Raw genomic sequence first — 72,089 nt, forward strand, 5'->3', positions numbered from 1 at the left:
TTGAAGAGTTTCAGTCAGGTTTCAGAGCTCATCACAGCACAGAAACAGCTTTAGTGAAGGTTACAAATGATCTTCTTATGGCCTCTGACAGTGGACTCATCTCTGTGCTTGTCCTTCTTGACCTTAGTGCAGCGTTCGATACTGTTGACCATAATATCCTGTTAGAGCGATTAGAACATGCTGTAGGTATTACAGGTATTGCACTGCAGTGGTTTGTATCATATCTATCTAATAGACTCCAATTTGTGCATGTAAATGGAGAGTCCTCTTCACACACTGAGGTTAATTATGGAGTTCCACAGGGTTCAGTGCTAGGACCAATTCTGTTTACATTATACATGCTTCCCCTAGGCAGCATCATTAGAAGACATAGCATACATTTACACTGCTATGCAGATGACACCCAGCTCTATCTGTCCATGAAGCCAGATAACACACACCAATTAGTTAAACTGCAGGAATGTCTTAAAGACATAAAGACTTGGATGGCCGCTAACTTTCTGCTTCTTAATTCAGATCAAACTGAGGTTATTGTCTTATCCCCATCTTATCTTAATGACCTTGTAGTACCATATCACCCTATTAGAGCACTTCGCTCCCGCTCTGCAGGCCTACTTGTTGTTCCTAGAGTATTTAAAAGTAGAAAGGGAGGCAGAGCCTTCAGTTTTCAGGCCCCTCTTCTGTGGAACCAGCTTCCAGTTTGGATTCAGGAGACAGACACTATCTGTACTTTTAAGATCAGGCCTCAAACTTTCCTTTTTGCTAAAGCATATAGTTAGGGCTGGACCAGGTGACCCTGAATCCTCCCTTAGTTATGCTGCAATAGACGTAGGCTGCCGGGGATTCCCATGATGCATTGAGTTTTTCCTTTCCAGTCACCTTTCTCACTCACTATGTGTTAACAGACCTCTCTGTATTGAATCATATCTGTTATTAACCTCTGTCTCTCTTCCACAGCATGTCTTTATCCTGTCTTCCTTCTCTCACCCCAACCAATCACAGCAGATGGCCCCGCCCCTCCCTGAGCCTGGTTCTGCTGGAGGTTTCTTCCTGTTAAAAGGGAGTTTTTCCTTCCCACTGTCGCCAAAGTGCTGCTCATAGGGGGTCATATGATTGTTGGGTTTTTCTCTGTATGTATTATTGTAGAGTCTACTGTACAATATAAAGCTCCTTGAGGTGACTGTTGTTGTGATTTGGCGCTGTGTAAATAAAATTGAATTGAATTAAATTCATGAATGAGGCTGTGTGGGGGAGAGCCTGTCTGAGTCAGCTGATGCCATCAGGGCTATTTTGTGCAAGAAAATAATCGTTCTTTTCCCGAACACATCCAAACAGATTACTACATGCACATCATAACACAACATGTTAGGATGTGCATGGTGTGGTATATTTTCATAGGCCAATGTGTGCAATGGAAAAGAAGAAAAACCTGGAGACTCAGAGGAAGTGATGTCAAGGACACGTAAGCTTAACAACAGAACAGGGGACAAACATGGAAGCACACGGCAGAGTGGGGAGACGAAACACAAGGACAGGACTACAAGACCCAGAGAACGAGGCATCGAGACATACACACAGAGACTGATCGAGGGACACGTAGACGAAGACAAACGCACAAAAGGACCTGATAGACAGGAGACCACGAAGCAGAAATAATCAACTCAGAGACATAAGAAGACTAACTCAATACTAACTGTAAAAAACATAAACATCTGCAACAAATTATAAATGTAAAATAACATTAACAGAAGTAAACTGTGTAAGTTAGTGAACCAAAGTGTTTTACACACATAACTAATTATCAGACATTGCAGGTTCTGTAAGTGTCAGGTTACTAATACACATCATCTGAAACATCTTTTCTACTATTTCAGCTGCTATCCACACAGCATGTTGTATCATTGCATCGTTAGCCGCACCTCTTTAAAGGTCTCAGTAATTGTTCTGAGAGGGAGAGGAAGATTGACGGCTTCCTTCAGCCAGGCGGTGGTTCAGAGGCCCCAGGATGGTGGAAGGATGACTCAGCAGCTCCTGGTCACTCATGTCCTGAGCTTGCCTGTGGAAATGATTCTGTTTTACTTATGATACCTGACAGTGTATTTCACAGAATAGGTGCACAACTGAAGTCCATTCTGAGAAGCATTAAACAATGAATATAAAGTTGTATTAAATTAATTGTTAATTTGTGATTTGTTTGGGTGTATCTCATTCAACTGGAAAGATACGTTTATTTTATAATCCTTTTGAACAGTTTTATAATTTAACTGAATAAAGAAAGAAACATGAAAAACAAAACACAAAAAATCCTACATTTGCTGCAAAACTTTCTAAAGCTTGACAGCTGTGTTAGGAGGTTTTTCTTATGCACACACAAACACACATATAATTACACTTAAACTCAGCTCCTGGTTTCTTTACCTTCTTGGTCCATAAAGTCACTTATAGTTACAGACACTTGGGACCTTTGGAGGATACGTGTTCCAACACTGATGTGTGGCGTCTATATGGACAGAGTGGCCTTCATGTAGGCCAGCCGCTTGAATGCAAACATATGTTGGCATCTACACACTTTGTATGTTGGTGTTAGAAGAGTCTTTGTTGTTTTCCACGTCTGTGTAATAACATCTCAAACAGGGCTGGAGTTCATCTCTTCATTGTCTCGATGCATCGCTGCACTTTATTAACTATTTCTCAGTCAAATGTGTTGAAAGGAGTACCATATGCCACATTTTTCCTTATTTAATGGCATAATTATCTGTGCTGCATGTTTATATATTGCACATAAGCTACAAGTCAAAAGTATTCACTTACCATTCCAAACCACTGAATTCATGTCCACAGGTGTCTAAAATCAGGCACCTGTGCATGCAGCCTGCTTCTACCTCTGTGAAAGAATGGCTCACAGAACTCCAGCGCTGTGCCACGACACAATACCACCTATGGAAAAAACCCATTCATGAAGTATCCTACTAAATATTCCCGAGTCAACTGCTAGTGAAACTATAAGAAAGTGTTTGGGAATGACAGCAACTCAGCCACAAAGTGGTGGGAAATGTAAAATCATAGAGCAGGATCAGAAGTCACCGACTTTCTGCAAAGTCAATTTCTACAGACCTGTGAACTTGACGTGGCCTTCAGATGAGCTCAAGAACAGCACATGGAGTCAGTTTCAGTGCATCAATGCTTTACATCACCAAGGGCAGCGCAAAGTCTCTTATGCAGCACTTCAACCACAGTGATGGGTTTGGTTGACCTGTTAATAATTATTCCTAGAGTAGGGCACATATATATATATGCGTTCACACTGATGTCTTTAATCATAAAGTAGTAGAAATGACAGAGATGACCACTGTACATGGTTAGCATGCATATATTTTGGGCTGCAGGTCAATTTAACTCTGATGTTTGTGCTGCTACTGCTGTTGGTGCTTGCAGCACTCTACCTAACACTTTACCTTCCCCTACTTCTCATTTTGAACTTTATGATGCTCTACCTCCCTCTAGCATAGGCGGAGCGGGGGGGTGGCTTACTGGGCTTAAGCCTGGGTCATTTTTTCAGTGACCCGGGCTTAAGACCAGTAATTTGTGTAAGCTCAGTAATACTTCATGAATGGGATTTTCCATGGGTTTTACTGAGCTTAAGCTCAGTAATTGTGTAAATTTCTTCATAGTTAGATGCCTGGTTGACTACTGTATAAAACAAAAACTACACACAATATTCGAAGAACATAGCGCACAGTCGTAAATTCCCCCTAATTTTGGTATGATCCCAGCTCAGGCACCAGGCTGAGCAGAGTTGAGGCACACTCAAAGGATGTACTGCATCTGAAAGACAGAATGAAAGGAGGTACGCCCTTCCCACGAGATCCAGAGGTAGACAGGGAAAGACCCAGGAGACCACAGCCATCCCCCAGGAGTGCTGAATCCCCGAGGTCAAGAGCGAGGCCCCGGATGGAGCTCTCACAGCCAAAGGGCAGGGGTGCCATGGTACCAGAGGCCTGGCAAGCAGCTGATCCAGGCACAAGCCGAGGATGGGACCCCCCGGACCCCAGGTCCAAAGATACCGAGATGCCCAAATACACTCTTATGTCTTCATTTAAAACATTTATTTTTCTTGAGCATAACTTTAGGGAGACATGTACAATGAAACATATTTTCAGGAGTTTAAAAAAAAAATCTAGTATGGACATCGTATTAACGCCATGGGAAGATGAAGGGCAAAGGAAGGCTGTCAATGCAGCGGAGCCTGAAGGTCTCACCAGACACAATCACAAGCAACTTAAAAACAACTGTCTTTTTCCAGTAATTGCTTGTTGCTTTGTGGGATCAGAAAACTGTAAAACTGTCTTGGCTGTTATCTAAATAATGCAACACAAGGAGAAAGAACTATTCGGAAAATAGTTTAAAACTAGTTTCAGCTGTGTTATTTTATATTTAATTGAACTGTTCAGTGATAAAAACAATGCAGCCTGAGTTCTTTCATTGCAACACTAAAGATTCCAAGAGCTGCAGCATCGCATGGTATGCAGTGTTTAACAACACTTCCCCGTCTTCTTTTCTTTCCATAAACGTTACTTTCATTTGGCTGAAAATGAAGAAATGGGCTCCATGCCTACTCTAATGACATGTTTCTGTTGTGAATATGAATTCCCAGCATAAAGCTATTCAAATATTTTAATAACTGTCCTGCTGGCACTCTGTCCTTCTGCAGAGTCTCCTCTGACACTCTGATCCACCTCCACACCTTCAACACCACAGTCACTCAAACTCTATATCCTGGATTTACAGTCTTTCCTGGTTCCTCAGTGTCCCTGTGCTGAGTGGGGTGTAAAGAGTGTCTCCTGTTAGAGAAACACTCTGACTGTTGAACAGATAGTTCAGTCTGTACATGTCTGTCTCTTTCACTCACAAACACGTTTTCAGATTCATGGATCCAATCAGTTGATGTTTGAAACTCTTCTAAATGATTCCTTGTAAACTTCTTTCTCTTCAGTCCTTTAAAGATGGAAGCTCCCATTATTCCAGGATCCACATGTTGTTTTCTGTCTTTTTCCACTCAAAGCTTCACAGTGAATCTCAGTATGTTGTGTTTCTGTGTTTCTCTGAGGTCATTAAAATGAATCCAAATGTTTGATTTCTCTTTCTTAATGGGATGTTTCCATCATGGCTGAATAAGTGGACACCCAACAGCACTCAGTGTATCAAATATTAAAGACATTCAGCATCTCTCATGTTTCTGTCTTTTTATAAAAACAGCTGCTTTTAAAAACTGACCCAATTAAAGAAACATGAACTTCCATATTGATCAGATCAATACACACAGCTCTGATGTCACTAACATCTCCTTGGACTCTTCATTGATGGTGATTTGTGGCCCTCTGCTGGTGAGAAGATGAACAGCATGATGTCAGGTTCATGAACACAGATGACATGAAGTGTTTTTATTCTGCTTTTTCTAATTGTTCAGGGTCCTGCTCCAGGAAACAGCTTCAACAAACTCAGAGTTTCAAAATAAAACAGTTGATGTGAGTTGGAGAAAAGAGTCATTTGAATCAGTTTAACCACTCTGTCATCATCAGAATCAAGTTTGATATCATTTTGATCCTGAAGGAAACAGTGTCTTTGGTGCTCTATAGATTCTAATAATTAGGACGCTTGATTTCATTTGTAAATCAGCATCCATCCATCATTTTACACACAGGTTGGTTTCACTGAAGAAGTGCCTCCACCTTTCTGGTGGTGTCTCACAGCTTGGAAAGCACTGAGGTTTGGGGACAGGTTTCATTTCTAACTGCATTTTTTAAAATTATTTTCAATATATATGAGTGCCTGTGTATAAATACACAAACAATACACATATGCTTTCAATTGTGTAATTTAAGTGATCTAGGTAGCTCTGTTTTGGAAGTTCAGTTAAAGCTAGAAATGTGTTTTGGAGTTTGTACGTGCTTTGTCTCTAGGGGCCACCGTATCTATGAAGCGCCTTGAGGCGACTTTTGTTGTGATTTGGCGCTATATAAATAAAATTGAATTGAAATCGAATTGAATTGAATTGTATATATTTATATATAAACATATATAAATAAAACCCCAGTTGTTTTTTTTACATTAGTAATTCCTTTTGTGCATAATGTTATATTGTTGTTAATAATAAAGCAATTAAAGCAACAAAACAACCTGAAGAGCCAGTTGGGAGCCAAAAGAGCCGGAAATCCCATCACTAAAAGAGACTGTGTCAGCTCCCAAACAGACAAAAAACAGCTTAAACATAAAAAAAATCACAAAGAAAGAACAATACAGTATCCACATCTGAACAAAGAGTAAAAAAGTGAAATGTGGATTATTAAATATTAGGTCTCTCTCCTCCAAGTCTCTGTTAGTACATGACTTAATAATTGATCAACAAATCGATTTACTCTGCCTGACAGAAACCTGGTTGCAGCAGGATGATTATATTAGTTTAAATGAATCAACACCCCCGAGTCATTCTAACTACCAGAAACCTCGAAGCACAGGCCGAGGGGGAGGTGTGGCAGCAATTTTTCACACCAGCCTATTAATCAACCAAAGACCCAGAGAGACTTTTAATTCATTTGAAAGCCTGATGCTTAACATTGTCCACCCCAGCTGTGAAACTCAGAAACCAGTCTTACTTGTTATCATCTATCGTCCACCTGGGCCTTACACAGAGTTTCTGTCTGATTTCTCAGACTTTATATCTAATTTAGTTCTGAGCTCAGATAAAATAATTATTGTGGGTGATTTTAACATCCATGTTGATGCTAAAAATGACAGCCTCAACATGGCATTTAATCTGTTGTTAGACTCAATTGGTTTCTCTCAAAATGTAAAAGAACCCACCCACCACTTTAATCACACTCTAGATCTTGTTTTAACATATGGCATAGAAACTGAACATTTAACAGTGTTTCCTGAAAACCCTCTCCTGTCTGATCATTTCCTGATAACATTTACATTTACAATAATTGATTACGCAGCAGTGGAGAGTAGACTTTATCAAAGTAGATGTCTTTCTGAAAGCGCTGTAACTAAGTTTAAGAATATAATCCACCCACTGTTATCATCGTCAATGCCCTGTACCAACACAGAGCAGAGCAGCTATCTGAACACTACTCCAACAGAGGTCGATTATCTTGTTAATAATTTCACCTCCTCACTACGTACGACTCTGGATACTGTAGCTCCAGTGAAAACTAAGGTCTCTAATCAGAAGTACCTGACCCCGTGGTATAATTCTCAAACACGTAGCCTAAAGCAGATGACTCGTAAGCTGGAGAGGAAATGGCGTGTTACAAATTTAGAGGATCATCATTTAGCCTGGAGAAATAGTTTGCTGCTTTATAAGAAAGTCCTCCACAAAGCCAGAACAGCTTACTACTCATCACTGATTGAAGAAAATAAGAACAACCCCAGGTTTCTCTTCAGCTCTGTAGCCAGGCTGACAAACAGTCAGAGCTCTGTTGAGCCAACCATCCCTTTAACGTTAACTAGTAATGACTTCATGAACTTCTTCACAAATAACATTTTTATCATTAGAGAAAAAATTACCAATAATCATCCCACAGATGTAATATTATCTACAGCTACTCTTAGTACCATTGATGTTAAGTTAGACTCTTTTTCTCCAATTGATCTTTCTGAGTTAACTTCAATAATTACTTCCTCCAAACCATCAACGTGTCTTTTAGACCCCATTCCTACAAAACTGCTCAAAGAAGTCCTGCCATTAATTAATGCTTCAATCTTAAATATGATCAACCTATCTCTAATAATCTGCTATGTACCACAGGCCTTCAAGCTGGCTGTAGTTAAACCTTTACTCAAAAAGCCATCTTTAGACCCAGCAGTCTTAGCTAATTATAGGCCAATCTCCAACCTTCCTTTCATATCAAACATCCTTGAAAGAGTAGTTGTCAAACAGCTAACAGATCATCTGCAGAGGAATGGTTTATTTGAAGAGTTTCAGTCAGGTTTCAGAGTTCATCACAGCACAGAAACAGCTTTAGTGAAGGTTACAAATGATCTTCTTATGGCCTCTGACAGTGGACTCATCTCTGTGCTTGTCCTTCTTGACCTTAGTGCAGCATTCGATACTGTTGACCATAATATCCTATTAGAGCGATTAGAACATGCTGTAGGTATTACAGGTATTGCACTGCAGTGGTTTGTATCATATCTATCTAATAGACTCCAATTTGTGCATGTAAATGGAGAGTCCTCTTCACACACTGAGGTTAATTATGGAGTTCCACAGGGTTCAGTGCTAGGACCAATTCTGTTTACATTATACATGCTTCCCCTAGGCAGCATCATTAGAAGACATAGCATACATTTACACTGCTATGCAGATGACACCCAGCTCTATCTGTCCATGAAGCCAGATAACACACACCAACTAGTTAAACTGCAGGAATGTCTTAAAGACATAAAGACCTGGATGGCCGCTAACTTTCTGCTTCTTAATTCCGATAAAACTGAGGTCATTGTATTCGACCCTGAAAAGCTTAGAAATATGGTATCTAACCAGATTCTTACTCTGGATGGCATTACCTTGGCCTTCAGTAACACTGTGAGGAACCTTGGAGTCATTTTTGACCAGGATATGTCCTTCAACGCACATATTAAACAAATATGTAAGACTGCTTTCTTCCATTTGCGCAACATCTCTAAAATTAGAAATATCCTGTCTCAGAGTGACGCTGAAAAACTAGTTCATGCATTTATTACTTCCAGGCTGGACGACTGTAATTCATTATTATCAGGAAGTCCTAAAAACTCCCTGAAAAGCCTTCAGCTAATCCAAAATGCTGCAGCAAGAGTCCTGACAGGGACTAGAAAGAGAGAGCAGATTTCTCCTGTTTTGGCTTCCTGTTAAATCCAGAATTCAAAATCCTGCTCCTCACATACAAGGTCTTAAATAATCAGGCCCCATCTTATCTTAATGACCTTGTAGTACCATATCACCCTATTAGAGCACTTCGCTCTCGCTCTGCAGGCCTACTTGTTGTTCTTAGAGTATTTAAAAGTAGAATGGGAGGCAGAGCCTTCAGTTTTCAGGCCCCTCTTCTGTGGAACCAGCTTCCAGTTTGGATTCAGGAGACAGACACTATCTCTACCTTCAAGATTAGGCTTCAAACTTTCCTTTGATAGAAACTCCCTCAGCAGTATTGCTAATGTGTCTTCATGAGCAGGGGGACCTTGTGGGTCCTGCCAGATTTCTATCCACTCGAGTGTAGTGTGTTATTGATGGTGTTTTTGGTGACTGTGGTCCCAGCTGCATACAGATCTTTAACAAGTTCCTCCCGTGTGGTTCTGGGCTGATCCAGCACCTTTCCTATAATCACCCTCAGCCCTGTTGTGTAAAGTGCTTTGAGTGCTCAAATAAAGTAGAAAAGTGCGATATAAGAACCAGTCCATTTACCACGAGGCAAGGAGCTCTCTCATATTCTGGTTCCAGGCTTCTGGAGGGCATCGCTGCAGCTTCCCACCCTCGTTATCAATCACATTTGTGACAAAGACATTCTCACTCTCACTGACACGACCAGAAGATTTAGATTTATGTATCTGTGTATTTTCTATGTTTGGGTTTTTTTGTTGTGTTGTTGTCTCTTACAGATGCAGCAGTTGGTGATACATTGTGGATTTCTAATTGCTGGTTCTGATAACATCTTCTCCCATTGAAAATAAATTCTTAGCATCAGGCAGATTTTTTTATGCATTAGTTTTGTTTGCGTAATTTGCAGTAAACTGTCTCATGACTCATTTAAATATTCTCCTACTGACAGTGTGATAGGTTGATTATTAGTCAAAGTTTAGTGTAAAGTAAAGCAGTCGTGGTCAAAGGTGACTTGATTTATTTAGAAAAGAATGTAAATATACAAATAAGAGTAAAACTGTCCCATCAAAGTGAGGTTAATTAATGCTTCAACTGTAAACGTACTCCACCAGTCTCTATTAAACAGCCGTGTACCACAGGCCTTCAAGCTGGCAGTAGTTGACCTGTTGCTTGACCCAGCTGTCTTAGCTAATTATAGGCCAATCTCCAGCCTTCCTTTATTTAAAAGAAACCTTAAAAGAGTGGTTGTAAAACAGCTAAAAGACACACTGGTTCACTGTGTCCATTTCATGCTTTGCTTCTCCAAAATGTGCAACGTACACGCATGCAGAAGTTGCAGTGTGCTGCAGTAACAGCAGAGGGACATATTTGATTTCGAGGCAACACGAACAGAATCACAGGAAATGTTTAAATGAATCTCCAGTTTGTTAAAGATGCGGCTGCGGAAATAGACTAGTCTGCTCAGTAAAAGGAAACACAGAATATGGTATATAACACATTCATGCAGCCGGGTCCTACCAGCTGCAGCCTTGTTCTACGAACAAGTTACAGGGTTGTGTAACACGCTGCATGTGTCAGCATTCACCGTTTAGCTTTGGTCAGAGATACAGCTGCTATTAAAGTGTTCAGTAAAAAGGAGGGAAACTGCTGCGTGTGAAAAACAAAAACAGGAGAGACAAGGTCGTCCTAAAATAAAAATTGAGGCTGCAGGCAGCGACGAGGGTCCTGGTGCACGTTTGGATGTGCCACGGTCGCGCCGACCTACAGCTCGAGTGTGTGGCTGGGTCTGAGATGCACTGCGACGTCCTGCTTGTAGAAAACGGTTCTGAATTTCTGTGACAAACCTGCTGCGTAGGAGACGACAGCTTTGTTTCATCGGTCGCTCAGCTTCGCCCCAGTTGGTGTTTGACCTCGTTTCCTCTGTATCTTTGCTGAAGGCCCGATGAAATAACCACGTTTTAAGAACATTCGTTACACGTGTTCATTCTCCTTCCCTTTGTGACTCAGAAAAGTCAAAGATAGAAAAACACTTAACCCTGCATACAGGTGGTTTGTAACTACACTCATACACAACAGCACTAACAGCGCACTACAGTTACCCTCGCTCTACTCTCATGCTCAGTTTGAGCTTCAGATCACCCTGACTATAAATTACTCACTCAGTCACTTCTGTACACAACATATTTGCACACGTCCTTTACATTTGTACCTATAACTCTATATTTATGTTAGTATTTCTCTATCATTATCTCTGTTTCTGCACTTATTATATGAAAGTGCTTGTTGTTATAGCAGCAAACTTCCCTCTGGGATCAATAAAGTTCCTCAGATTCTGATCGATGCCCGAGTTACTGCCATGTGATTGGACCACATGCTTGCCTTACCAAGCAGCTGAACGGGTCAGTCAGTGAGTAAATGTAGGGGCAGCAGGGTACTTACTTGCTATCACGAGGAACAGGTGGAAATGCATTTACTGTGCTGGACGTGCGAGCAGAGCACAGTGAGCATTCAGAGCAGGACAGACTCTCAGTCAGTAATAATCTTTATTCCTTTTCCTCAGGACAAAACTGATTTAGCACCTAACCAAGGTATGAGGCAAGCAAGCCAATACAATCCCCATTACACAAGAAAACTAATTTAAAAGCCAGAACAGTCGGCAGTGTCAACGGCGCCACTTTTTCCACAAATCAAAACTTGTCTTTTTACATCTATAGATTACACAAATACTTATTATATATGCAAATGAATAGACAAAACTACATACCCGGGCTTACAACGTCACTACTAACAAAGGTATATCAACACTGAAATATTCTTCATAGTCTGCTGCATCCCATAGGTCTTCATCTGTAGATTAGCAATGAAATAACAAGACCACAGCATCAAACAGCACTTGCATTAAGCACAGGAACACAGGAACTTTGACATATCTGTTGGCCAAATAAAAGGTTCACAATAACAACAAAAACAGACCAGCTCTGGATGCAACTGTACAGATGAATGAAGGCATTGATATTTCTCCTCACGCTTCCTTCTGACCCACATCACAGTTCAGTCCGGCTCCACTTTAAACACAGGTGGGGAGCAGGGACACGAGCTCTGCTGTATTCATTCTTGTAAGAAGCACGTCAGGTAAAAGCGTCCGTCTAGCACAGAGTCCTCAGCCCTCACGGTAAGAAATCTACAACTAAAAACAATACACGTGTGTGTCATACAAAGTCAGGCTGTGGTTAGGCTGGTACACCTGGAGCTCAAAAACAAAGAAGCCAGTACACAGGAGACGAGCAAAGACATTTTAGTACAGCTGGTATGTAGATTCAATTCATAACGCAAGCTTAGAAACTGTCGTAGTCTTTCTTGTCTTTTTTGCCTTCGCCCTCGAAGCTGTCTGTGCCATCGCTGTTGTCACGGCGACGCTTCCGGCTGTTGCGGATGCTGAAGCGAGGGTTCATCTGCGGTAGAGGGTCCATTCCCAAAACTTTGTGAATCTGACGGAACGCCAGCAGCCTAAGAGCAAACTGAACACAAAGTTGGAGAACATGTGAGTCAACGAGCAGAAGCAAACCTTTCAACAGTCTCAGTGCACGTTTGGGGGGTTCATTCACTCTTTGTGTGACCTGATCAACTACTTGGTAAAAACCTGACCGAAGGCAAAGCCAGTGATTCCACTGGGGCACCAGGAGGAAGGGAAGCAAGGCGGGAATGCTGCAGGTGGATTTAACGTGACATCCACGCTGGAGTACAGAGTACGCTAGCAGGATCATCGTGGGGTTCACTGCTGTCAGCAGGATGGAGGTCAGATGTTCCCTGGGAGTGAGCAGGATGGACAGGACAGCGTGCAGACGAGGGATAGAGCACATACTGGGTTTGTATTCATCTAATGGAGGACTGATAAGGAATGGGAAGGACAGCTACAGGCAGAAGATGGAGAACCAGCTTCAGCAAAACAACGTTGGTGAAGTCTGCAGAGGCCTCAGAACCATCTCAGGCCACAAACATCAGAACTCTCTGCTGGGGGGGCTGTGAGGTGGGCAAAGGAACTGAATCATTTCTTCAACAGATTTGATTCAGACATGAGGCAGCTTCAGCATCGGCTGCAGACTCACCCACTGCTGCTGCTCCACCTCTGACACTTCACACCTCCTCTCCTCACCCTGCTCACTCCTCCCCACCCCCAACAACAGCATCCAACACACACTCAACACAAGGCTCCAGCCTGTCTCTGTCCACCACCCAGGTTAGGAGGGAACTGAGGAGCCAAGAAGGCAGCGGGCCCAGATGGCATCGGCTCGAGGGTGGTCAGGTCCTGCGCGGACCAACTGTGTGGGGTGATGGAGCACCTCTTCAACCTGAGGCTGAGGCTGGGGAGAGTCCCACAGCTCTGGAAAACCTCCTGTGTTGTACCAGTGCCAAAGACTTCACGCCCCAAGGACCTCAACAGCTACAGGCCGGTGGCTCTGACATCCCACCTGATGAAGACGCTGGAGCGGCTGGTCCTGGCTCAGCTTCGGCACCTGGTGAGCTCATCACTGGATCCACTTCAGTTTGTTTACCAGCCTGGCATTGGAGCGATGACGATGCCGTCATTCACCTCCTACATCGTTCCCTCGCTCACCTGGAGACGCTGGGAGCACTGTGAGAATCATGTTCTTCGGTTTCTCCAGTGCCTTCAACACTATTCTCCCATCGGTCCTGAAGGACGAGCTGGAGAACTCTGGAGTGGATCATCACCTCACTACCTGGATTCTGGACTACCTCACCGACCGACCACAGTATGTGAGGACTCAGGGCTGCGTGTCGCACAGGGTCGTCTGCAGTACGGGGCCCACAGGGAACGGTTCTGGCTCCGTTCCTCTTCACCATCTACACTGCAAACCTCCACCCAGTGCTTCCTGCAGAGGTTCGCTGATGACTCTGCAATAGTCGCCTCATCACTGATGGGGACGACAAGGAGTACAAAGAACTGACCCATGGTTTTGTGGACTGGTGCAGCTGAACTACCTCCAGATCAACGCCAGTAAAACCAAGGAGCTGGTGGTAGACTTCTGCAGGCACAAACATCCTCCACTGCAACCACTGAACATCCAAGGTATGGACATCGAGGCTGTGGACAGCTACAGGTAGCTTGGTGTTCATCTGAACAACAAACTGGACTCATAACTCAGACGCCCTCTACAGGAAAGGGCAGAGCAGGCTGTACCTGCTGCAGAGACTCAGGTCGTTTGGAGTGGAGGGCCCACTCCTGAAGACCTTCTATGACTCTGTGGTGGCCTCAGCCATCTTCTATGGTGTGGTCTGCTGGGGCGGCAGCATCTCTGCTGGGGACAGGAAGAGACTGAACAGGCTGATCAGGGCCAGCTCTGTTCTGCCCTCTGGACCCAGTGGAGGTGGTGAGTGACAGGAGAACGGAGGCTAAGCTGTCATCCCTGATGGACAACATCTCCCACCATGCAGGAGACTGACAGCACTGAGCAGCTCCTTCAGTGGCTGCAGCACCCACAGTGTGGGACGGAGAGATTTCACAGGTCTCCCCACTGCTGTCAGACTCCACAACAACGACTTTAACTGATCAAACACATTCACACATGTGCAATAACACCAAGTGCAAAACTCTTTCTGACAAAGTTGTACTTTTGTATTTTTTACTCGGTTGTATACAGCATTTGTATTCTATTTTATTCTATTGTATATAGCATTTGTATTCCATTTTATTCTATTGTATATAGCATTTGTATTCCATTTTATTCTATTGTATATAGCATTTGTATTCTATTTTATTCTATTGTATATAGCATTTGTATTCCATTTTATTCTATTGTATATAGCATTTGTATTCCATTTTATTCTATTGTATATAGCATTTGTATTCTATTTTATTCTATTGTATATAGCATTTGTATTCTATTTTATTCTATTGTATATAGCATTTGTATTCTATTTTATTCTATTGTATATAGCATTTGTATTCTATTTTATTCTATTGTATATAGCATTTGTATTCTATTTTATTCTATTGTATATAGCATTTGTATTCCATTTTATTCTATTGTATATAGCATTTGTATTCCATTTTATTCTATTGTATATAGCATTTGTATTCCATTTTATTCTATTGTATATAGCATTTGTATTCTATTTTATTCTATTGTATATAGCATTTGTATTCTATTTTATTCTATTGTATATAGCATTTGTATTCTATTTTATTCTATTGTATATAGCATTTGTATTCCATTTTATTCTATTGTATATAGCATTTGTATTCTATTTTATTCTATTGTATATAGCATTTGTATTCTATTTTATTCTATTGTATATAGCATTTGTATTCTATTTTATTCCATTCCAGTGTTTTCTGATTTCTGCTACATAACTTTGCACTTTTGCTGTATGTTTGCGTGTCTGCATGTTTACAGAGATAGAGATTTTTTACTTGGGCACTTGAGGTAATGTCCTCTCTCTGCTGCTCTCCCAAAGTTGCCAGGGTGTCCACGGGCTTCTTTTCACAGGGATCTACCAGTCCTGGTCCACCTAGTGGGAAAAACACACTTCATTAGGAGGTATTCAAATCCTACTGATCAACACACAACCAGCCAATAGGCCAGATGTTGGAGGTTTGAGTATACGCCACGATTTGTAATGTGAATGTAAAACCACCCATCAAACCCTTTGATAGTCACAGATCTGGTTCTTTACATCTTCTAGCGTAAAGCATTAGATGCGTTTAGACCAAGTGCAGCCTTTACTGCCACCGTACCTACACGCATGTGGACGTCCTGCATGTGTTTAATAGGCAACGTCCCAGTGTAAGAAAGCTGCCTGTGAACAGTACTCCTACAATATTGACTGACAGTAGCATGCTGGCCCTCAAATATGAGTGAGCTGTAAATGGGCTGGTTCTTACACAGAATAGAATAGAATAGAATAAACCTTTATTATCCCAGGGATGAGAAATTTCGGTGTTACAGAGCTCTTACAGCGAGCGAAAATAAAATATAAAAGGAAGACACACGGTGGTCCTATAAACATTAGCAAACAGGAGCAAATCTACTCGACAAACTCGGACCAGCTTATCCTGATTGCCAGTGAACGATTTCACCTGCTGCAAAGACTCACCACAAATAACTTGCTCCATTCATCCTTTCATCCGGGCATTTTCCTTTGCTACTTGTTTTCTAACATTCACACCCCGGCTCCAAAGGATGCATCACAGGAAAACTGGGCCTTGCTGTCTCCACCAAGGCTATTTGGATCGGCCTCCTGATCTACAGCCATGGGTGCACACAGCTTCATGCCCACACATCTGCATCTGGTGTGCTCTTAAAAGTGTTCCTTTGGAGCATGCATTTTGAATTTGCCTGCACTGAAATGCGATCCAAGTATCGGGAGAGCACACGAGCCACACAAATGTTAGCTGCTAAGAGAAACCTAGCTGAATAAAGGACGTGGGTACAGAAACACAGCCAATACTTCTGCATGGTTATAAAATCAGTCCTGAAAATGTTCACAGGTCAGTGCTCCCTCAGAGTTTCACGTTCTCAGCACCTCTGACCTGTGGACACTGAAGAGCTTCAGATTTTTGTTGGTGATGTTTTACTGAAGCCCTTCAGCTTCCCTGACTGAAGCAATCAGATCCCAGATCAGAACAAAGGGAAGGAAGTTTGTTCATAATGAATGCATTCACCACAGTCACACAATGACCGTCAGTGGTGAAATAGCCTCATTTAAATTGGGAAATTGTAGCTTTGATCAGAACAATGGTTTCAGTTCCTCCTGAGAAAGAGCCGCCTGACAACAGCTTAAACCCAGAAAACTCTCATGGTGACATTTTGCTACTATTAGACATTTCTTACATGTTTCCCTAACAAATACCACCTATATCAGAACATTTAACATGACTGCAACTAATGAAAAATATAATTTAACTGAGGGGAAATGAAGATAACCCCGAAACAAAAAGAAAAAATTGAAAAGAAATAAAATCTGGAGAATACAAAACTTTAATAACTCAACAAAAGCCAAGAACAGAAGCAGAACTGGCCCACCTTTCTGCCATTTAGTTTTGATTTAAGAACAGAAATGGAAACAATTTTCTTCAAGTACAAAACTAACAATGCAAAAGAAAGCCAAACCACCTTACCTGGGAGTAAAATCCCAGAGGAGATACATTCAAAGACACGTCTCAGTGCATCACCGGGGCTCAGCGGGGCAGACGCGCTACTGATGGCCTTCTCGACCAGTAGCTCCATGGCCTGAACAGAGCACACAGAGGAACAGAAGATGTCAGAGATGGTTGGGAATCGTGGCTTTTCTCACATCACTTTTATTAATTAAGAATCCTAATATTTTACACTACCTTTAAATATTTCAAATACACCAGCAAAGCTTTAGAAATGTTTCTGACTGATGAAACTTTGTTAGTGCTGTAGCTGCTGAGTTCAGCGTTTACACAGGGCAACAGTCAGGAGCCAGACGTTCAGTGGAAGGTTTGAAATGGCTTTGAGCAGCATCCCAAACAGCTGATTCTGATCATCCAGATGTTTACAGTGGGAGAAACGTTTCATCATCATCATCAGGTGACTTCTTCAGTCTCACCTTATAAACCGGACACTGACCTCACAGCCCACTGAAGGAACAATGGGCTGGGATCTCAGTTTATTGATCATCAATATGCAAACCGTGATGACCATTGATCAACAACCACTGATCAATGTCCATGAGTCCCATTCACAGAGAGTTGGGGAATGGCTGCAATCACAGCATGTAAGATGGTGACAGATGTTCCCTTAGGCCCCTCCTCCATTCAGAGATGGTCTTTCCCTTTTCACGTAAATGGCCTCCTTGACTCCGCCCTCAAACCAGCGTTCCTCCCTGTCCAGGATGTTACATCCTCATCATTGAAACAGTGTCCACTGGCCTGTAGGTGTAAAGACTGCAGAGTCCTGACGAGGTGGCTCTTCTGAGCATGCACCAAGACGTTCAGAGCAGGAAGTCTCACAGCTTTAACATCTGTACGTTTTTGGCAGATGTCTCCAGGGTGCACAGTGTGGCCTGACAACAAATAAATAAAAATCTGAAGATACTGGACAAGTGGAGGACAAAAGAATCAGTGTCAGCCGATAAACATGACCTTAAAGTCATGTCCTTAAGAATTAAGGACAAACTCCCAAAGTCATTTCAAATGTCCTCAAGGGGACAATGAGCTGGTCAGCATTCCACAACAAAAATGAAAAGCTGACGCTCCTCACCAACACGATCCGACACACCCCAGGGCCACCGGTACTGGACGGATCATTCCCCCTCATCCCTGGACTCAGTTTCATCTACAACAGGCTTGTTAGTGGGCCTGACGAGACCCTTGAAGTAGCCCTTCCACTGCCACGTCCTGAGCTCAGCAGCACTCCATCCACATTTAGTGCACCAAATTACAAAATCAACCCGTGGCCCAGGGTGTCCCAGTGCTGCGTGCACTTATGAACACCCTTATGTTCAAACATGGTATTCTGTTATTGGACTTGTGTGCTATGACATGTCCATACCAAACACCATTCAGGCGCAGATCAGGCAGGCCATTTCTTCCAGTCCTTAGGTCTCACCGTCGTTGGCCACATGAGGGTCGAAGTCTCTCAGCAGGACATTAGCGCTGAGAAATGGTTACCCTCCAGCACTGCACCCAGTGGCTCTAAACGCCCCTCTCCACTAGCATGCACTCTGCTCAGCACGGCTAGACTCTACTCGGCTTTGATCGTTTTCCATTACGATCGAGTGCCAACTAATGTCATCTCTTTCTGCTAAGTATGAGGGGCCTTATGAGGTATGCGAACGAGTAGGAGAAACTGATTACATAACCAGCACGCCGAATCGAAGACGCAAAACCCGTGTTTGCCATATAAACATGTTAAAGTTATACCCCAACCAAAACCCACTGGGAGCTGTGCTCCTGTGGCCGTCTTCAGTCACTCAGAGGTAGAAAGCACAGACGAGGCTGATGGTTTAAAACTGAACTACTCTAGTTGTTCTAAGCCCCGCTTGCCTCACTCTGAAGTGTTAAAATCGGAGTCAGCTTGATCACCTGTCTTCCGAGCAACAAGAAGACGTAGCTAATTTGGTCCATGAGTACCCGTTTATTTTGTCGTAACTCGGACACTGACATGTTCCGAGGAGCCCGATCTGTAGGTGGACACCAGGTTTTATTCTAAGTGAAGGGCAACCCTTCAAAGAACGGACAGAGCAGTGGAGTAGCCAAGGCAATAGAACAATATAAAACTTGATCACTAAAATATAATTTATTTCACATAAAAGATTTAAAACAGTTAAAAACACCTCTGGCCAGGGAGAACACACAGTAAAAACATAAAAACAACACAAAGTCCAGCAGCCACAGCAATAACAATAATAATGGATTGCATTTATGTAGCGCTTTTCAAGACCCTCAGAGCGCTTTACAACGCCACTGTTCATTCACTCACATTCACACACTGGTGGAGGCTACAGGTGTAGCCACAGCTGCCCTGGTCAACACCAGTAGGCAGCAGGTGAAGTGTCTTGCACAAGGGCACAATGACCAAGACAGACAGAGCTGGGGATCAAACCGGCAACCTTCCGGTTACAAGATGAGCTTCCCAGCCCCCTGAACCACGGTGGCCCCACTAAAATCAGAACGGGGCGAAGAAAACCCAGCGACGTCCCCGTCCTGTCTCTTCGCTCCACTAGAAGAGAGAGGGGGCAGCGACAGTCACGGTTCCTTCCAGTGAAAGGGATTTCTTGTACCACCGTGTGTTTCGGGACTTGCCCCACAATCCAGGCCCTCTGTCGCCTCTTCGTGACTTCGGAAACATGACTTGAACAATTTTTCTTCCACGAATCCTTTGCGGCTTTACTCCGGAAATGACGTCACATTTTCGATCTCTATAGCCAGTCCCAGCAGCCAGGAACTGGAATGCCACAGCCAGGAACTGGAGTGCCACAGCCAGGAACTGGAATGCCACAGCCAGGAACTGGAATGCCACAGCCTCTGTCCCTGATTGTCACGTGACCCTTATGGCCTCTACTGGAGGTGGTAAGGCCACAGGAGGGTGGACTGTTGTCTTCTCTTTGGGATGTGCCCAGCTGTGGGCCTCTGTATACCCATCCTGGGCAGGGTAACTTCGTCCCTGCATTTTTATTTTTCATGAGAACATTCTTCTATCATCAGAAATGGAAAATTAAGGAAATTTCATTTCTATTTTTGTTTCATTTTAGTCTTTGAGAATCTGATTTATCAAAACCACAACACTTTCTGTGACTGTAATATTCAATGCACATGAAGGCAAAGCAACCATGAACCATTTCCTCCAGCACTAAGACTTCATTCAGCATATTGACCCACACAATGAGCTGCCTGGTATCTGAAGGTTAGTCAAGACCACCATAGAAATTTCGCTGAATTGTACAATTCCATTATAAAAACCGCAAAGTGTCAAAACGCACTGCGGTTGAGGTCTAATGTTAACGGCACTTACCCATCCGGGGAATGCTGACCACGTGGGAACTCGCTGGCAGAGGTCTCGCAGGATTCGGATGATGATCACGCAGGACTGAAGACCATTGGCTCTAGCCTTTGATGCAATAAAGTTAGGTTTATGGAGTGACCCAGCGTGATAAGAGATGGACCAAACACGTTAATCAGTTTCATCGTAGAGGCTCCAAACACTACTGTGCATAATGGAAGCTTGAGTATGGTTCGATTTGCATATAAGCCATAACTGTTTGCAATCAGCTGCCATTCCCAGTAGTCTTGGACCTCGCAGTTAGTAAGGGAAGTCACAGTTTGCAAGATGCACAAGAAATGAGGACTTTTCTTGCCATCTTCTAAACCCTGACCCCAGATTTGTCCAGGTATCTCACAAACAGGGACTTAAAGTACAAGAGTCCACCTGAGAGGAGAATATAAGGACTGAAAGAGGCAAGGAAATCTGTTTTACTTTGCCTGTGCTTTGCCTGGCAGCAAAATCAAAGCAAAATATACAGATGTTCCTTTTTCTCTCAATCCTCATTGTACAAAATATATAGAATAAAAACAATACAAACATTGAACATGAAAGCACTTCTGGATGGTACAACCTTGTGCTGGTTACTGTGCAGCCTTATGGAATCACATGTCACTATGTGTCAGTCTAAATTGGATTGGGGATACAAGGATGCCAATTCTTTGCTAGGAGGTTTTTTGTGAGAGATTCAAATGAACTTGGGTTATCATCTCTACATACAACATACTTTGACCAGATTTCTGTTGGCACAGATGACATCCTTGAATATATGTGTGTGTGTGTTTTTTTGCTATAAATAGTTTATTATAACCCATAAAAACCAAACAAATGAATATACTGAAATAATGCATCTCATAAGGCTACAAGAAGAAAGTAAAATGATGTTCCGAACCTGGAACCACTTAGCGTGGCGCAGAACAGCCAGAGCGTCAAGGCATTTTTGCCTGTCCAAGACGTCCACTGGGTCTTTCACCATACCCGAGGTTACATCTAAAAATGAATTCCAAGTGTCAAAATGGTGATGAGGAATGGGTGTTTGACCAGGTCAGCGAGGCTGGCAGAGAACAAACACATTGCCACACATACCAGCTTCTTTCCGTAACAACCTACACTTGCTTTTTCAGAATTTCAAAGAGATCACTGACATGTGAAAAACACAGCAAAACACTAATGTCGAAGCTTTGTTTACAGACAGTGTACAGCACGTTAGGTCGTTATGTTTACAGACTCACCTACGACAGACCAATACCATAGCTACACTGAGTGTTTGCTCACAAATGTTTGAAGCCAAAACTGTTTTATCAGGTAATTGTGTTTGTTGGCAACTGGTAAATTAATATGGACGTTTTGTAGACGTTTCTCGTTCAAGCACTGAGAATCAAGGGATTCGACAGCTAATGATGAACTGCGTTACAATTAGGAAGAACGGGCAAATAGCAAGTGACCTGATAAAAAAAAGTGGCACAGCAACAGTAGGTGTGGCAAAGTTTTTGGGATGTGAGAAAACCTTGGTCAAAAATCCTTCCGAAGCTCTCAGGCCCTACCAACCCTTTCATAGGAGACGATGTGTCGAAAGAAAGGGAGGGGGAGGAAAAATTTAACTCTGTGCTCAAGTTGTATATTACATCAGATATATATATATATATATATCTATATATAGATATATATATATAAATATAGATAAAAATATATAAAAAGAGGAAGCAATGGTTGCTGAAGAGGAGAAGTACAAGAAAACAAAAGGGTTAGGATATCATGCATGCAAAAACCTAACATCAGTAGTTTGGAATAAGACCCCGACAATCATTATAAACCAGAAGCCATATTCAGGTGCAACCACAGATTCCTCTGCCATAGTCTCCTTTCCTGAACTTTTATTAATACTCCCCTAAGAATAATCCTCAGAACAGTCATCACAGTTACTGATTCGGTGTAATAGCTGACCATCTTCAAATCGTTTGTACTCCTTTTTCCATAATGTCTGAGGTTAAAGGTGTTTGCTTTTAGCTAACATGAGCCGCTTTGAGCCCAATTTTGAGTGCAGTTTATGTAAAAAGACGACACGAATCAACTCAGGGGAGCACTTTAGAACAGGGGACGTCAGCATGGTGAAGTGTTCAGTACACAAAGGAACATTTGTTTCCTGTGACAAAATCACAACCAAATTTCTCCGACTCGGCCAAATCTTGATTACAAAAGCAAAATTCCCACCTGTGCACAACTAGTTCAGATTAAACTTTAAGAATGTCTCCTACGTCTGTTCATTTATCACTTAGACGCGTACAGGAATTGTCTTTTGTCGCATAGCTTGATGGAAATTTGGAAAAAAAGTAATGTATGTCTCCCAACAACAAAATGGAAACAATCCTGAAACACAGGAAACAAAACAGAATCTCACCTGGGAATAACTAGACTTAACACAATGCAAACACTGATCATGCTTTGTTTAAAGGATAACGATAGCATCTGAGAGGTAAGAATTACAGAGCAAAAGCACGAGAGCAATACTGCTGGCACATGCCCTTTTCATTTTCTTTACAACAAAACAAAGTGATGAGAACCACGCAATTACAAGACTCAGACAATATTCAGGTTGGACGTCTAATAAAGCAGATTATAGAAATCTGAGGTTTCATTTAGGTTTTAACAACTATAATTTGCTGTTTCCATGAAGGCAGTTCACACTGTGCACAACACAGTCAAGGTAAGAAATGATGTCTCATGTTAACGAGCTCTTTCAGCTCAATCAAATAAGGAACATGGACTAGACCACTACAACGCAGAACCCCCGTGTGCCAGCAGGACAGTGCTCTTCAGAGCGTCAACCAACATACTGAAACTGATTTTACAGAGAGATAAATATCAAAAAAAGAAAGCGAAAGGCTGTCTTGGGTTTCCAACCTCCATCCCGGCCATTTTCCTCTCTGATGACGGGTGAAGTCAGCGTGATTGTCACTTGCATCTTTGGCTCGGTACAGGACGTCAGAATGATGGCTGCTTCCTGGACAGACCCTTTGACTTCATATTTCTCTGATGTTACCATCTGGAGGAGAACATTTTTTAAAAAGTGAAAATCAATACAATACGTAGTCGGCTCAGTGGACATATGTACAGTTAAACCCTGTGATGGTTAAGAAGGTAAACCAGCGTCATAGCGGCGAGGTTACTCTGCATCGCAGCCCCAGTCTGTGTGTGCGTACGGTAACTCTGTAATATGCAGCAAGAAAATCAGAGCTTCCTCCCTGAAAGCTGCTGAACCCTCATTCAGTTCATGAGGACCCCTCAGGAAGCCTCCTGTGGGCACAAAAATACTGGAACTGCTGCAAGTGCACAACAGATCACATGACAGGCTGCCGTATCAATACTCTCGTCTAACAGATTACTCTGAGGCATGTTCACAATAAACATTTAGTCAATCTGAAGAAAGAAGTTCATAAAAATAGCAGTTTGTAAGCCGTGTGTCTGAACTGAGGCGGTGATCTAAGTGGGGTCACAGCTGCCACTAAAGAACAAGTGTGGGGTGACATGGTGAAGATATTACTGTTAGCTGTTTGGGGAGGTGCTCCACGATGGAGGTGAGGAGGCTCTTGGTGGGCTTCTCGGAGCAGAGCAGGACGAGATTGACGTTCTTGTCCCCGCGGAGCAGCAAGCCTTTGGCCAGGACACCAACCCTCATCACTCCCTTCAGGGCTCTGGGAAATGAGCACAACAGCAACTATTACACTTGAAATCCCTCTAGGCGAGTTTTCCTGCCTCAGGAGAGCCATGTCGCTACATCAGCTGTTCTTTGGACACGAGAGTCAGACCTTGGAGTAAGTGGTTCTCAGCACTTACACCCCCTCCTTCCCCAGGAGCACCGCCTGCACTGTGTCAGTCGTTCTGCCTTTTTATTGTCACTACACACACATACAGAAAGACTCGGAGCATCTCCGACTCAGCGCACACATGTGGGACAAGGCGGGGGGGGCACAGCTCTGCAGCACCACATACATGTGAACAGCACCACCTCAATGTGCCTTGGGTTGTTATAGCAACGCAGCAGGAAGCAGGTGCTAAAATAGTGGCAATGGGCACCTAGCAGATGCACCCACAGTATGAATATCAGAACCCTGCATCACTGTGCTCAGCTCATCACACATTTCAACTTGACCTCTAACCTCAAGGTTACTAAAACCTGACCGTAAAAGAGCCAGGCTGAGTACGCAGCAGTGGTAAAGGGCTATTAGATCTGCCAAACAGAAATGACCTGAACTTAGGCACCGGCTCCTGACCGACCTTGAAACTGTGTCGTGGGTTCATCAAAGACGGTTCTAGTTGCAGTTGTTGAGCAGTAAAACTAAAGATGGTCATCCACCCACAGACCTGTCTTTTGCTGGTTCTTTCTTCTCTTTGTCTTCTTCTTTGGTCTTGTCCTGGTCTGTAATTATGTCAGACACCAGTTTGAGAGCACGTTCTGTAATCGACACAATTTTCTGGATGGACTGAAGCTCATCTTCTGAGGGGTAGATGGCTGCATGCTTGGTCATAACGTAGCGGTCATCTGAGGAGTCGGGCCGGCGTGGAGGCTGTAAGACGGAGCAGTTCAAACAGGTTTAGGTTTTATTAAATGACATGCCAGCGCTAAGATCAAAAAGCTTAAACAGACTTTCAAATGATACATTTCACCTCTTAAAAGCCAAACCAAGAAAAAAAACTAGTTATTTTTTAACAATAACTATCAGTTGTATTTTTTGTTACTTCAAACAAGAGATGGCCATTGTAGTCAAACTCAGAATACATAACCAGATAAGAGAAAAGTTCTTGGAGCCTTCACTGCAAATAAATCTTCCTCAAATGTTCGTTAGGGCAGCAGAGGGGCAGCAGAGGGGGTCCACAGCTCCTAGAACTATATCCTAAAACTCAGCCAGGCTCTGCTAAGTCCAGCATGCTCACTGTTTTCAGTGATGGGCTCAGACTTTGTTAGTTGTTCCCTGTACATGACTAAAGACTGGGGGACAGAGCTTTCAGTCTGTGGCACCGTCAACCATAAGCTCTGTTGACAGCTTATTTATTTTACAACTACTCTATTAGTGTCTTATTACAAATTACCCCAAAGACATCTCCTACCACAGGCCCCTGAGGCTGCAGGCCGGGCATGCCAGGGCGGACTCCGAGGAGACCGGGAGGCCCCGGAGGCCCTTGTGGATATCCTCCATCTGGCATACGACGCCGCTCATCCCAATGGTGCTGTTCCTCCTCCATGCGTCTCCAGTACATGTCTTCTTCATAACGCCTGAAAATGTAAAACAGAACTGGTCTCACTCAGATATTTCATCTGTCTGCTTCTTGCACCACGTAGAAGCGTTTCACTGTGTCATCTGTTGTACTTTATAGAAGGAAAATGTAACAACCGATTACGCAAACAGACATAATATTACAGCCCATAGGTGACCATCCTCTGTGCAGAGGGTCGCCTCTTTTGATAAGGCACTGGTGCATACACGACTCCACCATCTCCACCCACTAATAAGAAGATCATAGCCCTACCTCATCTCCATTCTCCAGCGCTCCTCCTCTTCTCTTCTTCTCCAATACTCTTCTTTCTGCATCTGCTTTCTCATCTTCTCCTCCTGGATCTTTCTGGCTCGAATGCTGGGTTTGACTTCTACTTGGAGGTCTGGGTTTACCTTTTTCTACAAAACAAAAACTGCGATCAAGAACTCGACCGGTTATAAACGTAAGGCTAAGCAGCTGTGCCCCAAGGCTGACCATGTGCCACGAGGGACGACATCATGATGATGATGATACAGTAACAAAGTGCTGTGAGATACAGTTTAAAATTAGTTGTCTGCCAAGTTGTCTTTTGTGTGGACAACAATGGTGCCATCCTTGAGAGAGGCTCTGAAAAGCATCGAGTACAACGGGGCACGACCGGAGGAGCGTGAGCGACGTGACGAAGCAGGGCATGCCGTCTGAGCGCCTGTGTAAGGGGAGTGACGTAAATAAAGTACAATGTGTGGCAGGAAAATGTGCCCTGTCATCACTGAGGAGAAGCTGCTACAGTCTGGCTGAACGAAAGTAAAAAATAACAAAGTGACTTCCTGCACAACACTGTACGTGACGATAGGTGAGTTTAGCTCAGTTCACCTGTGCTCTGACGGGATCAGGGGACGGCTTTCCCTCAGATGTGTATGACAGGAACATGTTTATCAAAAGAGCATTTCCTGCTGTCAGCTGTTAATTTGGGGAAGTGCTTGAAGACTAACCTTGTACTGCAGGCGATGCCGGCGACCTTTTAGATGCATCTCCTTTGCATTTGGATCATTGAAGCTACATTCACACAACTTGCAATGGAAGCGAATGACTTTGCCTTCATCGTTGCGGACCTGGAAAAGAAAGCAACACATTACACTCCAGGTTTGACTTCCTGCATTGTTCCCACGTATGAACTCACTTCTTCAACATAGTCGTGGCCGACAGGCTGAACGTCACTCTGCAGTACAGCGAGGGATGCTGTGGAAAGATCTGGAATGTCACTCTTGGGTTCCTGGGACCCTGAAGAGGCTGCGACAGGCTTCGAGGCCTCGACTTTGGCCTCTGCCCTGGAATCTTCCATCTTCACTGTGGTCTGTAATTTGTTCCCACCTGCATGTCACAATGACGCGTGTTTAATCATCATAAAACCTAGAAAGTGAAGTACAGTCACAGAACAACTACACAGCTCGTGTGTTTAGTGGATTACAAAGGAAATGTGAGCTTTTGATGCTCACCTCTTAAACTGTTTATCACAGGAAACGTGTGATTTCTCACTCAAGCCCAACATGAGCCAGACATTTCATTAAGATGCCATCTTTAGATTATTGAATGTGGTGGAGGGACAAACCTGAAAACCTGCTCCTATGTGTTTACAATGGATTAATTGACCAGTCTGACCCTATTAACCACGTGATGTGTCATGTGATGTGAGTTTATAAGCTCTTTTTTGCACACCTTCGATTCAAGCAGAGAGAAATATGCAAACGAGGAGTCAAAGCGAAAGCTGGCAGTGACACAGTAACCAGCAATAGCCCCGAAAATGAGACCATGTGCAACGCTGAAGATGCACTAAGTGCACTGTGGGATGATGTGATCGTGCACACGGTGACTTCTAACATTAGTCCTGCCATTAATTCATGTCTGGATTATAAATATGATCAAGTTAACCGCTTGTTCCACCCGCTTCAAAACAAACAACAAAAGCTGCACCAGAGGACACGATCCACACTTCCTGCCAGTAAGTCAGCTGGAGTGAAATACAGCAGAGTGGCGTTTATTTTAAATCACGCAGAGGAGTGATTAAGACATGGAAATCAACCAGGAGGCAGCCTATTTACTTCTTAAACAAGTAACCAAAGGTAAACCCTTCAAATCTCCTGCTCTGGTATTCAGACTGTTACTACCAACATTTTCAGACCCAACTTCAGTTTCTCTGCTTTTAATCAAAAGCCACACTTCCTGTTTCCCTCCAATCATCAGGGAAGCTCGTCACAAATAAAGCAGGATTGTTTTAAGCAGAACTATTCACATTTTTCATGAACAGGTGCAAATGAGACCAAAGAGCACTGCTGTTAAACAACTTACTGACCTACAAAGTTGATCTTGGGGGTGTTGACTTTTTTCCCCACTGAAGCAGCACTGGCAGCAGAAAGGCTGTTGGCTTGGGCGCTCTTAACACCTGCCACGCCGCTGCTAACCAGGTTAATGGGCCTCAGGTAGGAGGAGCTGGAGGCAGGAGAGGAGGAGGTAGCCACACATGGAGCGCTGGTCGTACTGGAACTGCTGAAAGTAGCCAGCGTGGTCTTGCTTGGAGCAGCTGTCGTGGTGGACGATGTCTGAGTAACCATGCTGGGCTCAGTGGATGGAATGGGCTTACCGAGCTTGGTGTGGAGTTTTACAACCTGGAAAAGAGAAACGAGTGTCTGATTATTCTACAGCAGACACTAGAACAGATGTGTAGAGCCAGGTTTGCTCGAGCACTGACAATCATCGTGGACAGAAAGTATAGGCTGCCTCTTCAAATGACGGCTGTGTTTCATTCTTTGTTGTAACAACGCTAAATCTTACACCACTGCAAAGCCTGCTTCCTTCCCCTGAGTGGTGCTACGTTTGTTCATCTGTGGGTTTAGTGTGTGGGCTGTGAAAGACCATGGCAATGTGAATCATACCTTTTGGTGCTTGGCTCCACGGATATGAGCAGCATAGGCGTCGGCACCAGTACACGAAACATCACAAAGTTCACATCGGAGCTGGTTCTGAGCATTGCGGGCCAGTGCTCCTCCACCGCTACCGCTGCTACTGCTGCTCTGAGAAACCTTCAACGCTGCTTCCTTCTTCTTGTGCTTCTGGCCTTCAAGGTGCTCCTTGTAAGTCTTATGCAGTCAGAAATGGAGGGACACAGATTATTCATGAGACAAAACACTAATCAACATTCCCACAAGCGACTGCATAAAGATTTTATAATTGTTGCTCTTCTTCAACTGAAGTTGTAGATTTACAGAAGCATCTTGATCATTCTCGTTATGGTTCACGGTCTCCTCAGGACATGTTACCATGTCAGTCCACCCAACTCGCTCTGATAAACTCCATCAAAGAATGGCTTTCTGTTTGTTGAGGGATTTGTAGAAAATCTCAAAGCTGGTCTTAACTGCTCCATCCCCGAAGCTTTGCTAGCAACCGTCTGATGTCTGAACCTGCTCTGCATCAGGCAGCTCCTGGTGTTTAGGCCGGTGATTCTGCTCACTGCACACTGAGCACATGCTTTACCTCTGACTTCAGTAATAATACTTCCATGTCCACTAATAACCATAAAACAATAAAATATCTTATGATTGACTGTGAAAACCATTGAACTTAACCCTGTGTGTTCATTAGTTATCAGGAAATTAACCCAAGCATCATATCCATACACACCATATTTAGCTTAACATCCGTTGTCGTCAGTCTTTACTAAGTCGAATGGGAGGCGGAGCCTTCAGCTTACAGGCCCCCCTGCTGTGGAACCAGCTTCCTGGATTCAGGACACAGACACCATCTCTACTTTGAAGATTAGGCTCAAAGCTAAGGAGAGAAATTTGTCTCCAAAGGGTTGCAAACGTGTACGATGTGCTGCACAAGCGTAAACTAAAATTTACAAATGTGTGCAATGATTTGTGAGTAACTGTTGATGTCCCACACGTGTGCGGCCTCTAGACTAATCCACACAAACACGAAGCAATCTGACCACACGTAAAACTATTTTACAAACGCGTACATCCAAACCTGAATAAATACTGATCGTTTACGCACAAAGTTCAGCTCCTGAATCTGATAATATCACCCTCCCAAACCCTTTCTTTGCACACAGATGTCTAAAACTACACGCAGCTTCTCTCTCGCTCGCTCACAAAACCTTCCGTACGTGTGGACGATCCGCCCGATAGGTCACGCCATATGGCTGTGTGGCAGGTTTAAAGCTTCGCACAGGTCCACTAATGTAGGCTGCTTTCAAGTCCCATGTAAAAGTAGGACATCAGGGCTTCCACTGTATGCCTGCGTCTCTTTGTGTTTTTCCAAATAAAATGGATGTTTGTTTTTCTGAATGATCGTCACAGCTAATAACCGCTTCACTAGAAACCAACGGTTTACCAAACACAGCGGCCTGAATGTTCGGGATTGTTTGTTTGAACAGTAATGGTAGACCACCGCGACCTGGATGACCACTGACATGTTTGGGATCATTTATTACGCCAACATTAATGTCAGCAACGTTAGGCGCTCCATAGAAGTAAGTAAGTAAATTTATTTATATAGCACATTTCACAGATAAAAATCACAAAGTGCTTTACAATAAGATCAGACATACAAGTTAAAATTAATTAAAAGCCCATTTGTATAAAAATGTCTTCAGCTGCTTTTTAAAGGAGTCAGTAGAGTCTAGACAGCGTAAAGACAACGGCAGAGAGTTCCACAGCCTCGGTGCCTGAAAAGCCCGATACCCACGTGTTTTAAACCTGGTACGTGGGACCACCAGTAGCCTCTGACCTGAAGACCTAAGTGCTCGGGATGAAGCATGAGGTTTCAACAGGTCAGAGATATACTGGGGAGCTTCACCGCGTAGAGCTCTAAAAGTTACAACTAAAATTTTAAAATGAACCCTAAAATTTACAGGCAACCAATGAAGAGAAGCCAAAACTGGAGTAATGTGTGACCTCTTATTTGTACCAGTTAAAAGTCTCGCCGCTGCATTCTGTACAGACTGAAGGCGATCCAGAGCCGATTTGTTGAGACACGTAAAAAGACCGTTACAATAATCGGAAGAAAACAAGTGGAGATATCACAAGACGTTTTACATTTAAACATGACTGTTAGATATCCATGCACTCAGCGGTGAACTCACCTGTGGGCCCGCACAGCTGATCTTACACACATCACAATAGTGTATCTGAGGAGGTTTGGGGGGCTGTTTGGGCCTCAGCTGTTTACTCTGAAAGGGGGGCTTCTTAGTGAAGGTGTTGCCTGTCCATGCTGCAGTTGCAGCTACAGCTGCCACTGCCTGCTTCTGCTGCTGTTGCTGCTGGTAGTAACTGGAGGCTGCCGAGTAAACTGCAGCTTCATAGCCAGAGTATGAGGTTCCTGAAACACATCCAAACCTACTTACTGCTGCTCTGTTTGTCAACTTCTCAAAAGGTTCTCAGAAAAAACATTTATTTACACAATGAGACCATATTCAGCATTTCTATTCAACACAGAATCAGACGAAAGGTCTCAAAGCTACGCTAACAGAGCTAAGGCGCTGTGGCTGTCCTATGAGGTAAACACAGCATGACTAGCATCAAAAACGTATTGTTTACCATTGTTATTGCCGCTCTCATACAGCTAAAAACAAACACATATACTCATTGGTTATCCAGAACACAACTGATCGGCTGCATTACGATTCACCTTCATGTTACTCACGAACGACAGTAAAAAGTTGTTCCTGCAACAGTGTTTTTGTGATGAAGTCTCACAGCTTACCAGAGTATGTAACAGCATTAGTGCTGTACGTCGGGCTTTGGGAGTAAGATGGGACAACAGAGGCTGCAGCAGCCACGGGCTGGACAGTAGATGTCACTGGGTAGATGGAGAACGTTGAAGAGGCTGGACTAGGAGCAGCTGGCTTTATCACAGTCACCTGTCGAGTCTGCTGGCTCTGCGTGTACGATGTCACCCCCTGGCTGTAGACTGGTTTGGGGGCTAGAAAACACAGAAAAGGATACAAAATTTCAAAGTTCTGTTTGGTCACGTTGTGCTGTACTCGCCTCTGTTCTCACTGAATACTGCAAGCTAGGGTGGGACAACCAAGACATCTTCCCCATGTGGGTTATTTCCTCCAAACTGAATCACTTCCAAGCAGAGCTAAGCCCCAAATCCTGTATGAGTGCATCTGAAAAACAATCCACTGGTAGATCACTAAGGTAGTGTTGTGGATCGTATGATCCTTCTGCACTGACATTTGTCATGTGATGACAAAGCAGCCAGTCTGACCTCTGACCTTTTTGTGACACACAGGTCACCACAGCATGCATGCCCCTTCAACCATGCCAGCTGCTGCAAAACCCTAACAGGCTTCTGAGTAGGGCTGCCACAAACGATATTTGCTATCTAAAATATAACAGGACACCGGAGTAAATTCTCCAGCATCTCACACTTCTGATAATCAGCTGTCTGCTTGACGTTTATTCAGCTGTGTAAAAACTATAACTTTAATCTCAGCCAAACCGATTTACTCAGGAACAAATAAAATACTAAAAAAGCCAAACAATAACATTTTTAAGTTATCTAAGTGACTTATATATCATGTTTAACCTGAGTAGTGAAAGATGGCGGTGGGTTTGAAAACGATTAGCCGGGAGTCCGGTGTTCTCACGGCTCTAGTTAGCCTAGCCCCCGGCTAGCTATCGAGCTAGTGGCTAACAGACGTCTCTGAAAACGTCGGAGCGCTTTTGAAAATATGTGGTGTCTTGATAAACTGAGCAGATATTTGAGGTTTACACAGCTACATTCTCGCCTGAAAATATGTTAAACGTTTATTTTGTGACCCAGAAAGAATAATAAGAGTAATATTAAAACTAACTAGCTGCCGCCATTGTTGGAAACTGAGCTGGGCTGCGCTATGAATTCTGGGACGCTTCTTCTTCTTCTTCGGGGTTTAACGGCAGCTGGCATCCTTGTACATGCAGTGCTGCCATCTTCTGTTTCAGTCCGTTATTACACTCTTAAATCCTACTACTTATTCCTGCGTCTTTTGTGATCTTACAAAGCTTCAAACGTCGCGTCGACTATTAAATCAGTCGTCGCGACGTAATCGTGACTAGTCGACTAATCGTGGCAGCCCTACTTCTGAGCCACGCAGTTAGCCTCCAATTTATAATATGTTTCAATATATGGAGCAGGGATAACTCAGTAGGTAGAGTGGTTGCCCCATGATTGGAAGGTCTGGGTTTCGAATCCACTGAACGAACCCAGAGGTTTCCCTGAGCAAGATGCCGTCCCTACACACTGCTCCCCATGCGCTTGATTAGTGGCTGCCCACTGCTTCACTGAGTGAATGGGTTAAATGCAGAGAGCGTAATTTCCCCACGGGGACCAATTAAATATACATTATTATTATATGAAAAAATAAGAGTTCACAAGTAGCAGAACAGAGTGTTTCGTGGTGGGGTTAGGCGTTAATAGCAGCAGTTATTTCACATTCCCTGCTGTTGTACATCGTGACAGCAGCTGAAAGCATCTCTTTCACGCATCGTGGCTGCAGCAGCCCGTCACTGAAGGAGCTGCTTAAGGCCGTCAGGCTGACCTGCATGGGGTGGCCACCATTCTCCTGTCACCGACCACCTCACTGGGTCAACAGGTCGTCCAAGAACAGCGCTGGCCTTCCTGATCAGCGTGTTCAGTTTATTCCTCTTCCAGCAGAGGTACGGCTGTCCTCCACACCAACACAAACAGTCATAGGAGCTCCCACTGCACTCCATAGGAGCCGAGGCTCCATCACAGATACAACCTGCTGTGTCTTTACCTGTAGTGGATCATTAGTCCAGCCTACTGGTCGGACGAGTCAGAGATCATGGCTGACAGGGGAACATCTACAGGCTGCTTTCAGAGAGCAGCAAAGGGCGTCATCACCGTGTGTTCCTGTGGTGCCATTGAAAGCATCTTAAACTGGTGGAAACTCCCGCCTCCAGATCAGGAACCATGCTGTGTTTAGTAAAGATAGCTCTCCCACCAACACACGAAGCAGGCAGCATTACAGTGGCCTCCACCCATCCCTCACACAGCTTCCCTCAGAGACAAGATGAAACACCACCCTGTGCCTCCTCCACCCGACTAAGAACCAGCTACATTTCCAGGCTGACTCACTCCCACACAAACAAAGCAACCACCCCACACTGCATTGCTCCTGTGATTTCTATATATCCAGTCTTACACCTTTTCTTTATTAGCACTGTAAAGGACATACGCCAATAAATTACATACACTGTAACCAGTCATGTATAATTAATATTTGACTAATTAATACCAATTTCTTAGTTCTCCAACAGGCCTCTGTTATTCACAGCTCACATCTTTGCTTCCCACACAGTGACAATATATCAGCACTGTGTCCCATATGTAAGGCAGTAATAACAATAAATCTGGCATCCTCTCAACCTCTGATTTTACGTGGCCCATCACTTTGTGTCACAGTTGGTGTGGTTCCCATTCATTTCCAGAGGGAAAGAGGAAAATTCCCAACTAGACTTTCTGCACAGGTGCATCCCATCACTGTACCATGCAGGAATTCACTGAGAGCGACTTTCACAAATGTTTGTAGAAGCAGTCTGGAAGCAGAGTTGCTTTATTCTGTACACATGTGGCCATTGAATTACTTTGAATATCTGAATTCAATTATTTGGATGGATGAGTGAATACTTTTAACAACATAGTGTTGTTTCAAAGTTTTAGACGTTCAAATTCTTTTTACTTGTATAGCACCAATTCTTAACGGTCACTTCAATGCCCTTTATAACGTCCTGCAATATTAGAGAAAAAGCCCAATAAGCAGCTCAGGCCCTATGAGCAAACACTTGGTGACAGTGGAAAGGAAAACAGGAAGAAGTCTCCTGCAGATCCAGACTGGGGGAGGTCAGGCCATCTCCCAGGTGTGGGGGGGGGGGGGGGGGGGGGGACAGAAGATCAAGTAGGGACAAAGTTTCTTGGTAGTGAAATAAGCAAGTAATCAAAATGATTGCAAATCAATGCATTTGGTAGTAATGGGGTAGAAAAATGTGTATTTGAGTGTACCTGTCTGGTAGTAGGTATCTGCCACACTGGGTTGTGGCTGTGCAGCAGCAACAGCCGCTGTTGCAGTGGGTTGTTGGTAATACTGCTTACTGTCGTAAGCTACAGCTGGAGCCGTCGACCGGACGTAGGAGTAGGAATCCTGCAAAACGATCAGAGTCTCAGACATCGTCGTTCACTGTTTCAGTCTATGTTTCAATGCATGGCTGAGAAAAGAATCAACTCCAAACTTCTACTGGAGGTCTACTGTGTTTCTTATCATAATACTCCTCATAACAAATACTGAACCACAACTTTAAGTCTCACACCAATGAAAACTGTCTGCTCTTAAACATGAAACATGAACTAAGTGTCATTTACACCATGGACAGGTCGTCAGCCTTTCACAGCTGAGGGGTAAAAAGCAGTCTACAAGTATTGGTTTTCCTATTAGCCTCTAGTTGCAGCAGAGTTTTGTTTAAAAGCAACAAGGGGCAGATTGGCCACCTTCACTCTGTCTTTGGAAGTGGGAGGTTCCAGCAGTTAGCCGTAACACTGAGCTGTGTGGAGGTGTTTCAGTCAGGTGCACGAGTGGTTTACTGGACTACATCCAATGAAGACTTTATTTTTCCCAAATATTTTCCAGATATGTGATTAAGAACCACATGACATCAATTTGTCCCAAACACAGCAGTTAAGCATGACAATGACTGATAATGCAGAATCAAGTGATTAAGGCCCAGTCACAGGGCTGCAACCACCAGTCATGGGGGCAAAATAAGTACTCATGACAGCTTTCAAATGGTTGCTTGAGGCTCATGGCAGTGAAAATTAGTCGTGTAGCCCCCATCACACAGGCTAGTCCCTGGGGATACCATACTGCACATAATACAGCCACCGGGTCCTGGGAACTGGAGGCTGTATTATGTTTTAGAGTAAAATGGTCCTCTCACAATTCACTCAATAATTCCACAGCGACGTCCCAACATCATTTCATGAAGATACCTAAAACTTAACATTTTAAAACTGAACAAGGCAATGTTGATACATTTGAATAAGATATATACTCCTGCCTCAATGGCAAATTAACAAGATCTAAATGTTCACTAGATAATTGATAACGCCTCGTGATTTTAGCTGTAATGTTTGAAGACGTTACAGTTAAAAGATTTGAGTTGGAGCTTTTTGATGTCAACGTTGTGTTTGGTTTTTAATCTCCTGTCCATCCCACATACTTTTAAAATATTTCTGTATACGACACCCACACATCTTTGATTGCTATAAGCAATGATTAATTATTAATAAACAGAAAATTACATTTTAACTTTGCATTATTCTTATAGACTACATTCACAGTAAGAGCAAAAACTGTGACAATAACCACAACACTTCATTTTGTTAAACTTTATTGTCATTACTATTAGGATATGTACAGAACCGCAGAGGTTTAAGGTCCAGAAAGAATGAACGCAGCTCGAGTCAGTTTCTGTTTCCTCCTGTTGAAAGAAGAAGAAATATTAATACAAACATGTCGAAGGTGGAAATCAGTCAATTTACCTTCTTCCCCCACCAATATATAGCATTTATTATTTGTTAGACAGCTTCTATATTTTACACGTCCTCCTGATAGTACACTTAAATAGCTCCTCAATAAGGGTAGGTTTAAAACAAAAACAACCGTTTCCTTATTCAAATTGATTTTAGCATGAATGATGTGATGTCGATTCATTAAATGCTGAATCATTTCCTCAGTGGTGCTAGGGCTGAATACATGCAGCCTACAGACAGCAGTGTAACATGACAGCTGTCTGTAGGCTGTTAAACTAAAAATAAATGTGCTGCTGTGAAGTAACGTAAACACGTCACATGTCTGCTACACCAAATATAAAACCATTTCTTGGCCCAGTCCGATCTGCCAACTATTGCTGACCAACTGGTGCCCATACTGGGTTCGAACACTTACTAGTCAAGCAAAGCGACTGGACTGTTTAAATTGTACAGTTTCATTAATCTATCTATTCCATTTCAGATGCTAAGTAGTTGTCATCAGAAAAAGTTCAGGTACCTGCTGGTTGCTTCCAGGTCTCCACACCGGCGGTGCGCAGGTAGAGGATCGCCACGTTCGACACAGTTCCCTCACGGGCAGAATCAAGTACTGTGGTGAGGATATGTAGGAAGATCCCCGAGCTAAGGATCCACAGCAGCTTCCTGGCAGCAGACCCACTTGCTTGCCAACTAACCAATCACGTCCTGTAACTCAATCGAGTTTCTCCCGTCCTCATTTTGAAACGCCATCATTAAGCTTTTGAGAGTCATCACATTTAATTTGACTGATTTAAAGCATTTATGGAGAGAATTATTAACTTGTGTGTAATTTATTTAATTCTTACTGATAGTGTCCAATCAGAAACTAGTTAATGGAATTCTGCAAATGCATTTATGGCACGTGAGCTCCCACAAATACAATGCAGGCAGCACATCTCTCCCCATATTCCTCATTCACAGAGACTCCAAAGAATGTTCTGGAATCTGTGAGTCTACAGAAAACGTTGTGGTACCTGGTAGTTCTGCGAGGTGACTGGTGGGGGTGGTGGAGGGACTTCAGGCTGCCGTTGAGGGTAGCCATAATCGGTGGCCGCGTGGGTCGGCTGGTATCCTCCGTAAGCGGCAGCAGTGGCAGCAGCTGCCACGGCAACAGGCGCAGGCCTAGCTACTGCGACTGTGGCTGCAGCAGGGGCGTAAGCTGCTGCCACAGTGTGTGCTGCCACTGGTGCTTGATGAACTGTGTAGCTGGCCACTGTGGTTGGATGGGTGTATGCTACCCCGGCTGCTGGCTGCTGGCTGGGAGACACAAAGGGGAACATGAAGGTTATCTCGACAGTCTGAGAAAAGCCTTGGCACATGTTAAAAGATCTTTTTCAGACTCCAGTGTCTCCAAAACTGTACAGCTTTCCCCAAACTGCCATGACGAATTACATATTAATGATCAACAAACTGTCTCACAGCCCACTGTTTCCCCAGTGGTGCCAGTTTCAGTCACTGTGCGAATGTCCTGTTTATGAGGCTGGAAACCTGCAGTCAGCTGATGATGGTGGAAGGTTTCTCCCACTGAAACGTCCAGATGAACAGACTCTGGGGATTTCTTACCTGGATGACTGAGGATGCATCAAGACTTTACGGCTGTACTAACTACCAAAGCATGTATGGAGATTCTTTTGACCCTGCTGAGATGATGCCACCACGATTACATTAAAAAATCTGCTTCTTTTTTAATCCTCCAACTAATGGGACTCAGAGGTCCCTTAAATTATCATCTGAATCGTGCAGTATAGACTACTATTAATACATACCTTTATTATTTGGCATATACAGACTTTGTTCATTTATTTAAATGTGCATGACAATTATGGTGCAACTGCATGCTCTTCTGTACAGGTCAGCTGTAACACATATCAGGTTTACTTTGTGGACTAACTTGTAATAAAGCAGCTCTCCTCCTGATAAATTCAATTGTATTTATCTAACACCAAATCACAACAGCAGTTGTCTCAAGGTGCTGTAAAGCAGGGGTGTCCAGCTCCAGGCCTCGAGGGCCGGTGTCCTGCAGGTTTTAGATGTGTCCTTAATCCAACACAGCTGATTTAAATGACTAAATGACCTCCCCAACATGTCCTGAAGTTCTCTAGAGGCCTGGTAATGAACCAATCATGTGATTCAGGTGTGTTGACCCAGGGTGAGATCTAAAACCTGCAGGACACCGGCCCTCCAGGCCGAGAGTTGGACACCCCTGCTGTAAGGTAAAGAGCCTGCAATAATACATAGAACAGCCAACAGTCACATGTCCCATCCTGTTGCTGCAATGAATCTCCGGGGAAATGAACTAGGCCGTCACATCATTATTTCACTTTGACTTTAAGATAGTCTTTAAATCCTCCCCTCTGTAGGTTGATCCTCTTCATTTAAGTTCAGACGTTCTCAGGAATCTGAACATTCCTCAGATTTTCCCCAAAACCTCAGGAATGTTCTCAGCACCTTGCTGAAACCAGGCTGTGCAGACCTGAGGGAGTTCAGAGGGCAAAATTGGTCCAACCTGCAACATGCAAGCTGTGCCTAAAGATGAGTGTGTTACTCCATTTTATTAATGTGGAACAAAACATTCCTAAAGCTAAATCCTGAAATAGACTTGATGGTCATGAAGCAGATCATCCAGGACGGGTAAAGAGCAGAGCGTGCTGAGAGAGAAAGCCATCACAAGGACTAAAGGCGCCAACGTAGATCAATAAGATGCGATGAGAGGAAACGGAGACGGGGCCAACAAATAGGGTTACTGCACAAGTTTCCAAGAATCCTTTGTGAAGTCACGTAACAACATTGTTGATGTGGATTCAGCACACAAACCAGGACACTGACAGGATTCAGAGTCCAGTTTGATTTGAACCAAGACCTTTTTGAGCGCAGTGGTTAGCGCTGCTGCCTCAGTCAGCTGCGTCTGCGTTGGCATGCATCATCATTTGGCGTTCGTGTGCTCACTCCAGCTTCCAGCCACATAACACAGGCTTCTTAGGTTAACTAACCATGGTTGGTGTCACTGACTGTGTCCCTGTCTGTGTTAGAGTACTACACCTGTCACCTTATGACAACCAGGTGCTGGTTCAGGGTGACAGGTGGTCTCTAACCTTCTTTCCACTGGTGCTTCAAACGCCTACTTTGTGTGAATGTGTTTATATGGTGACACCAACACAATCTTTGTCATACTCAAGGAGAGCAACACAATCCAATCAGTGATATAGTTCATTTCAGGGCCTGAATATCTGTTTACCCCATATTACAACAGTCTCACTACTTTGCACACTTTAACGGGTCAGTTTGGATCCAAAGCTCCCACCTTTTTTTGTTCAGAAATAAAAAATAAATTAGACAAACAGCTGACGTCGTGTTGCTGACCATGGCTTCCACCACAGCAGCTGCTCTGCCACCATTTCACCATAAATCTGGTGTACAAAATTAAAATGTCAAAGGTAGAATAATTATGCCCGAAGCCTAAAATACAACGTACAATCAAAGAAACCATTTAACAGTCACGGGGACATTTTAGCAGTTTGAACAGGAAAAGCCAGTTTGGAAACTTTCAACTTTTCCAAAGTGCTGAAACTTCACGGGGACGTTTGGAGAGTAAACGGAGCTCCTTTGGTTTATGTTTGAAGAAAAGTAAAAGAAAAGTGCATGAACACGTCGCTAGAACAGGGCCGAGGCTGTTGGTATGCAACCCCCCCCCCCCCTTTTTGTTAAAATAACAGATTAAATTCATACAAAACTAGCAGGTGGCTTGCTCGTGCTTCAGAGGCCTGACTTAGTGATTGAATCCAGGGGTGAGCACTGAAACGGCACATTTAGGCCGTAAAGCTTTTTTAAAAAGGTTTTTGACTGCAGCTGAATTTGGACTGAGCCCTGCTCCCTTTGCTCTGACACCGACTGCATCCCAGCACACTCACCTGTGAGAGCAGGTGCTGCTCAGCAACATCCTCATAGTAATAATTATTCTAATAATCCTGCACTCTCACATGAGATGCACGTTTTGGGATAACGAGTGTTGAGCCGTGCAGTGACACTACAGGCAGGTTATATTTTCCTACCAAATAACTATTTCAGTTGGTCCTTATAATAAAGTCTAATGTCGTCACACATACGGGGACTGTCCCGTATTTGGATGCCCGACCCCCCATGGAGTCTGCCATGTGTTCGGCCTCGGGCTGGAGTAATCGGCAGTGCTTCACGTTTATTTCCGTAGTTTTCCGTCGGAACTGCGGAGAAGGTCCGACCGTAGCACCGGGAACAACAGCCCCCTCCCCCAATGCGAACAACGGAATCAGTGGGCAGTAGCGAGCCTTAATATTAATGTGTACGTACAGCATATAAAAACAAGCCATCGTTCGACCACAGGAACATTATGCAGCACACAGGAACCCAAACAGCCAGGCACCCCCCTACCTGTACTGAGCGGCAGCGCCGTGGGTAAATCCAAAGTAATTGCCGGTAGCCATTTTGGCATCTTCACCAAGCCGGCCAGGCACTGCGGAGGACACACACAGGATAAGCTAACCGTTAGCAGCGGTCCAACAACTATTTATTCACGGCTTTATTGCCTTTCTTACGCCTGCAGACACATCAACATTTTTAAAGTTGTCCTTAATATAAATTCACATTTGGTCGATACTTACCATAGGTGAAGGATACTACTGGACATATGGGAATCATTGGTTTTGTATATTCTACCCACTCTCTGCAGCGCTACACCAACCTATATATATTACATGTCGCACCCGGAAATGGCGTCATGACGCATGCGCAGAACGGTAGAACGTTAGCGTTGGGTGCGGTTGGGAGCAGAGACACACACACACTGCTGTAACATGTCTGAACAGCGTTGAGACAGGGCCGTGAGTCCCTCTGTGCGGCGTCCATCGTCTTTTAACAACAGTCCGTAAACGTGTGTTTACTGAGCACAGCAGCTGCTCCCGTTCTGCTCTCATAAGACTGTAGCTGCTCAGCAGACCCCACTCGCGCTTTTTTACATTTCACTGAGCGGCAGATGTTTTCAGTCGATGAACGTCCGGCATTTCTAATCGCACTTTTCTAATCTTACTGATCACTCGTATTACTTCACACCACACATCCATAGAGCAGCACTGTCAAATATAACTCGTTTCAACATACTAACCGGATGTAGAGGACTCAACAAATGGGCTCTGGGGATTTTGTCTATGTTAAGTAATTCTTTAAGCCTTCCAACATCTATGTCAGCACTCCTGTAAGATTGATCTCAGATCTTACATTTAAATTTGTACATTAATTTATATTGATTTTCAGTCATTTATGCTTCAGATTTTATTTAAAAAAAAATTAAAATAAAACAGATTTAAGTTTTCATTTCATGCATAAAGTTTGTTACATGGACATGACAGTTAGACATGAACATGGTCCATCTTACTCATGTGAGAAACATCACAATCCATCACAGTTCACATAAAACTGCCTGTAAATAAATAAACGTGAACTTGGCTTTGAGCGCAGTTTGGGTGACGATTCATTAGGTGAACAGTTTGTGCAAGTTTGATTAAAATGTGACTGATACTCTATGAAGTAGTGATTTTTGTGGACATCTGGACAACAGAACCTTTACCGTGGCAGGAGCTTAGTCTTTCAACAGGATGAGCTAAAACTGCTGCATTAAAACTCACAGCATGGACATCAGTGTGTGAATATAAACTATAAAGACCTCAAACTCTGGTGTTTGTCGTGGTCAGAGTATTCTCTGAATGTTCCAACAACCAGTAAACACAAAATATAAAACGTTTGAATTGTCCCTCATCTTCCAAGGTGAAGTTAACATTCCCTCTTGACATCTGATTTCCCTGCAGCCCTCACCGTTTCCTTTTGGCTGGTTAAACCCTTAAAATTGTGCATTGATATCAGTGTAGCAATGTAAGGAACATACAGGCAGGACTAAGTAGATACAATCTTCCTATGAAAAACATTGGGCCTCACTCAGTATGTGTATGGAAACATTCTTATCTGGTGCAAAACAAAACAAGTGCACACACAAAAATACAGAAAACCTACAAATTTAGTTCTTACCACTGTGTTTGTTAGTGAGTCTGAATCATAGATACTGCCCTGCCTCTACTTCTCTTTGCAAATAAACAAGTTTACCTCAAGGTGAAGTGAAGAAAGTGAAACTCTTAATACTAACAGTAATCATCAATAGTAACTATAATCAGTCTTAGTACCATTATTATTATTATTGCTGTTGTTTCAGTTTCAATTTCATTTCTATAGCACATTTAAAAGACTCGGGTACATCAAAGTGCTTCACAGACGAGCCGCATCTGCGGGGTTACAGCAGTAAAGGAGCAGGAAAATACAGTTATCAGCAAAACTAAATAAAGTTATAAGATGGTGACAACAAGCGTTGTTGTAGTTACCATTTGATCATTAATTACATTTCCAAAACACCATGTGCCAAACGATTCTTAGAATTACAATAAAAAGTTTTGGAAATGGCCTTAAGGCTCGTGTGTTTCCTGGGTGGCACACGTCTGCAACGTTGTGTTGAAGTCTTGTGGTGTAACGAGGGCCAGCGCTTTTCCTCTGAAGAACGGTGTTGACAAGTTTGCCCAACTGGTCGATGTGTGTGGCTTTTTTTAACCCCCCCTTTATTTTAACCGCATCTCTTGGGGTTGTTTTGTAGTATGAGGCATCATGTCTGTTGTTACAAACTGGGCATTAGTACAGTTGCAGTGACAGCTTGGTTCACGTTGTTGGAATGAAGCTGTTCATAGTTTTTGAACTTCTGCGTACATACAGTGGTGTGAAAAAGTGTTTCAGATCATTAAACAAATTTAAATATTAGACAAAGGTAACAAAAGTAAACACAAAATGCAGTTTCTCAATCAAAGTGTTTATTATTTATGTTGAGGTGCGTGGCGAGAACGGGGCCCAAATGCAGGACTTTCCAATCCTGCAGGACTGTGCTCGTGGTCCAGGTGTGACAGGAAAACAACTCCAACACTCGACATTTACGAACACTTTGCTCCTGTGACACACTCCTCTCCAAGTTCCTAACAAGACAAGGTACAGAGATCAGACGGGTGAACTCACAGAAACACACGCAAAGACTATTTCAGGGCTGGGATTTCACTTACTTGGTAACTCAACGATCCAGCGTTGACTGAAGCTCAGTCAAACAGTTAAGTAGTGGCCAATCTAGACGGAAGACAGGTGTGGCGGCTTCAACACGGGAAACACCTTTTGGCCTGATGACGCCCATAAACTGGCATGCTGGAACACACTGCTGCTGTTTCTTCTTTCATTCTCCCCCCTCCCTCTCCTGTTTCTACTTCAATCATAAACTGATCACTGATCAGCTGATCGTCTCTCTTGTTTATCTCCCACTTTGCGCCAGAAAGAGGAAACCAGCCGATGTCGCGCTAAACAACAGCAGCACATTTGATCAGCTGTTGTTAGAATTTATTTCATATTAATTTCTAGTATCAGCTGATGTTTGCTGGAGCCACAGCTGTAAAGCTGCTGGTCATGATGGTTTGGATATGTGGTGAGAGGGAAACATGAAGATGAAACCAGGAGACGTCCTTACTGAATCATCAGAGCTGAACAGCTGATGGAGAAACTCCATCATTCAAACATAATTCTTTACCTCCATCAGTTCCTCAATCACCGCCCTATTCCGATCATTACTCTCACCCCACAATGTGCTGTGTGCTTTAAAGTCCCCACACCAGATTACTCTCCCCCTTAAATATGCATCAAGTTCCTCCATTGCTAATAGTTTGTTAGCTGGATTATAAAAATTAACCACTCTAATGCTGCCCGTTCCTCCCCATATTTCAATAATGAGAAATTCCTGCTGCCTTCCTGTAGCTACAACCCTATATTGGATCCCTCGTTTCACAAACGTTACACATCCTCCTTCCTATCCCTCCAGACACCATCATAACCTTTAACCACAAAATCCAAAGTCGGTTTAAGCCACGACTCCTGTACACAGATGATTTCTGGTTTCTTTATACAGTTTCTGATGAATCCCATAAACTGTTGACCATTAGCTATCAAACTTCTGGCGTTCCACTGCAAAATAATCATGTCATCCTTTCCCCTGAACTTTCCGCTTTCTCCTCCCCTCCAATTATTGATATGTTCCCAAGAAAATCCTCTAATACCAAAGAACCTCTCCGCTCCTTTAACTATTATCTTAATTGTCTCTGTTTTGTGTTTGACTTGATCGGTGCAATTAGGCAATGAACAAAATCATCTTCTCCACGGTCAGTCCAGGGCGAGCTCCATGCGGCGGCGCCTGCTCCGATGACTGGACTCTTCCTGTTACGTCCTTCACTTTGGAAAACCTCTGTTTCCCTTTACAAACTGCAGCAATGTGACCGTATCTTTGGCGTTTATAGCGCCGGAGGGGTGGCGGCACGTATGCTCTAACAGGAAAACTCATGCATCCTATTTTAAGCCTATCCGGCAGAACAGCTTCCTGAAATTCCAATAAAACTGACAAGCTACTAACCCTGTCCCCATTAAATGTTTTCAACAGTCTTTTTACGTTACTGACCTCACCACCATTAATACACCGCTTAAGTTTGTCCAGGTCCTCATCCACCAGAACACCTGTAATCACCCCTCGTGTCACTTTATTTCCTCCCAATATCCTTCTCTCAGCTACAGACGTCTTACAAATGCTGTCAGCGCCCAACACCTTATTGTTCTGTTCTTCTGTCTTAACCACTATCAATAAGTTGCCATCCCGGAGAATTTTTTGCCAGCTGGACTTCTCCAAACTTCTTTTTCAACTCATCATCTGATCTGAATTTCAGGATTACTCCTCCATCACTGCCTTTCTTCGCACCACCCTAGACCCTTCATCCGAACTGCACTCTTCAAGACTCCGTTTACTGGACTGCACCCAACTAACAAGCTTCCTCTTTCCTGCTTCTCCCTCTTCCTGATCTGCCCCCACTAGAAACCGGGGTCCATTCACCAAAGTCCATATCATCATCCTCACCTACCTGAGACGCCATTCCAGCCAGTCACATACCAGTTTATGCCAACCGCCAAAGTCCGTGATCCAAATTCGTAGCCCAAAGTCAAAAGTCAAAAGCAATTTACTTAAACCGAAACTCTCCCACTCGTCTCTCCCAGCTGATCCAACCGGCCTGTGAGTCAACAGCTCTCAGTTACACTCCTATTTAGCTCCCCCGACGAGCCTGATCCGCTGCAGGTGTGTGTAATTCTCCTCTGCAGGTGTGGCAGACACACCCACACACACACCTAGATACACAAACAGAAACAGGAGACAGTAGCACTGGGTCTGGGTGACCCAGGGCAGTTACCTCTGTGTTCTTCTGTGTCTGCTCCTGGATGTTTCGTCACTCTAGCTCCTCGTTCCCGGTTGTAACATTTTTGTAACATTTTTGTAACATTTTCCTGGTTTGCTCATGTTCTTTAGTTTCCTTCCCAGTTCAGGTTTTGTTCGTCGTGTCACGGGACCGAGAGGTCAGTACCAAAACTGGACTCAGCTGCAGAGACAGCAGGTGGTTTTACAATATATTTATTGGTTAGACTTGAAAGCTTGGCAAGAACAAAAAACAATGAAATGTAGAACTTGACGTGGCCTTTGTAACGTGTAGGTTTAGAGAGGGGAAATGGGGCCTGAGATGCAGACTGAGCAGGGTGGTTAACAGACACACTGAGGAGTACGGGAAGTAGAGGAGCTCTGAAGTTGGTGAGTATATTATGTAACTGAGCGGTGTGGAAAGGCTGGCCTGAAATCCGCAGGTTCCTGATGGAGTATGGTGGCAGGAGATGGTGGTTTGGTTTCCTGAGTCTGAGAGAGGAGCGTAAGGCCGGAGGTCTGAGACAAGGTGAGTCCAGGAACTTTAGGACAAGAAAGTGAGGTCAGCAAGATAAATCACAAAGAGAGCTTGAGAGCATGAGTATGGAGAGTGTGGAGTGGGAGTAAAACCAAAACATCGTAGCTGTGGAGGAGAACACTGGCTGTATCCCAATTCAGGCTTTGCAGCCTTAAAGGCCGCATTTTAAGGCCAATTACGTCACAGCGCCGAAGGCTGTCCCAATTCAAAGGCTGCTCGAAATGCGGCCCTCAAATGCGTCCTTCATTTCCCTGAATTTTAAGGCTGTGGCGGTGTAGACTTCGTGGTCCCATATATCCCACAATTCATAGCGCGGCAGTCGGTGTGGATAATTGTGCCGCAGACGGCAGAAGCGGAGCGGCTGAAGAGTAAACTGTGAAAAGTAAGTACTGAATATTATGTCACTTATTCATGTGCAAATGTTTAATAATGAGGAACATCAAAACATTACTGTTGGCCACATGTCGGTAAAGTTATGTGACATTAGTGATGTTTGTACGTTCAGTGTTTACTTGCTTTACTTACAAGCCTTTAAAATATAATAATTCAATAGTCGACCTTAATCTTACAGAGAATGTGATGATTTTGTGGATAATTAAAGTCAGTCATATATCCACAAACACAACAAGCTGAAATTCAATGATGCTGCTCGGTTTGCAGTCCTGAATATCACGGCACAAGCAGGATTCACTGCACTGTTAATGTTAACTATGTTATATTGCTGCCTCTGCTCGGTGGTGTCGAGCCAAACGGACTTTAACGTGTGTTTGAACGAGCTGACGGTTCACTCGTTAAGCTGAAAGAAAGATGCTTTAATCACAGAGTCACACATGTGTCCACTGTACCATCTGGAACTCTTCTTGTTCAGCACTCGTAATAACACAAACACTAAATCCTCCTGTTTGTAGCAGTGTATACACCTGAGACTGTCACCTGTGTGTCTGTCCTGCACTCTCTCTCTGTTTCTTTCTCTCTGATTGTGGAATAAAAGTATGAACATGTGTTTATAAGTTACACTTGTGTTTGAATCCTGCAGCTTATCACACATTTGATTTCCATGTGTGACGACTGCAAGTGTCCAGAGTGAGGACAGACTGAGGGACCCACTGCTGCACATCATCTGTGAGGCTTTGCAGCCCTGATGATCCACCAGGACAAACTCAGCAGTGTGTGAGGAAGAGGAGGAGGAAGAGCCAGCAGCAGCTGACAGATGGAGAGAATAGACAGACTGTTCCCTGTTTGTGAAGGACTGCTAGGAAAGTTTAACATCACTAACTGTCTGTCCTGAATCAGTCTTATTAGGTAATGTTCAAATAATGTTATCATCCAGTGTTTTCAGTGTGGGAGAAAGTACTCAGGGCCTTCAAGTTACACACTATGAAAGGCAGCAACAAGTTTAATGTTCAGAAACCTAAAGTATGTATCAGCAGCAGAGCTAAAAATAAATGTTTGTTTCAGTTCTATGAAGCTTTGAGTATTTTGGATCAGTAGCTGCTGTGTTTGTTGCATCATATTGTTGTAATTGTTTATATGCTTTATATATTCTGAGCTAAGTTGATCTATAGTTACATCATATTCTATAAGGATGTTATGTGTTTGTAGACTTTCTGCCCAGTTTGACCCATTTAGCAGAAGTCAGCCTGTTTAAGGCTCTGATATCTATTCTGTGTGACTTAAAGCAGTTATGACATGGTCTGATTTTCTCACCCAATAAAGGAATATTTCATATATCAGTCTACTCTTCATTCTATCAGACACAGTTATCACAGCTCATACATTTGCTTTTTACACATATAAGTAAGCATTCAGACAGATTTAGTAATGCCAACATATTAAAAGAACAACATTTGTCTTATATATAATACATCTATATATACACTGTCACAGATACTTGAGTGTCCTTAAGTGAAGATTTAAGGTGACAGGAAATATAAATAAATGCAACTTGAATCTTTACTGAAGCTCAGTGTTTGACACAGAGTCACTCACATGTACCAGTGTACCTGCACATGTGATGTGACAATAGAAGTGATTTGATTTGAGAGTTCAAACTCACTGCTGTAATAACTAATAATAATTAATATAATTACTATCATATTGGCCATCTCATATTTACACTGACTTTAGTCTCATGAACAACATCAGCTAATTGTTATTTACTAGCTAATCTTAAATGACTGTTCAGTACAGAAATGAAGCCCAACAATCATGTTTACTGTCCTGTGGTCTCAGCCTCAGATACTTATTAAATCACACAAAGCTCGTGTAGAAACAAACAAATGAACAAAATATGTTCTCCTTCATTTCTGTCAACCACACGTTTCCAGCTATCATGGTTGCTAGGCAACCTGGGCAGCTCAACAGAGGCCCATTTCACAAGCCTCACACTTTCGGCCTCAGCGGTCTTTGAGTACGCGGCCCTCGAGGACCGTTGAAGCTGCAGACCCTGAATTGGGATACAGCCACAGTGTTACTTTTTGGGGATGTGAAGTGCTGAGGCAGCAAACGAGGGTACTGCAGAAAGTGACCCGTGCAGAGGCGTGTCAAATGGTTGAGCAACAGAGACAGATCGGAAAAGCCATGATAGGAGAGAAACAAGTAATCAAAAAGGTTATGGACATGGTTGGAAGAAAAATAGAGGAAGAGAAGAAGATGGTGACATTTATTGTAGGAGTAATAAATGTAATAAATCACCATCAGATGTGAAGTCGAAGACGGAGAGGATTCAGATTATTGTGAAGGCAACATGTCATAGTTTGGATATGAAGAATATTAGGTGGGAGGATGTAAGAGGTGAACTAAGCCAGTCAGGTGTAGGATAATGGGGTGGTTAATTTTTATAACCATGTTATTCCTACAGTAGGACCAAGGAGTCAAACGGTCAGGATTTTAAACAGTTTATATACGATCAGACAGGAAAAGCTGACATAATTTATATACAGGAAATGTGGTTGAATTGATTAAGGGAGGTATTCCATATAGACTGACTGAAAGGGATTTGGAGTATGTAGGCACTGAGGTTTGGATAGGAGGGATGTAATTATGGTTATTAATTTAACAATCCCTGTAAAAAGCTCGAGTTAAGTGAGCTGGAGGAAATGAAAGGCAATATTATATGGTGTGGAGATCTGACTGCACATCCTTTGTTATGAGGGAGTGAGCAAACAGACCATAATGGTTCAGTGAGGAATTTCTGGATGATAAAACTCGTGTATGTTTGAATGATGGGAAAAAAACAAGAATTGATATTAGTTCAGGTAAGGACTCGGTGTTAGATCCAACATTTGTGTCTCGCTTTTTGGCTCATTATGTGAGTGGCAAGTAAGAAATAAGGGATTTGATAGAGATCATTGTACTGCAGTCAGTAAAGTAAGGATGGGTCAAATTCCTGAGACATTAGAAGGAAAGTGGGTGTTTGGGAAGGTGAATTGGGGGAAATGTAGTCCTCCAAAGGTTGATTCTGTTCATCTGGACGTTTTGTGGGAGAAATGTTTCGTCATCATCAGGTGACGTCTTCAGTCTCAGCTGCAGGTTTCAATCTTATAAACAGCACATTTGCATAATGACTGAAACCAGCCCACTGAAGGAACAATGGGCTGGGAGGTCAGTTCATGATCATAATTATGCAAATTCTCATGACCATTGATCAGTGGTTGTTGATCAATGGTCATGAGAATTTGCATAATGAACAGAATCAACTTTTGGAGATTTACTTACCTGGATGATTGAGCACGCATGAAGACAGGAAGTGTAGTAGTTTATGTGAAACAAAGCTTTTACAGGTTCAAAGTCATTTGAGTGTTGAGTAAGAAGAACAGAGAGAACATATTGGAGAGATTTCTGTAATACAAAAGTTTGGGGGATGATCAGGAGAGAATGGAGTTATCCAATACTTAATAAAATAATCAAGCAGCTGTAACTGATAAGTAAAAAGCTGATTTTATTAGCAAGTACCTTTGTTAAAATAGATAGTGGGAGAAATGTATCAGATGAGGATAAACGAGAGAGAAGTAAAGGAAGAAATCTTGAAGCTTTGAGAAGGAAAGGGAGTACGGACTACATAATGAACTGTCCCTTCTGGAGAAATGAAACTCTGGGATAGTGCTCCAGGGAAAGACGTTATATTATGTTAAAACATTTAAGTGATGTAGAGTTAAATAAATTGTTAATGTTATTTAATAAGATATGGAAAGTAGGGTGTCTCCCACATAGATGAAAAGAAGCAATAATTATCCCAATAAAGAAACCTTGGAAAGACCACAGTGAGCCTGGAAATTATAGACCCGTTGCTTTGACTTCCAATATGTGTAAACTGATATTTGAATGAGAGGTTAGTGTGATATTTAGAGTCAAGAAATAGTTAAAATAGGATCACGTGTTTCAGAGCCATGTCAAATAGGAAATGGAACTCCTCAAGGACGTGTAGTAAGCCCAACGTTATTCTCTGTAATGTGCCAGCTGGCTTCAGAATGGGTGGAAAATAGTAGAATTTCAAAATGAATAGTATGTATTGATTCATTGTCACCAATGGTAAGCACTGAAAATAAAGTACAAGTAATCACCAGAAGATTGAAGTTCTTTTTGCTTGTCATAGATTGTGTGAACAAAACAGAAGTATAGTAACAATGTGGACTCCTGCTCATGTCGTTATTTTGAGTAATGAAAGAACTGATAGGTTGGCTAAGGAAACTATTAAAAAAGTAGATATTGATGTGCAGATGTGTAAATCTATAGAAAATGGTGTGGGGTAATGAAGTAAAAGGGAGACATTGATAGAGAGAACAAAGTACAGTTAAAGCAGAAACAGAGGAATGAGTAGGAGGGAGGCGATGATGATAAAGAGAACAGGAACAGGTGGATGTTTTCTGAATGGGACCCTTTGGGATGGAGAAACATCTAACTGGCAGTAGCGGTTTTAGATACGGGCGACACGGGCGGTTGCCCGGGGCGGCATCGTAGTGTGGGGCGGCATCACGGGCATCGGCAAAAAAAAAAATGCTCGTACTCATGCTGCCCCGACGTCAGCCAGCGCATATTGGGAATGTCACAGGCACCGATAGGTTTTTTATCGCCCATTTGCTGGGAGTAAGGACGCCCTCCGTTTGCGAGGTGCGCCTGCTGCTTGCTGCACAGAGAGGAGAGGTCGGGGCGGCGGGGGAGTCTCTGGTGGCTGGAGCAGCATCTAATAACCAACTCGCCAAATAAAACAAAATAAAAACAAACCAACAAACACGAAAACACCAGACATTATAATGCAGACTTATAATTTGCACCGATGTTTTTTCGAAATTCTGTACACGAAAAGTGAGCGCGAGAGCCCTCGGTGCGCCTGCTCGCTGCTGAAGTCAAAGTAAACTTTATTGTCACCTCCGCTACATACAGTCCAGTGTATAGAGAGACGAGACGACGAGGCTCCAGTTACAGCAGTGCAAGTAAACAAACAATAAATATAAGAAGAGTAAGAAAATAAATATACACTTTAGGACTCGGGGTAAAGGATCAATAACAATTTAAAATTTATAATTTACAGTTTGAGTTTACACACACAACCCGTCGAAAGGGGAGGGGGGGGGGGGGCTGCTTCCAAATAGAGCACATTTCATTTATAATGCTGTAAATCCAAGCCCATTATATATTCATGATTTGAATCCTGGGTTGTGTGAAATCCCAGAAATGCACCTTAGACAAAGTGAATCTGTGAACTAAGGTGTAGGTGTGTTAGATCATGTTGTGGTGATCCTCGAGTTGGGGGATTTGTGTTCATACTGGAGTGCAAAATTAAAACCAAGATGGACAAGAAAAGTTCAAAGCCATCAGGTGCTCAGTTTAGAAAAAAGAGAAAAGAAGAGGAGGAGAAACGAGCAAAAGATGCAGGTAAGCAGATGTGTGATTGGATAATGGCAGGTCACCCTGAACCAATCAGAATCAGAATACTTTATTAATCCCTAAGGAAATTATGTACGTTACAGTTGGTCCAAGAAGAAATGGTAAAAATAGCAACAGTAACAGACTAAACTCCAAACAATACATTATGTTACAGATTTTAATATTAATTAGTCATTGTCAGTTGTTGATTTGTCCTGTTCTCATTGTATGATGAATTATGATGGCTGTTTGGTAGCTGTTTGCATACAATGAAAACTCTCTCTCTCTTCATATGTGTGTGTGTGTACAACAGCTTTATGTTAATGTCCTTAATATGTTTTGTCTGTATGTATGTGTGTGTGTGTGTGTGTGTGTGTCTTGGGGGTGGGGGGTGGGGGGCGCCAGAGGGAGTGTTCGCCCAGGGCGCCAAACAGGCTAGGACCGCCACTGCTAACTGGTTTATGTAAATGAGGTAATGCCATGGAAACGACTGAACATGTGTTACCAGCTGCACATGTACGTCAGACAAAGCAGATGGTGAGGGCAGGAATGGGCCGTACATGTTTGAAAGTGTGGTGATCAGTTAAGTCACGATGAAGGGAAAGATGTTTCGTTTTTCCGGATTCATCGAGGATTTAGGAGACGATGCCGCAGTAAAGCCCGGGAGATGGCAGCAGTGCAACTTTGCTGGATGCAGGCTGCCGTTATAACGAAAGAAGAAGAAGAAACTTTCCCGTCCTGCACTGCTGCTCCTCGACGTTATCCAACACACAGCCGAATGTAGGCGAGCTTCAGCGGACAATCTGATCGCGATATCAGACAGACGGTGACAGGCGCCCTTCAGCTCTCCAGCATGAGCGGCATGCGGACCATGCTGGCCTCTGTGATCATGGTCGGGGCGCTGGGGGTCGGCTATGGGATGTGGTCGGTGATATCTCCGGGAGAGGAGAGGCGGAGAGAGATGATCAAGGTGATTCACAAGTTTCATTGCGCTTCGGTCGCTTTTTCACACATGTCGATGTTAACATGTAGTCTTTCCAAACCAAAGACAAACTGTGGGTCATAAATAACAATGATGTGTCCGGTTAAAATAAAACATTTTATTCACCGTCAGCATCATTAAAGTGAACGATTGCAGTCACGTGTATTTCTGGAAGATTGTAATACTGACGTAGACCAGATCTTTAACTTCCTTGTTGTGTAGTCAGCGGACTGTATGTGACCGTCATCTGCGAACCACCGCCGCCCCGCATCAGCCGCTTACGTGTTCTTGCGCTCCTACACTGAGTTTTACGGTCGTGTTTCCTCTTCTGCTGATGACACACCTGCAGTCATTGGTACTCAGCGCAGGTGCAGTGCAGGTGTCCCAGAAGAGCAGTCCACGGGAAATGTTGTGTATCAAGGGTCCAGGACCTGAATTTCCTCACACTGACAGCTCACTTTACCTCGGTTTTATAGGGAAAAACGCTGGACCTCTCCCCTGCTGTTTCCTCTTTGTTGTGCTTTTTTCCCCGGAGGAAGATCTACTTATCCCACAGGTTTTCCACGTCTGTGTAGATTCCCTCACAGTTATTTCAGCGCTCTCCTGCCAGGACTTTAAATCCATCTGTGAGATCTTAGATTTGCACTATGATTATAATTCTTTATACTGAGGTGATGATTGTTAGTCTCTCACTGATGAATTCAAACCCCCCCCCCCCCCCCAAAAAAAACAAAAAACAACAACAAAAAACAGTGAGAAAGTAGCTGAAATGCACAGGACAGTATACTGAACTAGCCAATCCCAGTACTCGCAAGGTGCAGTTACATTTCATGAGGTGCACGTCAGGTTACACTGTCTGCTTTAAAGGGGTTTCTGGTTATGATGTTGGATCAGGCATAACTGTGCTCCTGTGCATTTCTGGCTACTTTCTCAGCAGAGTTTTCAAATGTATTTGTGAGAGAAAAACGATAATATAAGGAGTAATAATCAAAGCATCAATACAAGGACTCAGAGAAAAATCTTGGAATATCAAATCCTCCTGCTCTGTTTACAAGGTGAGGTTTGTTATACAAATCTAATTTACCTGAGACATGAATGTATTTGAATGATGGAGTAATTGGTGACGGGTGTTTCCTCCTGCCCATCAGAATCTGCCCGAGTCAAACCCGTTGAGAATGGAAGAGACGAGGCAGAGGAACGCTCTGGTGATGCAAGCTCTAAAGGATGCTGCCGAAACCAGCGAGAATCTTGCGAGAGGACTGGGACCTTCAAAGTAGACGGACTGTGTGGTTCTGAGACCTGCTGCAAAGCCTTTACCCTGCATGCATGCAGGCTGCAACCTGTGCAGATAAAGACAGACAATCCTTTGTGGTACAGAGGAGCCGTTGTGTGATACTCTGTTGTCATTGCACATGAAAACAATTGAGGTAAATGTTAAAATTGTTTATTAAACTCTCCAAACAACGTCCAACTCATCTGTCTTATTCAAGCTTCATGATTGCTGTGATAAGCAGGTACACGTTGACCCTAACCCCACAGCGATCAGTCCAGCCCTGGGCCTTTCTGTGTGGGGTTTGCACGTCTTCCCTTCCACGGGTCAGCTGTAGATGGTTGCCCATGACAGCTCAGATACACGCCCACAGAAGGAAACCTGCAGTATGTGATTCCTCTGAGCCACAGAGCTGCATTATTGAAAGACAGCAGTGAACCTTACTGCAGAGGGTGACACGGGACAGCGTGGCCTCAGGACTCAGCCCCTAAATTCTCCAGATTATTTATTAAATTTGTGTTGTTTTGTTTTTTAATGACAAGATTAATGTGAAACTTTGTATCCATTCATGGTCACCTTTGGGGGGGGCAGAAAGGGTGCTGGTCCAAACAGTCTGTGTTCAATTTAAACTAACAGCCAAATAAAATAAATGAATCATCAGTGGAGCAATATATCTTAAAACAAACTGTCTGTGTCAGCCAAACATCCTGACGAACAGTTTGTTTTAAGGTCATGTTTAAAGTCCGGTTTCTTTACCAAGAAGCTGAAATTGGAAATAGGTCGCATGTGCGCACTGAAGTCCCTGTGAAGGTGCCGCTTTTGTGCTTTTCGTGGGTTAAAATACACGACGGGCGCCTATTGTACAGCAGGCGGCGCTGTGCGCTCACCCTACAGGAGTTTGCAGTGAGTGAGTGAAGAAGAGGAAGATGCGCGCCCTCGAAAACATTCTCGCGTTGGAAAAATCGGTTAGCTTTCCGCTTCCTGTGAAGAGATCCAGGCGCTCCGTCAGATAATGTAAGCATGAGCCGTTAGACTAGAAAACGTTGAAAACGCGTGTTTGTCGAGTGTTGTTTGAACAGAGCAGCCGTTTGGTGTGATGTAGACGCTGCTGCACGAGCAGCTGAAGCCTGCGACACAGCGCGTGAGCCTGCTCGGCTAACTGCGGCCACGCGCTTAACGTTTAGCTTGTTAGCTAGCGGGTCCGAGGAGCCCGGTGCAGACGGCTGCTCGGCCGCAGTCCAGTTTCATAAGCAGGCTGGACTCTGATCGAGATTTTCCGGAGTGTCTGAAGGCAAACGCAGAAATGTTCGTCGATGCCGTTTGTGGCTCTACGAGCTGTAACCTTTCATGTTACTCTGCAGGTTACGTGCGGAGGCCAAATGAAGCCGCAGTATAATAACGGGACCAGATATTCGTCACAGTGAGAGGCACCATCCTCTAGTTATTATTACGGTCTTTAACATCCTGGCTGCTGTTTTCAGTGCATGCTCCGGTTGCATTCAAGGGCCACAGAATAAACTAGCCTCGAGTTGAAATTTGGACAACAGCAGTACACGTGCGTGTGTCCCTGTAACACTCGCGCAGACGTCGGTGTTTGGCTTCATGCTTTTTGAGAACACACCAGCAGAGGCTTTTGTTCAGACTGGGAGATGGCAGCCTCGTTAGCCCTGTAAGCTTCAGCCCTGCAGTAAGGAGCAGGCAGCTTAAAGGTTCACATGTAGTTGTGCAGTGCAAGTCTTCTGCTCTCGAAGGGTGAAAACAACATTCTCAGCTGAAACCTGCAGGATTTGTATTTTTGTGACCGCACACATGCTACACTGCACTTTACGCATGAAGTATATCAGGGATGACTGTTCATCTGTGGCAGCGTCCACACCCACGGTATAAACAACAACTTATTGCAACTGCAGGGAAAAAACGTATTTAAAATATGTAAAACATAAATCCTGTTTTTTGTTTGTTACAAAGAACAATTTAAATTGAAGATTGGTTTTCCTTTCCCACAGGAGGTTAGACTTTGTGTTTCCCAAAGAACAGTAGTGTGCTAAAGAGCCTCTTATGGCTAAACTACTGTGGCGCGTGACCAGGTATATTGAAGCCTGGCACGTTTTCATTGATTCTGGGTCACATGTATCCTTCATTTCCATACTGGCTGTAAAGGCAGAGCTTGTTTTAACGTTTTCAGTGTGCTCACTAGGGCTGTGCGATATCACCAAAATCTCATATCCCGATATAATTCATCTATCGTCCGATAACGATATAAATCACAAAAATGTAACATTTTCTGTAAATTCTGTGAATCTCGGGCAGCTCGACTTGTGTGAAGTGTTTCCAGCTGGGCGTCGTGTAGCTGGAGTCGAGTGTTTAACCGATGCATGAAACGACGCATTTTTAGACATAAGTTGTAACGGCGCCGTTTTCTTTGTATTTATTACACGGCGTGCTGCGGGGAAAAGCCTGTTCTAACGTTTGAGTCTAAGCTTTATTTTTTAGCACCTGGCGTCTTTTTTACTTCTCATCCGTAAATAATCTGCATCTTTCATGTGATTCAGTTTATTTTGAAAAGTCTCAACAGGATCTTGAGCTTTATTGTGAAAGGTTTATGTGGAAAATAAGCGGACACGCGATGGTGTTACCGTCGTTGTTGCTAACGACAACGCATAAAAACAGGCGCTTGTCAGTCTGTAGTGTGGTTATATTAAATATAAGAGAAAGAGAGAACTTTAAGAAATTAATAATAACTACAGTGACATCAAAACATGAAAAAATATTGCTGTAAACAGTTTATTTTGCGACACCACGAAACAAACGACAGCGTAAAATGAAACGACGTTTTTATATCATCATCCGATATATATCGTTATATCGAACAGCCCTAGTGCTCACTGTGTAAATGTTTTAGTTATTGTTATAGTTTAAGATCACTTTAAAACACGTTCCATGTTGCCTCAGGGTGTTTCAGTTAAATATTAATACTGGATATTTTAAATCCCTGTTTCAGAAGAATGCCCAAATCAAAGGAAGTGCTGTCCTCCACATCTGGAAGTGACTCCGACAGTGAAGTGGAGACAAAGGTGTGTACTGTAACTCTGACTGTTGTGTCTTATGTCTTGAAATTAGCTGTCACATTAGTAAATGTAACTGTTGCTGTCTTCAAAGGCACAAAGCACATGTGGTTAAACGAATACAAAAGATTAGGTTGGTAAACTTCTCGACCTTTATGACAAAAAGGTAAAAATCTTGATGCTTAAGTGACTCAGCTAGGAATGGGTAAACCCAGGGCTGTCGCACCTGCGATGAAAAGCAGCTGTCTGTGCAATAAAGTGTTGTACGTACATAGCACTCATGCAACACCTTTGCAAGCCGCTTCTGCTAAGACATGGTAGCTTGTAATTAGCCTTCAATTCTACGGCAACTCCCGCAGTTCCTTTGCGTTTGCTGCCAGTCCGCTGGCAGGATGTATGTGCAGGCGGATTGGAGCAAGTCAGTACTGCGGAGAAGCAGCAAACGGAGTGAATCAGACCATCGTTATGTCATGGGAAGCAAGATATTTAAGAGAGATAATGGAAACGTCTTGAACTCCAACGCCCCCGTTACCAGCGGTTTCATGGACCGCAACGCCAGGTCTGTTACGTAAACGTGCACGTGTGGTTTCCACAGAAACGCTGGGATCTCTGCTAAAAGCTCATACAAACATTTCTGCAACCACCAAACGGCTAAAACAAACAAATAAACGAGCATGTAAACAAGTGGGAAGCAACGTTACTGCTCCAGAGAATTTAAGGTGGCAGAGACGGATTTCACTGTGCAAAAACATTATGTATGTGTGCAGGTAACCCTTCAAAAACAATGAAAGCACAAACCGCTTTAGGCATGTAAATAACGTTAAATCATTTCTGTGTTCAATACCAATCCAACTCTCACAGAGTCTAAATGTGCCAGATTGTAGAACGTCTGGTCATCACTTAAACACCTAAAACCTCTGTAACTTTGACCTGTTTCACCTCTGCAGCACAGATAACGTGGTTCATGATTTTCTCCAGTGTATTGTCTTTGTTGGGCATTTTTAGGCAAATAAATAAATCTTATTTCTCTGTTCCATCCTCAGTGACTTTGACACTGCAGCACCTGCTGTGATGTTCATGTCTGATGAACTCTCACAGCTGTTTACTTTATATTAATACCAAGGTCGTTTACACAGAGTTTGTAATTGTACAGAAACACTCGATTCATTTTGGAGCCCAGAAATGACTCTTAGGGTTTAACAGGTAAAACAAACAAACACCACATTTCATGCTCGTGCTACGTTTTGGTCTGTGCTATAAAGCTAACAACCTTTGTAGCATCAGTGCTGTAAGCTAACAAACACGCAGCCCTGGGTGGACCTGTTCATGAGTGCTGACACTTCAGTCTGTGCGGCATCACCTCGTTTGAAACCTTCCCAGTCAAACCATCACATTGGCTGACTGGTTTTCCTGTCATTTTCTGGACCATAAATCAAATGTGCCTTTCAGTAATAGAGCTGCTAAGCTGTGATAAGTTGCTCAAAGTATTTGTTTTGAAGGCAAAGAGAAAGAAGCTGAGTGCCCCGGAGAAACCAGCCAAGAAAGCAAAGAGTGGAGAGAGCTCCAAGCCCGGGGGCTCGTCCAAGGGCAGCGGTAACGGTGATGACAACATGTTCCAGGTGGGTGCCACGTGTGCTAGCTTTGGATTTTAGAGGTTGAAAAAATAGATTTGATTATTATTATTGACTTCTTTTAGATGTAAGACCCAAATATGACCATCTTATGTTTTTAAACCTTTGGAAAATGAACTTTGAATAGTAAAAATAATTTTAGGATATTTTGGAAAAACCCAGGAAGATGAAAACATGACAGTCACTTTACTTCTTCAGATTGGAAAGATGAGGTATGTCAGCGTCAGAGACTTCAAGGGTAAAGTCCTCATCGACATCAGAGAGTACTGGATGAACCAAGATGGAGAGATGAAGCCGGGGAAAAAAGGTAGTTACAGAGAGAAGCAGTGGTGAAGATGAAGGACATGCTTATCTGAAGAAGTACGCCACGACTGGCTTATTGATGTTCTTACTGGCTTTTGCTTTAAACTCTGTTTTCATTTTCTTTAGGCATCTCCTTGAATCCCGAACAGTGGAACCAACTGAAGGACCAAATGTCGGAAATCGATGATGCCATTAAGAGAATATAAGCATTCCTTCCAGTGTTGAATCTGTTGAACTAACTGAATATGTTGGCTTTTGTAAAAAGAAGAAAAAAGCCTGGGATTGTTTTCTAATGGGTTTGTTTAATTTGTAGTTTATATATATGTAGTTGTCGGCATATTCTGGGTTTGTGTGTGTGAAACCTGTTTTTCAGCTGTGGTAGTAACGGTGTGGGCGGAGAGTATGTGGTCATGGTAGGGTACACCAACACAGTCATGTTTTTGTATTGTAGAATAAAAACAAAGACTAGCTTAATGTTTCAGTCGATGTGTAAGATCATGTTCAGAATTGATCACGTGGGTCGAACCCTTCATGTGTTTCTTCTTCATGTGCAGCTGGTCGTCTCATCTCTGAAACCCAGCCTGGCTCGTCGTGTTTCAGTGCTGTGCAAAAGTCTTGAGCCAGGTCTCAGTCCTGCTTCACACTTTGTTGTAATTGTTTAAATTGGTCTTGAGTTGTGCAGGTTTTCTGAGGGTGCCGTGTTTTTCTTTGGACACTTACTGCATTTTCACTTCAGTCCTTGTATCTGTCCGTTTTCAGAAGATCTTGTTTATGTTAAGCAGCGTAACACCGACTTATAAAAACCACCAAACTCCAGATCGACCACTGTTGTGTCTACACGTAACAACTCCGCAAAGAACCGGTTTGAGATGGTATCTTTGGGTTACTAACAGGCTTTCACAAAAACACATCTGTACCGTTACTTTAGCTCAATCAGTGAAAAATGCCATACTGGTTTGAGTGGTGTGAAACAGTATTTTGCACCAACAAGGCGATGATCAGAAAACTTCCATATTATAAAAGACAAAGTGGTAGGTCTAAAAACTCAGCAGATAAATCAGTATTTGAAAGTCACGTCTTTAAGAAACGGAGAAATGTCCAGCAGGGAACTGAAGAAACGTCTCAGATGAGAGGGTAAACTCTTCAAAAGAAGTCCAGACGCTTTTCTTTCCAAGCTCCTGGTTGACTGAGAAGCTTCACAGGCAGAAAGCTCCTGACATTAAACTGAAGCCTCGTCAAGGGTGCAAGGCTGGCTGTCAAGAAGCTGCTGAGGACACCGGTGGGAAGGTGAGGTATGGGTTGTCTGGAGTTATGAATCCAGGTTTGACATGTTGGTTTGTACAGAAGAGGTGAGGGGAGAGGTTCAACTGTGTCTACAGCCATCTGTAAAGCAAAGGCTGCATTTCAGTCTGCTGTTGGAGATGTGATCATTAATGAAATAATGAATGTAGAAGTATCAGATTAACTGCCAGTGCAATGATGCTCGATTGGCAACGGCTTCATTTTTCAGCAGTGATGTCCAACACAGTGAAACTAAGCTAAGGAAGAGCAGTGCCACTGATTGGTCCACAGCCTGATGTCCACGTCACTGAAGCAGTGATTATGTTGACAGAACATAACAGCCCACCAGGGAGATAAGCACATGTTTCATATAAATGTAGTCTATAACTTAATTATTTACTTTAGTCCAAATAATTAAACATTTTTGTTACATAAAATATGTGAACTTTGATTTCATGTTCTGTATAATATGTAGCCCAGTAAGTATAAGTTCAAGGAAGTTACACAGGATGGTTCACTTACAAACACAAGTGTATATTTCACACTTTTAAAAAAATGGCAGTAATTATATAATAATAAAGTGTTACATGCTTACATTTAAACAAAATCCCAGAATGCTGCACTGTGAACACATTTTCACCAAAATTGTAAACTTGATTTTTCGTGATTTATTGGGTTGAGCCTGTGGGGTCCAGGTAAGAGTTTCACCTATACAAACTATTTGCCTCGCCTTTTTGTTTCAGTCTTTTCAGCACAATCTCACATGTCTCACCTTACAGTGATGTTTTTCATTGACATTCTGCATTAACAATTGATCTGAAATCACACAAAAAACAGAGTAGGACAAATATGTCTGTGAGGGCTCTCAGTCATCCAGGTCAACTTAGTCTAAGGAGCTTTACAGCAGGACAAAGTTAAATTTTCTTACTGTAACAATCACAAACATGTTCACGTAGACTACACAACACGTCCCACTAACACACTAAACGTCACAAATCTCTCACATCTTAAAATGCACTGTCCCCTCTACCTAAACAACCCAACCCCACATGTTGCCATATCATTTTTTGATTGGTCGACGTGGTACATTTTTCCACCAATAGGATAGAACTGTGTTTTTTTGTTTTGTTTTTTCCTGTTTTGCGCTGTCCTTTGAATATGATGATTTTACTGTCTTCCCACACTAAACGTGACGATAGTATTCAGAGAAAAGCATCGAATATATTTTTCATCATAACTCTGGTTTTAGTGGCCTATCAATAAAATGTAAATGTATCGACCTGCCTCAGCACATTAGAGAGGCCCCGTCACTGTCCACTTTTAAACACGTCTTAAAACCCATTTTTACTCCTTATATATATATATATATATATATATATACACACATACCTATATATATATATGTATATATATATATATATATGTATATATATATATATGTATATATATATATATGTATATATATATATATATATGTATATATATATATATATATACATATATATATGTATACATATATATGTATACATATATATATATATATGTATACATATATATATGTATACATATATATATATATGTATACATATATATATATGTATATATACGTATATATATATATATATACGTATATGTATACATATATATATGTATATATACGTATATATATATATATATATATATATACACGTATATATATACATATATATATATATATGTATACATACGTATATATACGTATATATACATATATATATATATATATATGTATACATATATATATATATATATTATACATATATATATATATATATGTATACATATATATATATATATATGTATACATATATATATATATGTATATATACGTATATATACGTATGTATACATATATATATATATGTATATATATACGTGTATATATATATATATATATATATATATACTATATATGTATACATACTATATATATATGTATACATATACGTATATATATATATATATATATGTATACATATATTATATATATTATATTTATACATATATATATATATATATGTATACATATATGTATACATATATATATATATATGTATATATACGTATATATACGTATGTATACATATATATATGTATATATATACGTGTATATATATGTATACATATACGTATATATATACGTATATATACATATATATATACATATATATATGTATACATATACGTATATATGTATACATATACGTATATATGTATACATATACGTATATATATATATATATACGTATATATATATATATATATATGTATATATATATATATATATATGTATACGTATATATATATATATATGTATATATACGTATATATATATACGTATATATATATATATATACGTATATATATATATATATATGTATACGTATATATATATATATATATGTATATATACGTATATATATATATATATATACGTATATATATATATATATACGTATATATATATATATACGTATATGTATACATATATACGTATATGTATACATATATACGTATATGTATACATATATATATGTATATATATATATATGTATACATATACGTATATATATATATATACGTATATGTATACATATATATATATATATATATATATAGCAAGTTAAATGAAAAACACAAGTTGCTGTGTACATATATTGTTTTCTTTGTGTGCTATGGGTATCTGGCTTCTGGTTAATGTGCTCTTTTTCTCCTGGACTCAAACTGCCAGAGTTATCATGATATCCTGATAAACACTTTCAGGCCCTGCTACTACTTCCCCTCCAGCTCCTTATCAATTCCTCATCTAAGTTTCCTGTTGTTGTTCTCTACCATTTCAGCACACTTAATGCTACATAAGGAGGAAGCAAAGGGCTGTATTGCAGATAGATAGCATCACGTTCACACCATTGTGTCAGTATAAACTCCATGGGAGTGAGATTCAGCTTTTATCCTAAATTCAAGAAAGACTCAAGTTCAACTCACCGTAACTACAATAAATACCATAATCAAGCTTTGAGGGTTTATTGTCAGCCGTGTACAAGTGCTGGATCTTTTCTTAGAGCCACGGTGCAACACAGTGCAGGACAACCATGAAGTGCAGCAGAAACTAACTATTAGATTAGCAGCAGGGTACCTAATGACTTTGTAATTGCATACAGTGCTAGTGCAATATAAATACCCCAGACTGTAGTATTAATCATTGTCTTAATGAGATGACTGTGTGACGTGACTTATGCCAGTTTAAGCTGTAGTGCATGTTAAACATAAACATACTGAAGTTAGTCCTCAGAAGTCAAGTAATGTACACATACCAGACTGCAACAGGGAGCTTAGCCCAGGTTCACCTTTGCCTGCTTAACTGACATATGTGTGGGTGTGTGACAGACGTCTACAGGACAGAAAAGTTATCCTGTCTTAGTCTGTTTTTATCTGGTTTAGCTTTTCAACTTTCATACTTTTTTATTTTTCATTTACCTTATGTTTTTATTTATTTTGTACTAATGTAAAGCGACCTTGAGGGTCTTTAAAAGGTACCTATAAATAAAATGTTTTATTATCATTATCATTATAAAAACAAATGAATTATCTTGTGTTTATTATGCGCAGCAAACCTGAACCTCCAGACATTAGTGGAAGTTCACATTTTCTTGGAATTTCCTGTCTAGTATCACAAGATGGCGCCTGCAGAGTGTGAGTGAGCTCCAGCTGAAGGCTTTTCCTCATAGATCAACGATGCATTGCTATGAACATGTATGAACATGTATTAACCTGCCATGTTCAAACACACATGATATCACCCAGCCTACTGCCAGTCCTGCAGCTGACACGCGTGACATTACCATCGAACACAAGCAAACACAATTTTGCCAATAAAATAACTTTGTTAAGAAATTATTTTATTTTGTTTTGTTAACATTAGTTAGAGTAAATGTCTGCTCTGACACAGCTATGATTCATCCTCCTCTGGATTAAAACAGCTCCATGGTCTCAAATCTCAGAGTCAACTTGTGCTCGACTGGTTTCTGCTGCAACCAGAGACGGGTGGAGGTCGTCAGCAGAGTTGCAGGTTTGCAATCAGAGTTTGTTAAACCTCCTTTCTGGAACTGAGCCCTGGTTTGATCCATCGCGGTGGTTCGTTATTGATGCTGGGGTGATGTAGATCAACTTCAAAGCTGTGCCTGAGTAATCAGAGTGACAGCTTGAGTCCAGGTTTAAAATATAAAAAGTCTAGACTCTGACTTTGTATTTAAAACATAGATTTTAGATATAAAACATATTATTCTTTTCCCACTGTGAGATATTTTTGTCTAACTTTGCGTGATCTACGACTACTGTGCCTGAGCACTCAAAGTGCTGTGAGTCTAACATTTACACTCCAGTGGCTTCAGCAGAGAGAAACATGGGGTTAGTATCTTGCCCAAGGATGTTTGGCAGCCAGGCATCGAACCACCAACCTTCTGATTAATAGCAACCTGCACACTTGAGCTGCAGCTGTTTTTGTGTATGACTTTATCATCGTCTCACACTGATGAGGAGGAATTTTCCCCACTCGTCTTCACAACTTTGCTTCACTTCAGTTTGTGGACATTCCTTTCGTTGGATGTCTCCTGATGTCCACCATAACATTTCAAACAGATCAACAGCTCAGCTTCAGATGGAGGCAGTAAGTTTGTGCTTAGCAGCACATAGAGTCCAGAAAACAGCAAACTGGGGTTTAGTGAATAATTATGCAAATCTTCTAAATAAGTTGTTGCTCCAGGTACCTGTAACTTCAGTGCTACTAGTGTTAAATACAACAAACTAACTCTGAAGGGAGCATAGATTTGTCTGTACCTGCTGTTCTTTCAGGGATCATCTAGCCTGAGGTAACAGCTCTCAGTGAAAGTGCTTACACTCTGTTGCAGACAGTGCTAAATTAATGTAGTGACAGTCTTGGTGTTCACCAGATTTACGGGTTTTGAATGCAGACGCACATTTCTGCCACATTTCACAGACAAGTCAAAGTCCTCGAGAGACGGTAAAGTAGACATGCAGGAATGCAAAGCAGCATTTATTTAGTGAGGAGGAAAACCAGTTTGGAATGTCATGAAATTCCACATCAACAGCTTAGAGGCAGCTGTGGTGGTAGTGTGGGTCATCAGGTGTCTCAAAGCCTGGCTCCTCCTGCCCAGGCGTTGAAGCATCCTGGACCATAATTGAATACATCGTAGCCCAAGTTGTCAACCAGCAGAGCCTGTGAATGTTTGGGTTACAGACAAAAGCACTGCATGACTGATGGAACGAGACTTAGTAGAAAGTGCTTCAATTAATTTTGATTGATTTGTATAACAGTTGCCTCGTGGCGCTTTGTTACAAGGTCAAGACCCTACAAAAATACAGAGAAAGCCCAAACAGTCAGATAACAAGCAGGCACTTGGTGACAGTGGGAAGAAAAACTCCCTTTAAGAGGAAGAAACCTGCAGTAGAACCAGCTCAGGGAGGGGCGGGGCCATCTGCGGGCGAGAAGGACAACAGACACTCTGTAGAAGAGAGCCAGGTGTTAATAATAACTCATGATAAAATGCAACGTGGTGCATAAATCTGAATTTAAATGCTCACATTCAGTAGAAAGCTGTTGCACAAGTGGCAATTAAAAAGCACCCTGGACGAGCTCTACTGACATGACAGTGATGTTACACAACTGAACACATCAGGCAGTCCTGATATCTCGACGTCATACACCTGCTGTGGAGAGCATCCTCACACAGAACATCCTGGTTTGGGAACACTGTGTGAAGGACCAAAAAGCTCTCCAGAGAGTGATCTGTACAGCAGGACGCTGCTGCAGGATCGCTCCCCCCCCCGCTTCAGGACCCTACACCAGGAGATGCCGGACCAGAGCAGATACTGAAGGACCCGTCCCATCCTGGCAACAACCTGTTCCAACTTCTGCAATCTGGTAGAAGGTTCCTCATCATCCGGGCAAGGACAGAGACTCAAGAGGAGCTTCTATCCCCAAGCCATCCGGGCCCTAAACACACACACACACACACACACACACACACACACACACACACACACACACACACACACACACAGTGACTGAGACAGGACTCTCTTCCAGACACTCTAAACCCAGGGGCACAGTGTACGTTTCCTTTCATTTTAAATATGTTCATATTGTTTTGTAAAATAGTCAGATTGTCTCATTTAATTCACTTAATGTACAGAGTCCACCTGCGTGCTGCATACATGCTACTACTGCACATTCACCTAATGTATATATTTTATATCCTCTCCCCCCTTTTGCACAAGTGGAGGAGCGTGTCAGGCTACATTTCACTGTGTGTTATATTTGTATAACTATGCATGTGACAAATAAAGAACCTTGAACCTTGAACCTTGAACCGTGCTCCTGAGTTGGTTTGCCTTCATGCTGCTGTGTGATGCTCCAAATATTTAAACCAAGAGATCTGGGATCAAATCACAATCAAATCAAAATGTTAAAACGATTGAGAACAGAGGTCATAGTGTGTGTGAGTGAACGGTGATGTGGTCAGTTTGAAACCTTTCATGAGGGTTGGCAAAAAAAGTGCTCTGACATTTATGTAGGACTTTTGTAGTCTTCTGAACCTCTCAAAGAGAGTTACACCTCCACACAGTGCTTTTAATCTAGCACTGTTTCTATCACAATGCTTTTAGTATTCACCATCACTGAAGACATCTAACAACTGGCCTTTCAACACGGACAAGTTTCCATGTCCTTGACTTTAACTATGTTCCACTGAAGAACGTATCTGCAGCTCCAGCCAGCAGAACTGAACTGTGGTTCCTCTCTCTGTCATGAAGCAACACCAAGAGTGCATCAGCATGACAGTTCACATCTCTGTAAGCTCTGGCTTTCTCTCACTTTCTCTGTAAAGTAACGTCTCAAGCTAGAAATCCACTTGTTCACAGAGAGATTCCAGCAGTCAAGCCAGTATTTCACAGCCCACATCAGCCTTCCTCCACATGAAACTATTGCAGGGCTGCTCACATACTTTTTGTTCTTTTTAAACACATTCTTCAACCATATTTGCATCCCGACGTTGAGTAAAGTTCACATCATTATGCGTGCTAAGAAGACAGCATGGCGGTAACTATTTGAACAAACTGTTTACTAATGACGTGTCTAGTATGGAGGGTGTGGAGTATTTGTTGACATTTCCCAGGCACTCGCTGCTGGGTGGACCTGTCTCTTCCACAGGAATGACACCAAACAAAGCCAGGATGAAAAGCCTACTCTACAGATGTTAGGTCTTCTTGTCACTGTTGACTCGTGTGTGCCTCCACTGTTCGCTCATTTGGCTCAAATGACTAAAAGAGTACCAACGAAGGGGATTATGCTACACTGAGTGTCGGCGTCCTTTCCTTGGGAACTGTGGAAACACAATATTGTAAAAACAACAATATTGTAAAGCAACTTCACTTCAGTTTTATTAGATAGCACTAAATGACAACAGTAGTTACCTCAAGCCATTTTATATTGTAAGGTAAAGACCAACAATAACACCCTAAAAATCAAACAACCCTCCTTTGAGCGAGCAGTGACAACAAGACGAAACCTCAGGCAGACGGAGACTCATCTGCTGCAACTGGTGTGAGAGGAAAACAGAACAAAGACACGGTGTGGAAGAGAGCCAGAGTGATAATAACTAATGATTAAATGCAGAGTGGTGTATAAACATGAGTGAAGGAGAAACACTCGGTGCAAGAAGGATTCAGGGTCACCTGGTCCAGCCCTAAAGGAAAGTTTGTAGCCTGATCTTGAAAGTAGAGATAGTGTCTGTCTCCTGAATCCAAACTGGGAACTCTGCTATGGGTCCATGGAAGAGGAGCATGAAAGCTGAAGCTTCCCATTTTACTTTGAAATACTCGAGGAACCAACAGGTCAACAGCAGTCTGAGAGAAAGTGCTTTATTGGAGTGATGTGCCTCTATGAGGTAGTTCAGTTCAAATGGGGCCTTGTATGTAAGAAGGGTTTTATAGATGTATGTATTTTGTATGTATGGTTGTATTGCAGAACAGTATTTAGGTCAGTACCTATTTGGACAACAACAACAGTTTTGATCAAACACATGGATTTAAACGAAGCAGTTAAGATGCGACAGAAATGTTCAGATTTATTTGATTTAACGAGAACCTTGTGCTGCCTTGTGCAAGAATAACAATAAAACAATCAATGGAAAGGACAAACACATTCTTCTGTTGGGTCTCTCTCAGTACAACAAACTGACAATATTTCTGAGAACACTCTTCTGTCGGCTTCTGTTGCATGAAGAGTAGAGGTCTGCACTGCAGCGACATTAATACATAACCGCAGTTGTCCTTTAGTTTGCAGCACCCTCATTTTTCAGAATTACATGTCTTTGCACAGGTAATTTGAAGTGTAGAAGTGTGTGTTAAAAACAGTTGATTTCCAGGCTCCAATCTCTTACAAATCAATAAAAAAAAGTGTTGTTTTTTAAATTTTTTATGCATATTTCAAAACCAAACACAATGCTTTACTTGAAAAGGGGAGTGCAGTTACTTTTAATGTATGAGATATTTTGTTTGTTCAGAGTAAATTCTAACACTTTAATAGTGATGCAGGTCTGTGCTGCACACGTGTTCTTTCTTGGACACATCAACGTGTGGACTTGACGGGACTCTTCAGCCTTTAACTGTCAGGATCCCTGACAGTTATGAATTATATTATTATTGTATGTATATTTGGTGTTGCTGTCCTCCCTGTTTGCGTGTGTGTGTGTGTGTGTGTGTTTCTGCGGGCGCCTTCAGGCCTGGTGGGTGTGGCCACACCCGAAGCCACACACCTGCTGTTGATCAGGGCTCGTCGGGGAGCTACTTAGGAGAGTCTTGGAGCTCCGACCGACGCGGGATCATTGCGTGAGACTCCACGTTAGTCACCCAGTTGAGCTGAGTGTGTGTATGCGGTTGTATGTGTTGCTGCTTCTATTGCGTCCCCAGGAGAGATGTGGAGCGCCAGCCAGCAGCCAGAGTGCTGAGACACGGGAGCGGAGAGCACCAACACTGGGAGAAGACACGACACGGGAGTCTGGGGAAAGCACGGGGATTTATTGTTGTTTAGTTCCACACACTGTAAATAAACGCACTGTTTACACACAGCACCGCGCCTGGGTCCTCCTTCCCTACACCCCCGCGGTCTGCCAGCCAGACCGGGACATTAACTCTGCAGTTCATGGAGTTCTGGTGATATGTCAGAAGTACAGTGGACAAAACACAAGAGATTCTAAATTGTGTTTTTCCTGAACAAACAAGCCCATTCCTAAACATTTACAAAGAAAAAAAATAAACTTTAGGGTTTTGCTAATTGCTACGGAGTCTAATGGAACACATGAAGGATAGAAGGAAAAAACAACACTCACTGTGAGTTTTCCTCCCTGAGGTTTCCAGCTTAATCAGGCTACAGAAATAATTCTTATTTTTTAGGACTTTGCCCTGTTAGTACAGCAGTGACGGGGCAGGCAGAGGTAAGGACAGCATTGCACAGGATCCCAGGTCACCTTTAGACTAACAGGGAGACCCCAAATTTCAATTTATGCCTTTAACATCTTCTTTGACTTTACAACTATGAATTTTGTCAGTGCTACCAGGTGAGTCTAGTTCAGTGTTGCAGTTCAATGTTCAGTTGTGGAGCCCAACAAAGAGAGCACTAAAGTATTTAGTAATCTTTGAAGAGCTGTCTACATGTGTTTTGTAGACTTGGAGAAGCTATTTGACTGCATCCTTTGCTATTTGGTGGCCTCACAATCTCATCTCCAGCTTCCAGTTTGGATTCAGGAGACAGACACTATCTCTACTTTCAAGATCAGGCTTCAAACTTTCCTTTTTGCTAAAGCATATAGTTAGGGCTGGACCAGGTGACCCTGAATCCTCCCTTAGTTATGCTGCAATAGATGTAGGCTGCCGGGGGATTCCCATGATGCATTGAGTTTTTCCTTTCCAGTCACCTTTCTCACTCACTATGTGTTAACAGACCACTCTGCATTGAATCATATCTGTTATTAATCTCTGTCTCTCTTCCACAGCATGTCTTTATCCTGTCTTCCTACTCTCACCCCAACCAATCACAGCAGATGGCCCCGCCCCTCCCTGAGCCTGGTTCTGCCGGAGGTTTCTTCTTGTTAAAAGGGAGTTTTTCCTTCCCACTGTCGCCAAAGTGCTGCTCATAGGGGGTCATATGATTGTTGGGTTTTTCTCTGTATCTATGAAGCGCCTTGAGGCGACTTTTGTTGTGATTTGGCGCTATATAAATAAAACTGAATTGAATTGAATCTCTGCTTCTTGCAGATAATGTGATTCTGTTGCCTTCATCGGGTGGAGGCCTCCAGCTCGCACTGAAGTGTTAAGCATCAGGAATTAGAATTAGCACCACTAGCAGCTACTCGGCTCAACTCTCTCAGTTTCAGTCGTTCAGTAACCACCTCAGTGTGTTCGTGGGGCTGTTAAAGCAACATGGCCCCAAAGTCCTGTGACATCATTTGCAGGTGACACAAACAATAAAACAATAGATCCATCAAGGCAATGACATCCTAGCTGCTAAACAGTGGTAAATGTCAAAATGTGGTCATTGGACCACAGTTATGGTTCGTGTATAGCTATTATTGCTAGGTGTTTAAAAGATGGTTGGCATTGCTCCCATGACTCATTCAGCGTTGCCACTTCCTGACCATCTGTTGCGACAGTCTGTTGATGTGATGTTTTCATCTTGACTCAGTTCATTTGAAACCTGGCTGAGTAGCAGCTAGTACCAGTAGGGCTGCGTATCGTCACTGATTTCTAGAATCGATTTGATCCACAATTCAATTCAATTCGATTTGAATCGGGGAAATTTTGCCTCAGACAGTCAGAAATATTATAATTCTGATCACTTATCAGTACATATCTATATTTTTATATCTATACAAAGAAAGCTGACACTGTGAGACTTCATCAGAGGTGTGAGCATCACAGCAGACGCCTTTGTGTCGAAGTAACTGAGGATAAAACACAGAAAAACACGAAGGCGGTTTTCCCGGTCTGGGATTTTATAGCAGATGACCTTAATAATATTGTGCAGTCAAAAACTAAGTGAAGCAGAGCAAAGTTACAGAGGTTTGATTAGAGACACAGCTGAGCATTTTGCAGTTTTGCATAATTTTAAAAAGTTTAAATTTGTTCAGTATTGACAGCAGAAATGAGGCTTTCTTGTCAGAAGTAGACTGGTGGGTAATAAGTAGGGGTGGGGTTTGATTATCGATTTAGACAGAGAGCTCTACACGAAGTGTGATTTTATCGTGGTGGAAGCAAAACAGCAAAAGTCAGAGGAAATTCATGACGATGTTTATGTGAAGCGTTGTTTGGATCGTCTTTGGCTGCTGGTTCAGTCAATATTGTTTGGAGAGAGATAAAACCTGCAGCTTCAGAATCAGCGCAAAAAGGACGTAAACACAAAGCGCCCACCGACGCTTCAAAATCAGCGAGCTGTCGGTTTCAGCCCCA

The 72,089-nt window shown here is 42.5% G+C and overlaps 3 protein-coding genes and 1 long non-coding RNA gene across 8 annotated transcripts; 2 read left to right on the forward strand and 2 right to left on the reverse strand.

The window, feature by feature from the left end:
• Nucleotides 1–11,381: 11,381 nt before the first annotated feature.
• Nucleotides 11,382–41,034, reverse strand: zfr (zinc finger RNA binding protein). Of its 4 annotated transcripts, none has more exons than XM_085180476.1 (20): nt 40,899–41,034; nt 40,669–40,750; nt 37,239–37,521; nt 34,705–34,843; nt 31,399–31,617; nt 30,779–31,014; nt 28,569–28,772; nt 27,989–28,301; nt 26,819–27,009; nt 26,631–26,750; nt 25,912–26,057; nt 25,492–25,657; nt 24,748–24,950; nt 23,927–24,077; nt 23,287–23,428; nt 21,278–21,375; nt 20,359–20,454; nt 16,998–17,109; nt 15,291–15,388; nt 11,382–12,375 (listed from the first exon to the last, which is right to left on the reverse strand). In XM_085180476.1, exons 1-20 carry the CDS (start codon nt 40,933–40,935, stop codon nt 12,193–12,195), a joined length of 3,219 nt encoding a protein of 1,072 aa, XP_085036602.1. In that variant the 5' UTR covers nt 40,936–41,034; the 3' UTR covers nt 11,382–12,192. The 4 variants fall into 4 exon arrangements, with proteins under 4 accessions (XP_085036602.1, XP_085036601.1, XP_085036603.1 ...); XM_085180475.1 differs by having other exon boundaries at nt 25,474–25,657; XM_085180477.1 differs by lacking the exons at nt 11,382–12,375; nt 15,291–15,388; nt 16,998–17,109 and having other exon boundaries at nt 20,330–21,375; nt 25,474–25,657.
• An 11,325-nt stretch (nt 41,035–52,359) lies between these two features.
• LOC146507480 (uncharacterized) lies at nt 52,360–54,170 on the reverse strand. Its single transcript, XR_014877273.1, has 2 exons — nt 54,062–54,170; nt 52,360–53,580 (listed from the first exon to the last, which is right to left on the reverse strand). It is a non-coding gene; the product is annotated as an uncharacterized LOC146507480 (long non-coding RNA).
• On the forward strand, nt 52,654–54,443 carry uqcc3 (ubiquinol-cytochrome c reductase complex assembly factor 3). Its single transcript, XM_085180799.1, has 2 exons — nt 52,654–52,965; nt 54,126–54,443. The coding sequence occupies exons 1-2, from the start codon at nt 52,849–52,851 to the stop codon at nt 54,252–54,254; spliced, it is 246 nt and encodes an 81-aa protein (XP_085036925.1). The 5' UTR covers nt 52,654–52,848; the 3' UTR covers nt 54,255–54,443.
• Nucleotides 54,444–55,136: 693 nt separating this feature from the next.
• Nucleotides 55,137–60,060, forward strand: sub1b (SUB1 regulator of transcription b). Of its 2 annotated transcripts, none has more exons than XM_085180797.1 (5): nt 55,137–55,261; nt 57,249–57,321; nt 58,812–58,931; nt 59,142–59,250; nt 59,373–60,060. In XM_085180797.1, the coding sequence occupies exons 2-5, from the start codon at nt 57,253–57,255 to the stop codon at nt 59,450–59,452; spliced, it is 378 nt and encodes a 125-aa protein (XP_085036923.1). In that variant the 5' UTR covers nt 55,137–55,261; nt 57,249–57,252; the 3' UTR covers nt 59,453–60,060. The 2 variants fall into 2 exon arrangements, with proteins under 2 accessions (XP_085036923.1, XP_085036924.1); XM_085180798.1 differs by having other exon boundaries at nt 55,153–55,261; nt 57,252–57,321.
• Nucleotides 60,061–72,089: the final 12,029 nt, after the last annotated feature.

Source organism: Neolamprologus multifasciatus, chromosome 12 (assembly GCF_963576455.1).
Source record: "Neolamprologus multifasciatus chromosome 12, fNeoMul1.2, whole genome shotgun sequence".
Lineage (NCBI taxonomy): Eukaryota > Metazoa > Chordata > Actinopteri > Cichliformes > Cichlidae > Neolamprologus > Neolamprologus multifasciatus.

Excerpts from the sequence above, each read along its gene's own strand:
- zfr (XM_085180475.1), bottom strand. The coding sequence starts at position 40,935 with ATGATTCCCATATGTCCAGTAGTATCCTTCACCTATG. Across the intron at positions 28,773-30,778 it reads TCAGCTGTGCGGGCCCACAG|ACTTACAAGGAGCACCTTGA; the intron begins GTGAGTTCACCG and ends TGACTGCATAAG. Across the intron at positions 26,751-26,818 it reads GCCACGACTATGTTGAAGAA|GTCCGCAACGATGAAGGCAA; the intron begins GTGAGTTCATAC and ends TTTCTTTTCCAG.
- uqcc3 (XM_085180799.1), top strand. The coding sequence starts at position 52,849 with ATGAGCGGCATGCGGACCATGCTGGCCTCTGTGATCATGGTCGGGGCG. Across the intron at positions 52,966-54,125 it reads GGCGGAGAGAGATGATCAAG|AATCTGCCCGAGTCAAACCC; the intron begins GTGATTCACAAG and ends CCTGCCCATCAG.
- sub1b (XM_085180797.1), top strand. The coding sequence starts at position 57,253 with ATGCCCAAATCAAAGGAAGTGCTGTCCTCCACATCTGGAAGTGACTCC. Across the intron at positions 57,322-58,811 it reads ACAGTGAAGTGGAGACAAAG|GCAAAGAGAAAGAAGCTGAG; the intron begins GTGTGTACTGTA and ends TTTGTTTTGAAG. Across the intron at positions 59,251-59,372 it reads GATGAAGCCGGGGAAAAAAG|GCATCTCCTTGAATCCCGAA; the intron begins GTAGTTACAGAG and ends CATTTTCTTTAG.